General features: G+C 34.1%; 4 protein-coding genes across 4 annotated transcripts; 3 read left to right on the top strand and 1 right to left on the bottom strand.

Moving 5' to 3' along the window:
* The first annotated feature begins 6,807 nt into the window (after positions 1-6,807).
* On the top strand, positions 6,808-32,352 carry LOC104881057 (uncharacterized). Its single transcript, XM_010659790.3, has 4 exons — positions 6,808-6,908; positions 25,324-28,202; positions 28,688-28,952; positions 29,128-32,352. Exons 1-4 carry the CDS (start codon positions 6,808-6,810, stop codon positions 31,952-31,954), a joined length of 6,072 nt encoding a protein of 2,023 aa, XP_010658092.1. The 3' UTR covers positions 31,955-32,352.
* A 10,806-nt stretch (positions 32,353-43,158) lies between these two features.
* Positions 43,159-45,049, bottom strand: LOC109123505 (probable disease resistance protein At1g15890). Its single transcript, XM_019223432.1, has 3 exons — positions 45,020-45,049; positions 44,254-44,914; positions 43,159-43,694 (listed from the first exon to the last, which is right to left on the bottom strand). Exons 1-3 carry the CDS (start codon positions 45,047-45,049, stop codon positions 43,159-43,161), a joined length of 1,227 nt encoding a protein of 408 aa, XP_019078977.1.
* Positions 45,050-67,652: 22,603 nt separating this feature from the next.
* Positions 67,653-68,843, top strand: LOC104881058 (uncharacterized). Its single transcript, XM_010659791.1, has 2 exons — positions 67,653-68,266; positions 68,363-68,843. The coding sequence occupies exons 1-2, from the start codon at positions 67,653-67,655 to the stop codon at positions 68,841-68,843; spliced, it is 1,095 nt and encodes a 364-aa protein (XP_010658093.1).
* A 1,593-nt stretch (positions 68,844-70,436) lies between these two features.
* On the top strand, positions 70,437-71,727 carry LOC104881059 (uncharacterized). Its single transcript, XM_010659792.1, has 2 exons — positions 70,437-71,076; positions 71,237-71,727. The coding sequence occupies exons 1-2, from the start codon at positions 70,437-70,439 to the stop codon at positions 71,725-71,727; spliced, it is 1,131 nt and encodes a 376-aa protein (XP_010658094.1).
* Positions 71,728-72,089: the final 362 nt, after the last annotated feature.

Raw genomic sequence — 72,089 nt, 5'->3', positions numbered from 1 at the left:
AGCCAGTAGTGGGAGGCAGAGAAGAAGATGAAGAAATAAAGAAAGAAAGAAAGAAAGAAAGAAAGAAAGAGAAATGAAAACTTGTGCTGGATTGTGAAGCTTGAATCAATCATGTTGCTCTACGTAGGAGATGTTACGGGTCAAGTTTGCCCTTGTTGTATTTTAATCTTCTTACAATTTAAGGTTTCATTTTAGAGAAAAAAAAAAGGTTGTGCGACTACAATTGAGAAGCGTAAGAGAGTTTTTACCATTATAACTTTTCGTTTTTGTTTAATTAGTAGATTCTTGAGTGTTGATGCTCTCCATGGACATAAGGATCACATTGATTGTCAAATCATGTTAAAATTTCTTGTCTTTCTTTATTTCTACTTGTGTGTATGTGTGGTTGGGTTAACAATTGGTATCAAAGCTCCCATGTTTGCAATTCCTAAGCTCGAAGTGTTCAACTAATCATCATTTGAGCGAAAGTAATGGCATGAGAGAAGGATTCATGAAAATCGAGAAATTTGATGATATGAATTTCAATTTCTAGAAGATGTAGGTGAAGGATTATCTATACCAGAAATATTTGTATCTCCTACTATGAGAAAAACCAAAATTGATGGATGAAAAAGAATAGGTTTTGCATGATCACAAAGCTCTTGGTGTAGTTAGGTTAACACTGTCAAAATCAGTTGCCTTCAATATAAAAACAAGAACTCAATAGTGTCCCTTATGCCACCCAACCAATATGCGCAAACACCCTTATAAGGAAATAAGGTACACCTAATTAAGATGCTATTTAATTTGAAAATGCTGAGAACAAGAATTTGAAGCAAGACTTGAATGAATTTAATGAGATCACTAATCAGTTAAATTTAATTATGAGATCCAAACCCTATTAATCCTTGGTCAAGATCTTGAGAGTTGGAAGCATTGTCACCTTGATCAATGGTTCGCCTAGTAAATTCAAGTTGGTGTTTTCGAAGGTAGTAGACTTTGGACCATTGGAAACTTAAATGGTCCAAATTCGAAGGTAGTAGACTTCCTGATTATAACAAGGAAATCAGGAAGTATAAAGAAGACTTTTCCAATTTAGGATCAACATTAAACATGGGGAGTAGAGACAAAAAAAAAAGAAAAAAAAGTAATGGGCACGATAGGTCAAAATTAAGGAATGAGAGGTAAAAATCCAAAAATCCTAGGAATTCTCAATATAAGAGGAGTAAAAAATATATCTAATGTTGAAACTAGGGAAAAATGAGACACTATTAGAATGAATGCAGCACTACCAAGAAGGATAGTGACAATAAGACTAATAAAAGTGTTGCGTCAAAAGAATTGGATGATGCTCTTATTTGCTCTTTAGAAAGTAAGACAAAATTGTGGGTGTTGGATTTGGGAGTATCATTCCATGCTACTTCGAGTAGAGAATTATTTGAGAATCATGTTTCAAGCAATTTGGTGAAAGTGTATCTTAGTAATGACCAGGGGTGCGATGTTATTGGCAAAGATGAAGTGCAAATCAAATTGAACAGGTTGTTATGGGAAATTTGATAAAGTGAGGCACGTTGCAAAACTTGAGAAAGAATTTGATTTCTATTAGGCAGTTGGTGATAGATGGCTATGTGACAACTTTTCAGGTGACACGTGGAAAATCTCAAGGTGAGCGATGACTATTGCCCATGGTAAGAAGTACAGTACTCTTAATGTGACAACAGATACTTATGGGCCAATTGTAATTGCTAAGGGCAAAGAAGATCTAAATCTATGCCACCATAGGCTTGACCATATGAGTAGTAAAAGGTTGAAAATTATGCACTTGAAATGGAAGCTATTAAGTTTAAATCAAGTTCACATTGACATGTGTGAAAGCTACATACTTGGGAAAAAAAAAGGGGTTAGCTTTAAGAAAGTTAGTATAACTCGAAAGGAAGCAAAGCTTAAGTTAGTTCACACAGATGTTAGGGGAATTGATTTAATTTCATCAATTAGTGGAAGGTCCTATTTTGTGATTTTCACTTATGATCATTTAAGGAAAGTATGGGTATATCTTATGAGGTAAAAATAAAAAAGCGAGTCATCAATAATTGATTACTTGAAACCCTTAAAGATAAGCACACTAGAAAATTTTGAAAACCATTGCCTTGAGGCTTGCTTAAGTCCATATAGAGATTTATGGAGTTTGAAAATAGTGTTTGTAGGCAAGGTGGGCTCCTCCTCATGATAAAAACTAGGTGGCAAGCTCATGTACACTTCCTCATTAAGACTACTGTGCAAAAAAATCATTATTGACATCTAACTGGGTCAAACTCCAACCATAGATGGAAACCAAGGCAAGTAACATTTTGATTGAAACTAGTTTGGCCACTAGAGAGAAAATGTCAAAGTAGTCAATGTCGTCTTGTTGAGTGTATCCTTTTGCCACTAAATGAGCTTTGTAATGCTATGGAGCCATTAGCTTTGAATTTAAAACGATAAACCCACTTGCACTCAACTAGATGCTTGTTAGGTGGCAAGGTGGTTAATACATGTGTTATTACTCTTTAAAGCTTGCAGTTCAACTAACATAACCTCTTGCCATTCTAGAATTGTAGTAGCCTAGGAAAAACTTTTTGGTTCAACATGAGAAGAAATGGCATAAACAAAGGCTTAGTGGTTTGGAGTTAGTTTGTCATAACTGAGAACATTAGACAAAGGATGAGAAGTAAAGTAAGAACTATTTGAATAGAATATAAATGGTAATCTTTAAGATAAGAGCGGGGCTTTATGACATGAGAAGAATAAGAAGTAAAGGTAGGTGGTGAATTGGAAATCGTATTAGGATTAGAAGACACATCAATAGAAGAAACACCAAAATTAATGGAAGAGAAAGATGGTAAAATATGATCAGAAAAAAAATAAGAAAAGGATCTTAGCACATGTCTTGAAAGGGAAAAATGGTTTTTTTTTTATTATGAAAAACAATGTCTCTAGAAATGAATTTGGTGTTGGTGGTCAAGTTGAGAAACTTATATAGGAAAATTGCTTGTGGATACAAAAGAGAAAACCATGTGCGATGATAAGGTATAGTGGATGCATGACACAAATGATGTTTTGTTTGATAAAAGTGGAGATGGTGTTCTATTAATTAGATACAAAATAGTGAATACACAATCTCCCCAATAACCTAAAAGAATGTGTGTTTGGAAGTGTAGAGCCCCAACAAAATTTAAAATGTGTTGGTGCTTTCATTTGACAACTGAATTTTTATTGTGGTCTATCCACACAAGAATGAAAAGACATTATTCCTTCTTTACAAAAACAATCAAAGAAAGAAAGTTTAGGCGCATTGTCAAAATGAACATGCTTTATTTTGACCCTATCTTGGTTTTGAATCAAAGAAAAGAAGGTAGGAAAGACTATTGTCACTTTGGATTTTGTATGCAAAAAATAAATCCATGTAAAACAAGTACAATAATCAACTATTATCAAGAAATATCAATAGCCTTCAACAGTGGGAACATGAAAGGGGTCCCAAATGTCATAGTGAATGAATTGAAAAGGTGTTGCGGATAAATTATTTAAAGAAATGAAAGGTAATCTTCATTGTTTTGCTAAATGACATGCAGAGCAATGATCAGAATTAATAGATAAATTGGAAACATTCAATTCACTTTTCTTAAAATGTAAAGTTTAACATATGAGGGATGACCTAAACGAAAATGGCAGAGATCATTTTGTGATAGTGAAATCTTATTATACTTTGTTGAAACATCTGTAAACTTAGAACTAGAGCTTAAGGAGTAAAAAACATAGAGATTTCCTTATCTTCTAACCATTCTAAACACTATGCCCTTAGTATGTTCTTGGATATTACAATAATCAATGAACAAATTGACTAAGAATTGACAATTTTTAGTAAGAGCACTAATGGAGATAAGGTTGAAATGAAAATAAAGCATAAACAACACATCTGATAGGACAAATTATTGAGCAATTAGACTGAACCTATGCACTTAATAGGAACTAAATGACAACTTATGACTAACCTTTAATTGCAGTATGAGCAACATTGCTAATGATGCTTCAAGTATTGGAAATTTGGAAAAAGGCACAACAAAGGGTGGCTTTGTGTAAAAAAATGAGAGGAAATAATCCCTAGGTGAGAGCCTCTAAAATAAGAAGGGCAAAGTGTCTTAAAGTGAAAGACCCAAAACGTACCCTAGGAAGATCCCAGTTGGGATGCGGGCATAGACATATGTCTCTAAGGTGGTGTTTGTTTTTTTGGCATTTTGCTGAAAGCAATTTAGTTTTAGAATTTAGGTTGTTTGTTTTTCTACTTTTTCATGACTTATTATAAACTTTTTACTAAATAGAAAAAGTCAAAATATGTGACTTTTTCTAAATAGAAAAAATAACATATTGGTTTTTTTTACTTTTTAATACTTTATAGAAATAAAATACTACAAAAACAAACAACCTAATATTTAATACTATTAAGCATTAAGGTTCTATTTAGAATTAAGTAAAAAAACAAACACCACCTAAGTGAGATTCCCTAAAAGACGGGTAGAAATGGTCAATGGATTATAGATGATCAACAAGTGTATGGTAAGATTAGTATATGATGCTTATGGTGTTATTGATACCATGATGATTTGAAATGTTATGCTACTGACTATGGATATTTGTTAAAGATATATATTATTTGGTACTTTATAGCTTAAAGTTCAAAATCAAAGCATTTTTTATTGGGTTATTATGTAAGACCTTGTTTGGAAGTGATTTTGAAAGGAATAAACCTAATGCTTGGAAGCACTTTCTTACAAACATAAATCACTTTTAAAGCATTAAACACCTCTTCCTCCAAGAATGACTCATTTGAATTTTCTGCATCCTAAACATGTAAAGCATTAAAATTCATATCCTTGATACTAAGGTGCCACTTCCCTAGCTCCAATAAGAGATTCTAAAAAATTGGACAATCTCCACCCCATTAATTTTGACTTTTGCTAATGAGTTCCTTTTTTTTCTTTTTCTTTTTTTTTGTTTGCATGTCATTTCATGAAAGACACTTGTATTTGTATCACCTTTCTTTAACCAAACCTCCCATGATTTCTCCCTCAAGCTAGTTTTTCCATAAGTGCCCATCTATGATAGTCTACCCTTCCTCCTTTGCAATCACCTCTCTTAAGATAAAGGCCCCAACCTCTCTTTAGAATCCCAAAAATCGACTTGAGAAAGAGCCATATTTTTTCTCACTACTACATTCCCGAAAACCTCTTTGTTTCACAAGTTAGACTTCAAAACTTTAAATTTTAATAGTCATGATGAAGCTATAAGAACCCCTAAAACTAAACTCCATTCACCATCTTTTTAGAATATCTTTGAACCCTTCCTCCTTAAGCCACATATTTTCGAATCTAAAAGGAGTAGAGCCTCTTCTTAAACCACCCTCATCCAAGCAAATTAGCGAATGATCTGACACAAGTCTAAGTTAGATACATTGCACTATACAACTAAAGTGGCTTCCCAACCCCCTAATAGTGGAAAATTGTGTAATCTCGATGAGGACTAATTATTCAAGCACTCACTCTAAGTAAAAGGGCCCCCAATCAAAAGAAGATCTCTTAACTAAAGGTCCTCAATGATTTGTGAAAATCCTCTCATGGTAGTAGTAGATTTGTGAAAATCCTCTCAGTGAAAATCCTTCTTAATAGGTCTTTTTTATATAATCTATATATTTATTAAATATAAGAAATAAAAATATTTAAAAAATTATACATATATTATTATTTATTTGATATCATTGAATACATTTAAATTAAAATGGATCATAATTTTAATATTAAATATATTTTAAAATTAGACGTGTTATCATAATATTATTGTAAAATAATATATAATGCAACTTAATAATTAATGTACTCTTATAAAATTTATCTTTTTATCGACGTAGAGGATATTATTATCAAATGTGACAAATTATATATATATATATATATATATATATATATATATATATATATATATATATCAATTAAAAAAAACTTTAAAATGCCTTTTTTTACTTTTATAATTTTTTAGAGTTTTTCTTAATACTTTCAAAATTTTCATTAATTTTTACGTCATTTATATTTTGTGTCAAAATATCCGTCGATATATCCGTAAAATCGAAGTACCGATATATCATAATTACTGATATTTTCATTTTGGTTAAGTTATTTTTAACTTTAAGTTTTAACACTACCAAATGTATCTAATCTATTTAATAATTTATATTAAGTTATATTAAAATATGAATCAAACACCCTCTAATTATTATTCTTTTAAAATGTCTATATCTTAATGCTTTTATAAATTAAAAAATAATTTTCTATGATTGTAATAAAAATTATACATGTAGTCGTTTTTAATTACATGTATTTTTTTCTTTACTTCCTTTTCTTTTTTGAATTGATCTAGGTAATTTCTCCAATCTGAAAAGCCAAAGGTAAGAACTTTTTGTGTGAATTTTTTCTGTGATCTATTAATGATTTAAGGTTTGTAATATTATATTTTTTATTTTATGTTTATTGATTTTTTTTTTCTAATTTGGTTTGTAATTTTATTTTGTTGAGTCAATGAATGGTGGCCTTGGCAGGTGAGATCGGAAGAAAAAGTCCGATTAGCAGGTAGAGCTGGGAGAAGAATAAAGTTTATTTCTAAATAACCCTACTCGCTCCTTCAAAGATCCCTCGGTTACCGGCAGTTGATCCAGGAGATCAAAATTCAGACAAAGGGTAGATGAATATACAACTTGTCAGTCCTAGTCCATCCCTGGCTTCGTTCCTGTGGTAGTGAGCGATGGAGCCAAGCCAGAGCAAGCACCAGTATTGGGATTTGGATGCTGAAGGACCTCGTCGGCATGGTTGGCGTCATTCGTATCGTGAAGAGGATTCCATTGAGTAAGTCTTTTCTTCCCTTCATTCATAGGCAACAAACATATGGTTACCATGGAGAGGTAGTTTAGAAGTCGAATTCATTTTTCCCTTTTGTTTTTAAGCATAAGTAAATTCAAACTAGGTATTAATGCTAGAAGGTTATGCAAATTAGCCCAGAATCTGCTAGGTGCGAGGTGAATCTGCTAGAAGGAGAATCTGTCAAATTAGGCTAGAATGCCTGGGATATAGAACTAAGAATAAGAGAAAAAAAAAAAAGGAGCCAATAGAGTTTTATAATATTTTAATTTGAGCCAACTGCAAAGTTTCCAAATAATTATAATAAATAAATAAATAAAACTATGCATTAATGTACATGAGTTAAAATTAGTGGAAACATTACTGGATACAAATAATATGAGTAAGGTATAAAATTTATAACAGTTATAAAAACATGACAAAGGTACCAATGTATAAAAAATAGATTTTTGATAAGTATAAGGTAATTTAAAAAAAAATCATAAATTACTATAATGGAAACGATATTTCCAAATCTATCCTAGTTTTTGTCCACTAGTATAGGCAAAAATCATCTCTTGAAAAGATGATTTCCAGAAGTTCTTTAAAAGAAATAAAATTTATAGGCTAAAATAGTCTCTTGACATGATTTCTTTTTATTATTATTTAAAAAAAATTCAAAAAGTCTAAAATCATCTCTTGAAGATGCGACTTTTTAAAAAAACATAAAAATAAAAAATAAGTGGAGAAATTGTCTCTTCAAGAGACGATTTCTCAAGGGAAAAAAAAAAAATCATAGGTGAAATAGTCTCTTCAAGAGAAGAGAGAAAGTTTCCAAAATTAATTTTTTTTCATTTTTCTTATTTTTAATAATATTTTAACTCATAATATATTTTAATAATAAAATTATTATAGATATATTCATTGTAAGATTATTTGATTTTATGTTTATTATTATTGATATATTATTTATAATTATAACATTTATAAAAGTAATAATTATATTTATCATTTCATATTGATCAAAAAATAATTTTGGCTTTTATCTCGATTTTTAAGTGGCATAACATTGTATTATTAATTAAAAATAATGAAACATATAGCATTTATACAATAATCTAATTATTATAAATATATGTACTATAAAATTAATTATTTTTATCTACTAAATTCAATAAATAAAAATAATTGTAATTATTGGGATATATTATTTATCATTTATAATATTTATAAAAGTATAAATTATGTTTAGTATCTGATATTTAAAAAGTGAAATGTTATGGTCATAGTCTTCCTGATCATATGTTTTTTAGAATCACCCAAGGGGACGCTATCTCAATACCATAAGATATCATAATGTCTTTATTGAGAATATATGTTGCTTGCGACCTTCGTTAATAATGACCCAATCCATATGGATATATGACCACTTTAGGGTCTCACTCATAAGTCAAACCCTCCTATTAATTTTAGCATAAGTTCAATACCTTCTCAAGGTTGAAATCCACAAGACATAGTACCTTGGTCAATCATGAAAACTGAGTCTTTTGTCTTGATTTATCATAGGTTATGTCTAATGTGTAACCATACTCATTAGTGTGCTCACCATAAGAAACTCATCTCGACAACCAAGACAAACCCTCTCTCTAATTAGAAGGTAGTGCAATATAGTCTTTACTAGATTGCTTAAATCCATGAATCAGTGGTGAACAACTTATTATCTTGCAAGGAGCTCATGACTTGTATCTTTTGTGTAACTCCTAATGCACCTAAGTCATGTATAGTGCAAGTTATATGGACGTGTACGCTCAGATAATCAATTAATGCATATAGGATAATATATAAAGGGAAACCAAGCAACATAAATAAATGAATTTATTAATGAATTTAAAGCTGTTACATCATGGCATGCTTTTTAAGGCACAATCCCAACAGATATACCATAAGATCTGGTGCCAATCCTTACACTGAGGAGATTTAGTAGGCCAAATGTATCAAAGAGGGAGTATTTGAATTATTTGTTGCTAATAGATGGCGGTGAACACGAATGTTATGATGAGATATATCAAGTGGGAGATAATAGCAAGTGGGAGCTTACAATGAAAGATGAAATGAAGTCTCTTATTTTGAACTAGACTTGGAAGCTAGTCAAGTTGCCAGAAGGTAAGAAAAATCTTCATAACAAGTGAGTGTATCAAGTTAAGCAAGAACATGATGAATTTTTAGAGATATAAGGCTAGATTGGTAGTCAAAGAGTCTTAACTAGAGAGATATAACATGTTAGTACTTAGTGTAGATTTATGTAAATCAACAAAATGAAGAGATAGTTTTCCAATGAGTTTAAGATGAAATACTCGAGTGTAGTAAAGAATATACTTAGGATGAGGATTAAAAAAAACAAACAAATAGACAAACACCTTACGATTATCTTAGGTTGAGTTTATTTGTAAGGTAATGCAAAGGTTCAATATAAGTAATGCTAAGGCTATCAGAATACCTTTAGCAAATCACTTCAAGTTATCTAATGAGCATTGCCCATACATAGATGAGGTAAAAAAAATTCATGGCTAAGGTCCAATATACTTCGGCCATTGGAAGTTGATGTATCCTATGGTGTGCATGAAACCATACATTAATTATGTAATGGGAGTCATGAGCAAATTTATGTCAAATCCAAGAAACCAGCATTAGGAAGTAGTGAAATGGATATTTAGGTACTTTCAAGATACTACAAAAATGTGTCTATGCTTTAGAAGAGGCATGTTGAAATTGCATGGATACATGTATGCTAATTTTGATGGCGAGATAGATCATAAGAGTAGTACGATAGGATATGTGTTCACCTTGGGTACTATTGCTATTAGTTGGATTTTTCAATTGTAGAAGAATATTGATTTATCTACAATTAAAGTAGAGTACGTAGTTGTAAAAAAATCTAGCAAAGAGATGATTTGGTTGTAAAGTTTGTTGACATAGTTAGGAATCAAACATATGGTGAATGTATTGCATAGCGATAGCCAAGTGCAATACATTTGGCTAAAAATTTAGCATTTCATTCAAGGACTAAACATATAGCACTTTGTTATCACTTTATCAATTCTTTACTTGAAAATGAGGTATTAACACTAGTGAAGATGCAAGGTAGCTAGGATCTAGCTAACATGTTTACCAAAGTAGGGATAATAGAGAAATTTGTGTTGTGTGTAGCTTTGGTTGATCAAAGGCGAGGACAAGTTATTTGAGCACACCATTTTCACTAATCATTGAAAAAGGATGTTTGTTTGTGCTTTAGTCTTCAAGTAGGAGATTATTGGATTTTGAATCCTAAATCAATCTTTTTGCACTACGGAAAGGATTTAGGGGGGTCGAGCTTTCCTTGACAAATTTTTATTTATTTATTAAATGATGATTTTGTCCTATTGTATTTTAACCTTCTTATAATTTAGGGTTTTGTTTTAAATAGAAATAGTGTGTGTAGCCCAATTGAGAAGAATGGAAGAGCCTTCAAAATTGTAACTTTTTATTTTTGTTTGATTAGTTGATTCTTGAGTGTTAATGTGCTTCATGAACAGGAATCACATGGATCGTTGAACCATGTTAAAATCTCTAGTTTTTCTTTTATTTTTGTTTTTGATTTTGTTGCTAGGATCTAGAGGCCCAAGGGAGTATTCATGTACTTAATCTAAGTTTAGGAAAGAGAACAAAATGATTTAGGATTTCCTACAAATCTCCTAAGAATTGCTAAAAAAGATGGGACATCAACCACAACCAAAATCACCTAAATGACACTAAAAAAGATAAGATTGGTTTTAGGATCAAAATGAACTTAGACAAACTCAAAAATATTGGACATGCCTCTAAGACAAAAATCAAAGGATGCTAAGAAAACTAAAAACACAGTTGTGATGACCAAAATCAAAAGATGATAGAGAAAACTAGGATCAAAATGAAAGGATGATAAAGAAAACTTAGGACATGGTTATGATGATTGAAATCAAAGGATGCTAAGATAAAACCTAGGATATGGTCACAATGGCTCAAATTCAAGGAAATAAGAGATAAAACCTAGGATGGTGTTGTGATGATGAGAATCTAAGGAAATGAGATAAAGCCTAGGATAGTGTGACTCACAACTAAACAAAAGGCTTAATAAAAATGATTTGATGAAATGACATGACTTGGAGACAATTGATGACTATGATGAAAATAATTTAATGGCACGATTCAAGTCTAATGGATGACTAAGGAGACAGTTAAGACACAAAAACCTAAAGATGGCTGCTAAGGCATGGTCATAATGACTAAAATGATTGATAGAGGTTATGGTAATAGTTTTTTAGAGATGACTAAAATAGAAGGCATGATCACAACAATCAAGAAGGCACTAACATGAGACTAAAATAAGAAAAGATAGTGTCAAGAAAATAACTCCAGTAAGAACAAACTACAAAAGTGTCAAACATGGGATACAAAATGCCACATAATAACTATTCTATTGTGAATGCTCACTGACAATGGGATGAATATGTGTAGCCAATCAAGAATACCAAATAGGACTGTGCATCTTATAAACTATGTTGATAAAACAAAACCAAATGGAAGACATAAACAATGATAACCAAGGCGTTGAGTCTAAATGTGCATTAAGCCATGACATGTCAACTATTAAAATGAAGCATCATCACAAATGAATCGATAATCTTTCAGGTTTTACCATCATGGAAGATATTAAACCCAATGTTTAAAAGGAACAAGAGATCGATTAAGAAACTCAAGCCTAAACTAAACCCACCTCTGATAAGGAATGGAATAAGGTCGTATGCGATGATGAAAAAGGATGATCAAAACAATATAATAGTATAACAATTAGGCTCTGCTAAGGTAAATATAAATACAAAGATAGGGTGTCTATGTATGAAACAAATATCGGTCAGTATCCAAAACAAAGCATGTACATTGAGAAAATCGAACCCAAAGTGTCCTCATCTTTAAAAAACCCATATAATCTAAATCATAAATCTAAAGTGTATATCATGGACTAAAAGTCAAGCAAAGTAGCTATGCCCCAATATGAATACTCTCTCAAACTATTGTGTCCCAATATAATCATATCAATTAATAACTCCAAGTCATCCTGATTACTCCAATGCGAAAAGACTACTCATTCACCTGTAAAAGATGGTTATGCCCTAGCATAAGTTACTCTCTAAAATGGCTATGTATCAATATAGTCCATTGAATTAAGATCAATCTCTACTTCTAAGTCTAAAAATATGTTCCCTAATGTGAACCAAAAACTACTAACCCATCATGCTTCATGAGAAATAATGAAGTGACTATGCCTCAGTATATGTTGCTATCTCCAAATTAATAACTACTGGGTGGGTTATGCCCTAGTACAGGGAATAACGTAGAGTGACTATGCTACAGTATAAATAATCATCTCAAAATCAAACACTAATAATAGCCTAGCGTAAGATCATCTCATATCTTTTCCCAACATATCATTGTCCACTTCATTATTATTTTTTCATTTTATAACTATAGTTTTCAACTATGGTTTTAACTTTAAGATTAAAACCACAATCGCCAACCATGGTTTTTAAAACCATAGTTAGTGATTGCGATTTTCACTTTATAACTAAAACCATAGTCATCAACTACAATTTTAACATGAAATATCTATATATATATATATATATATATGGATTTTGAGACGCATTAATTTGGTGAATATTTTAAAAATCAATGTTCATTAGATTTTTTTTTTTTAATGTGAGTTAATTTGATTGCAAACTTTGGAAGAGAAACAACAAATTAACCAATCTCAAGCCTAAAGCCTATTACCAAACAAAAACAGCCCAATGCCATAAAGCCCAAAATGGTATTCAATTTGCAAAGATCAAGCCCAATTTAATTTCAAATTTATAGATAATAATCAATATAAGCTAAGCCCAAAACAACAAGGCCCACAAATCTATGCCTAATAGCTTAAAGCCCACAAAACAATATAAAACTTGAATTAATACCAATATATCAATAAGCCCATATTAAATAAGCACAAGCCCAATAAAATAATCAAAATCCTAAAGATAAACAAGCCCAAAACATGAGCACTCACTATGTTGCTACACAAAAACAACTTATTGAACTAGGTGGCAGCGAGAAAAAGGCTTCAAACAAGGTGTAATAGTGATGATAAAAGACTATGGAGATCGAAGATGGTGATAGTTCGAGATTGACAACTACTTGAGGCATCAAACCTGATGTTGTGAATGGAAGCGACGATGGGAGGACGATAGTAGAGATCATTGTAGGGCATGGAGAGGAGGTAACGATGGACAACATAGGTAGGGTGGATCAAGTGCAAAATTAGAATGGAGAAGAGGTGACAACAAAGGGAAAATAGTAGTAGTCGTCACAATTAATACGTAGGGAAAATTGAATAGTTGATGGAGAAGTGATCATCGCAATTAGTTGTGAGGTTGTGTTAGACTGTGGAGGTGTGTGGCTAATAATGTGGAGTAGAGAAAAAGAAAAAGCCAAAAGAAAGAAAGAAAAATGAAAATTTGAAAATGTGACGATATGAGAGAAGATGAAAAAAGAAATAAGAAAAGGAAACAAAGAATTACATACTTGGGAAATAAAAGATTTTCATTATAACACTTCATTATTTGCTAGTATGAAATGATAGGGAAGTGTTGGTTTGGAGTATAGTCTAAGTCTTTCGAAATCTTAGTAGAAGTTGTCAAAGAGAAGGTAATAGGTAGAGCTCTTGAAAGAGGTCATGGTTTTTCTAGTTATATCAAGTTTAGGGAGAAAAGTTTGTTCTTTTTTGTTGTAGGATGTGGGGGGTTATTGTTTTGAAAATGGTAGAACCTTTTCAAAAATTTTGAAGAGACAAGTGTTACAATCTAAAACTTTATAGCAATTTTGTGGATAGGTTTATACAATGTTCAATTTGCTCAATAGAGGATAAATGGTTCACTTGGCAATCTCACAATGTAGACACTTCTAAGGGGTTGGACAATTTTCATGAGGAAACTCTATAGTTTAGGAATGATCCCCTTTACATTAGGTTATAACCTCTATCCAAAGGGGCCCAGTATAGTTGGTGACATGGTTGTGGAGTCGTGTTGAACTTCTTATGTAGAGGTTTTAAAAAAACCTAACTTTGAAGTAGGTGACATTGTGTAATTGCAACTAGGGGAAAAGGAAGTTGACAACAAGATTAAAGCTTTGAAGAGATGTGGGGAAATGAGGAAGGACTTCAAATTATGGTTTGGATTTAAAGATGCTCTAAAGAGAGGCTATGTTTAATTGGAACTTGAAAGGGGTCTTCAGGTGGTTGAGATGGGAAGAGTCCTTCTCCTATTTGAATTCAAATCCATAATGAGGCAAAAATGGTTCTTAAGTAGGGGGTAAGGAGGTACAAGCAAAAAGATTTGGTTTTGGAAGGATGGGTCCTAGATGTTGGTTGTGTTAGTATAGGAAATTGTGTAAATGAGGTTTGGGTGATAATAGTTGGTTTACCAATGCATTTCTAAAATAAGAGTTTTTTTTTTTTTTTTTTAAGTTGAAGGATGTTTGTGTAGGTTTTGTTGTAGTAGATGAAGATACTGCTAAGTAATGAAATTTTAGGTTGGCAAGGATGCTTGTTAAGTCTAACTGGAGAAAAGTATTAGAATCCTTATTGATGGTAGCAGGTTGCTAGACTTTTTCCATTCATTTATGTTGCAAGCTGCTACCTTGGCTATAACAGGTAGTCTAACTGATCTTTTGTATTGTTCAAAATACTAAGCTTTTTTACATAGCAATTCTAGTAAAAAAAAAAACTAGAGAAAAAGTCACTACGACTTTTGTAGTACTTTGGATATCGTCCTCAAGGACTAGCTTATGGAATTTGTCAATACTAGGATAAATGAATTGCTTTTGTTTTAATCCTTAAGTGAAAAACAATATGTGAATAAAGTGAAACTAAGTAAAAGAAATTAAATTAATAATAAAATGATTATTGATTGTTAATTCAATTGATTTAAGTTTAGGGTTTTCCATAATCGAACTTAAGGTATAAAAATAGAGAAAACAAGGGTTTCTTAAGTAGAGTGATCTTAAAGTTTTGGGATCCTTGGCTGCTTGCGATCAACTTGAACTCTATAACCCAACATTGCATCTGAAATATATTTTTTCCTTTTTAAAACAGATTCTTAAAACCATTAAATGAATGAGATTGATTACCGGTTTAAGGTTTGACTTTTTAACTCTTCCTACTCCTTATAGTTTTGCTTTGGGGGGCAGATAACAATAGGGAAAACTAGGATAACTAATGATTAAGAGTTACCAAAAATCACTAGTATCTAGTAATAACCTATCGTATCATTCCCTAAACTAACTCACAAGGATAGGTTCAAAAATTAATAAATTGTAACTCAACCATTAATTAATCTCATTGTTATAATAATTTACTCATTGTTCCTATAAGTTTCTAGCCCATAGGTTTTCATGCTTTAAGCCCCAATTTGGTTTTTTAGCCTCTCATGGGGGTGATGTCACATTCACAATCCATAATAGAGTAAAAAATCCATAAATTGAATCAAAAGAAACTAAAAACAATATATGTAATAAAGAAGAAAATAAACAAATCGAAGTTCTTGTCTTCTTCCCCACCAACATGTCAAACTCATCGGGAGATCCCTAAACCCTAGAATTAAGAGAGTTTATATATTACAAGAAAAGTCATAAACAACCTAAAAAGCTTAAAAAAAAATTGTGAGTTCTAAATGAGTACAATGCATTTTGAATTGGATGGAGGCATTTAGAACTCGTTTTTTACGTGTCTTGTGGCTCAAACTCAACCACCAGTGGCTGAGTTCAAAATTTGGGTGAGTCCTAAGTCAATTTCAAACTCATAAGTGAAAAAGGAGACCGAAATTCAAAATGTAGGGGTCAAGTTCGAAATGTAGAGTGAATTTCAAACTCAACATCCTTTTCTAACCAATTTGCTTCAAACGTGTATAACTTTCTTATTTTAACTTTGATTTGTACACCATTTGAAGCATTAGATTTCTAACTTCCAGACCTTTGAAAGATATATGGCTTGACCAAAATGGACTTCGAAAAGTACTCCAAATTTTTCCTCAAATTCAGAGCATATGTTGCCACCAAATTTTGAGTTCTAAATTTCCATGCAACTTTATGAATTTTCTTCATGCCTCATTTCCCATGTTTGTGTGCCTTCTTTCTTACTCCATAATGGTCATTATTCATCTACCAAACTCATGATATCGTTGTCTTGTCTTTCCTCATATTCCATGAGTCTTGACTCGCTCATTTCCTCATTTAACCCTTTTTTGATCTTTCAAATTTTAAAATGATTTAGCTTGCACCCTATTCTTCCCTTAAACCTAAGATAAATCTCCAAAATAGAAGTTAAATTCATAACTAGGACCTCAACATCAGTTTAGGTCAAGTCGGATGACTTGAGTGTCTTATGGTGCATAAATCATCTTGAATATGTGTCATTAGAGCACATATTTTGGCTCCAATCATAGTCCTAAGTGTTGAGAGTAGGGAGCTAAAGGTTAAGGAAGAGTTGGTTATAGGCTTATGTGCCCTCAGGAGAATGAAGATGTTGAGTCTTATTATTACAAGTGAGGCAGAGCACTTCCCATCTTCTTATCCCTAGGGTTTGGAGAAAAAGATAGTTGTTTCAGGTAGAGGAAAGAAATATCAACATGGTGGGCCCTTAAGAAGGTTGTTTCAATTCAAGAAAAGCCTTTTTTTTTTAGGGATTTGATAAAATTTAGTCAAAAGAAAGACTAATTATTAGATGAGGCATGTTTAAACAACACTACCAATAGAGCCTACTATGTAGAAAAGTTGGACCAATTAATGAGGTCTTTAGGCTAGAAGAACTGAATTTTGAGGCCCAAGTAGCGAAGCTTTTTTTTAATAGGCTTAGGGAAGTCAACCTAGAGATTATGTCTTACAACCCAAGGGAAATGGGCTTGGACTTAGCCTTAGCCGGTAATGAAGGGCTTGTCTCTTCTAAAGCCTTAACGATTTATAAAACTTATGGGTAGGGAGTTGTTAAGGGTGTTAGGAGTAAGCTAAAGGAAGATTTTAGACTTGTTTTTAGATGGGATGTACTATCGAAGGGTTCTTTTTAAGGAAAGGCTGCTGAGGGTCGAGGATAGTGGTGAGATCGATGATGATGAAGGAGTATCCCATTCACTCTTGCAATATCACCCTAGGTTCATCTTTTTCATCTATTTTTGAATTAGGGGATGAGGCCTCCTCTTCATTTCTTTTTCTTTCTCATAACGGTGGGTTTGAGCTTTGGATTTTTAGCCAAATTGAGGAAGGTACGAAGAGGGTGTGTAGGCAGTTCATTGTATCTTCGTGTTTCAAGGATGGGGATGCCCTTTAAAAATAGTCCTTCAAGATGGTAGTATAGTAAGGATGAAAGAGGTTAGTGACCCCTCACTTTCAACATTCGAATTGTTAGGGAAAGTTAAGGTTTTGACACTAGTGTGTCTACAGGGCCAGAGTGCGAAAAGGATTTTTCAACTGAATGGTTAAAAAGCAAGTTGATTATGTTTAGTAGCTTTATGGGTTTGTCAACTGACAGGTCTAAAAAGAAAAATGGCCATATTGAGGAAAATGAAGGTTAGGAAGAAAAAGGGGATTCATAAAGCAATAGATCTCAAGACTTCTATCTTTATTTGAAACTAAGAGAAAACTTAGGAAGGTAAAATTGTTTATAAAAAATAATGGTCTAATAGGGAATATAGGGAAAGAAAGGTGTGAAGTGAAGAAATGATATAGTTTATGTCTTCCCATGAAGATTAGAATATTCTCTTGGAGTGTTAGAGGGGTTAACAACAAAATAGAAGGTTATTAAATCCATAATGAGAATGCAAAAGGTTGGTTTGGTCTTTTTTCCAAGAAACCAAGGTGCAAGAGATGTCAGGGCATTTGGTTAGAAGTGTTAATGTGGGTTGTTTTTTATATTAGGAAGCAGCAAAAACATGGGGATTAATTGGTGGCATTATGTTCTTTTAGGACAATGGAGTGTTGGATTTATCAAAGATAAAGGTAGGAGCTTTCTCTATTTCTTGACGTTTTAAGAGCTGTGAACATGGGTTTATATGGGTGTTTTTAAGGGCTTTATGAGCCTATGCTAAGAGGTGAGCAAGATGATTTTTGGGTAAAATTTGGAGACATTAGAGGCTTATGGGAAGATCCTTGGTGTATTAGAGGAGATTTGAAGATAATCAAATATCCAAGGGAAAGGAAGAATTATTTCAGGTTATCCTCGACTATGCAAAGATTTTCAAAGATTATCGAGGAGCTGAATTTTCATTGATTTTCCCTTGATTTGAGGAGCATTTACTTAGCGTGGAGTTTTAAACAACCAATCCATGTCTTGCTTGGATCACTTCCTAATACTTGAAGAGTAGGAGAATAATTTTTCTGGGCTTCTATATTGTGTCTTAACAAGGTCAGTTTCTGATCATTCACCTATTTTATTAGATGAGGATGACACATGGAAGGAAATAACTTCTTTCAAATTTACAAATATGTGGATTAAAGTGGATGACCTCAAAGAATTAATTAAAAGCTAGTAGGTGGGCTACAATTTCAAGGGCTCTAGCAGATTTGTCTAGGCTTCCAAATTGAGAGCCTTGAAGAAAGACTTAAAGATATGGAATTGGGAGGCCTTTGGTTGTGTGGCAATTAGAAAGACGAATGCCCTCGATCAATTAGGTTTTTGGGAAGCTAAAGAGAGGGCTAAAAGAATGTCTTCAAAAGATTTTAAGAAATGGGTATTGTTCGAAAAGACTTCATGGGGATAGAAATCTACAGAGTTATGGCTAAAGGAGGGAGATGAAAGTACAAAATTCTTTCACAAAAATGGTGAATGCTCATTATAGGATAAATTGTTTGGCCCAAGTAAGGATGGATGAGAATTAATTTTTTGGTGAGGAGGAAAGGGTGTCTAAGGCTTATCATCATCTCTTTGCTGAAAATGGTGATTAAAGACCTAACATTAATGGGTTGTCCTTTAAGACTTTGAATCAAGAGAAGGCTAGGTGTTTGGAGTGTCCTTTCTCTAACAAGTTTACTATGGCTTTTTAGCATCTTTGTTAGGACTTTATTAAAAGCGAGGTTTCTTTAAGGAATTCTTAGAGCACAGCCTTTTTGAAAGAAGTTTGAATGTTACCTTTTTTTGTCTTAATCCTAAAAAAGAGTAGTACAAAAGACCTAAAAGATTTTAGGACTATTAGCTTGGTTGGGAGTTTGTACAAATTATTGGTCAATGTTCTAGAAAATAGGCTAATATATATATATATATATATGATAGGAAATATAGTCTCTTCTTTTCAAAATGTTTTTGTTGAAAAGAGACAAATTTGTGATGAAATCCTTATTGCCAATGAAGTCATTGACTCAAGATTAAAGAGTGGTTCTAATGGCATTAATCTATTTAAGCTAGACATACAAAAGGCCTACGATCATGTATATTGAAGCTTGTTATTAACGGTTCTAGATAAGATGAGTTTTAGTTATAAGTGGATTGAGTGGATTAATAGATGTATTTCAAAAGTCAATTTTCAATTTTGATGAATGAGACCCCAATTGGCTTTTTCTATAGCTCTAAAAGGTTCAAGTAAGGAGTCCCTCTATCTCTTTATTTATTTGCTTTGACTATGGAGTCTCTTAGCTTTCTTAAGTGGGAGGCAAAGGTAGCAAAGGATGTGATACACTGATTTTTGTGAGGCTTCCAAGGACCAGTTATTGCATCTTCATTAGATTTTTATGTGGTTTGAAGCAATTTCAAGGCTTAAACCTAGAAAAAAGTAAGTTAATCTCAATAGGAAAGGTTCCTATTATGAAGGAGTTGATGGATATTCTAAGGTGTAGGATAGGATCACTACCTTCCAAATATCTTGGGCTTCCTTTAGGTGTTGTCTTTAAATCAACAACAATTTGGGACTTAGTGGAACAAAGGGTATAGAGAAAGCTTGCAAGGTGGAAAAGATAATATTTATCCAAAAGGGGGAGGGGAAGTGGTGGACTCTTATCAAAAATACCTGTCTAGCCTATCTATTCATTTCATCTCCATTTTTGTTATTCCAAAAGGGGTGTGGTATAAATTGGAAAAAAAATGCAAAGGGACTTTATGTGGGGAAGAAGTCTCTTGAAAATTAACACCACTTAGTGAGTTGGATCAAAGTTTATAATCCAAAGTTAGAAAAAGGGTTAGACATTCAAAATCTTTCTATTTAAACAAGGCTCTATTAGGCAAGTGGAATTGGAGGTTTGCATAAAAAGAGGAGCCCTTGTGGAAGCAAGTAATCATTCGTGATGATGGGGTAGATGAAAGAGTAAGACGCTTTCAGAAGTGATACTTCTTATGTTGTGGACAATGGAAAAATGGTAAGATTTTGGAAGGAAATTTGGTATATGGACAACCTTTTAAGGACCTCTTTTCCATCTTTGTTCACTATAACCATCTCAAAGGATGCTTAAGTCTATGATGCCTAGGAGCAGATTGATAATGGGGGACTTTGGAACGCTCATTTCATAAGGAATTTATAAGACTAGGAGTTGCATTGTGTTGAAGCTCTTTTTTTTTTGTGCTTGCAAGGTAAATCAATGAGTAAAGAGGTAGATATCAAAGCAATGTGGATAGCCAAAAAGGGAGGCAAAATTTCAATTAAACCTTTCTATGATAAGATGATTCAGAGGGGTTCAGAATATTTCTTAACAATTCTTATTTAGAATTCTTAGGCTCCAACAAAAATGAGCTTTTTCATTTCGGAAACAACTTGGAAAGGGGTTCTAACTATGGATAACTTGAGGAGAAAAGGGTAGACACTAATGAACATATGTTTTCTATCCAAAGACAAGAAGGAATCTTGTGATCACATCCTTCTTCATTGTTCTAAGGAAAGTTTGTTATGTTAGTTGGTCTTCTCCTTATTTAGAGTGGTTTGGGTGTTGCATTCCTTAGTCCAAGCAATGACTCTAAGTCGACATGGTTGCTCTATTTGAAAGAGGAGAAAAAAGGCATGAATGTTTGTTTTAAACTATTTAGAAAGAGAGAAATATAAGAGTTTTTTAAAATATTGGGTTATCATATCAAGAGCTAAAATTCTCGTTTTTGTGTAATTTTTTATAATAGACCAAAGAAGGTCTAAGAATTAAGTCCTTGTCTATGATTGATTTTGTCAATTTGTTAGGTTTCAAGTAAGGGGAGGGTTTTTTTGTTTTTTGTTTCATAATTCACTTGTATGCTTCTATGTACTTTATGTAGCATTTTTTCAATTTTTAAATTATATTGATCTTTTGACCATAAAAAAAATAAATAAATAAAAATAAAAATAAAAAGAAGAAGAAGAAACGAAGAAAAGAGAAGTAAAGGGAAGAAAAAGAAGAGATATAGTTGTGGGTGTTTCAAGATGGGTCTTTAGGTTTGAAAAAGTTAGAGATCAATGGACAGTGAAAATGAGGTCTTGAAATGGGCAACTAGAATATAATCTTATAAAAATGGGTGCGCATGTAGGCTTAGGCCAAAAATAAAGATAAAAATGGGCTAGAAATTTTAAACAAAAAAAAAATCTTATGACCAATTTTGAGGTCTACACAATGAATATGATCAAGATAGTAGGGTATGAAAAAGGTGACCTAAGTATGAGTAATATGACGATAAATATGATAAATTACCAAAAAATATGATCAAGGTACTAAGGTACAAAAATATGATCCAAACATAAATAGTAGCATAAATTTAAAAAAATATCAATAATGTACAAAATATATGATTAAGGTACTAAAATATGAAAAATGTGACCAAGGTATTAATGTATAAAAGATATAAACTAAGTTTAAAGAATATAAATGTGATTGAATTAATAATTTGACTAAGGTATTAAGATACAAAAATGGTAATATAGGTATAAATAATGTAACCAAGATACAAAAAAAGTTATTAAGGTGTTAAGATTTGAATACAAAATATATGACTAAGGTATAAAAATGTGACTACAGTATTAATATATATAAAAATAAAACTAAGTACAAAGAATGTGATTGAAGTACAAAAAAATTGATCAAGACAAAATGTGATTGAGGAACAAAAAGATGTGACTAAAGTACAAAGAATGTGACAATGATATTGAAATATGAAATTTGTGAGTTGAATACAAAAATTCACTAGGATATAAAAAATATAAGCTAAATATAAAGTGTGAAGAATATTTATAAAATAAAAAAAAATCAATACCATTTAATATAATAATTTTCATATTTGTATAAAATAAATAAAAAATATTGTATAAATCTCAAAGCAATGAGATTTCCAACTTGGTTTTGTTTTTTTTTTTTATTACAAAAATGAAATTATTTTTAACTTTTTATTCTCCTTCCTACCAAAGTGATTCAATAACAAAAATAAATATAATATATTTAATTAATTTTTATTCTAATGGATTGTTTTATTTATTAAATTATAAAATTATATAAAAAAATTTATTGAGAACAATAATTGTCCAATTTAAAAAGAATCGTAAAGTTTTTATATTTTGGAATGTATATAATCCAAACTCACTTAAATTTTTTCTTTTGGTTATATTTATTTTTAAATTTGCTTTTTATTTTTTTATTTTATTTATTGATATACACATAAGAACAAATTACTGGTACAACCATACGGTATACCGAAGAACTACACTTTGGTACCAAAGTTTGGTCCTTATAAAAATAATAGATAAATGATGATATTTAAAGGATGAAGAGTGTATTTTGTGTCCATTTTGATACATTTCTTTTTATTTTTTATCTATTTATTTTTGTAAATCAGAAACTCCTATAAAAGTAGATCATTATGTATAAAATGTATATAGATTTTATCTTATATCATTTAAATCATTTTTAAAACTACTAGACTCATTAATGAATCCAACGGATTAAGTCTTGCTTGATTTGGAATTTATTTGCTTAGTTAGAAAAAAAATTCAAATGTATGATTATATGACAAGGAGAAACTAGTTAAGTCATTCAAAATGAATTTTAATTTACGACTTTTTAGTACCAATTAAATCAATTTTTTAGTTTTAAATCATTTTTAGAAAATAATAAATTTTATGTATAAAGTATAGTTTGATTTGGAATTTATTTGCTTAATGAAAAATTTTAGAATAGTTAAAGAAAATTTAAAATATATATATATATATATATATGTGTGTGTGTGTGTGTAATTCAATGACATATAATATTTGAAACTTTTCATCATCAATATTGGGTCATGGAAAGAAAATTAATGAAAAAAGAAAAATGTCACGTTCTACTTCATTTATTTTTTATAGTTGTTTTCTTAATTTATCTATCTTTTTCATTTGGTTTTAAAAATGAGTGAAGAGAACTTTTACTTGCTTCTCTAAAGAATATTCACTATTTCACCATGTTTTTTAAAACAAAAAACAAAGAATAACAGCCAAACATTACTATGAATTTTTAAAAATAGTTTTTTGTTTATTTTTAAATCACACCACTAAAAAGACTCCTAAATTTTTTAAACAAGTTTTAAATCCTTATTTTTTCAATGCAAGTCTCTAAGAGTTCTTGTATCTTATATAAAAATTACTAGTATTTATTATTTTAAAAAATATAATAAAAATGTCTCTAAATAGTCATTAAGATAATTATTTAAAAAAAAAAATTAAAAGTTTGAATAGAAGAAAATAAAATTAAAATAAAAAATAAAAAAAATAAAAAAACAAGGTTAGATAGTTATGGACACAAATTAGTTTTGGATTTAGATTGAAAACCACTAATGCGAGGATGTCAATGAGAGTTGTATCAAAGAAAATAAGCACTAAAAGCATGAAATAGTATAACTGACCAATATTTTCAAGGTAATGATTTTATTAAATGCCCTTGTGAACATGCTCTCTAAATAAAGGTGATATGTTACTTGTTTGCTTGTATGTGGATGACTTGATCTTCGTTGAAAACAATCCAACCATGTTTAATGAGTTCAAAGAAGTAATGGTTTGAGAGTTTGAGATGACCAACACTGGTCTCATGTCATGCTATCTTGGCATAGCAGTGAAACAAACATAAAATTGTATTTTAATTTCTCAAGAATGCTTTGTGAAAGAAATTCTCAAGAAGTTTGACATGAGTGTGTAATATGGCAAACACACCAATAAAATGTGGAGTTAAATTGTAAAGATATGAAGAAAGAGAAAAGGTGGACTCATCATAATACAAAAGTTTATTTAGAAGCCTATGGTATTTGACTTGTACAAGATTGGACATGCTTTTTGTGTTTAGACTCATTAGTCGTGTTATAGATCAAGCACCAATGATTACTCACATGAAGACCACCAAGTGAATTCTTTGCTACATCAAAGGTGCACTTGATTATGGTTTATATTAATAACAACTTTAAACTTGTTGGATATAGTGATAGTGATTACGCCAAAAAATTGGACGATCGAAGGAGCATCATTGGCTTTGTGCTTTTTATGGGAGATATTGCATTCACTTGGACCGCAAAGAAGTAACCTATTGGACACTCTCAACTTGTGAAGTGGAATTTGTTTCTACAATATAATGTGTATGTCATGTAATTAGCTCAAAATTTTGTTGAAAGAGCTTAATTTTCCACAAAAGGGACCAATGGAAATTTATGTGGACAACAAATCAATGATTGCATTATAAAAATTAAATTCTTTTTCCCAGTTTTCCATAATCGAAGCAAGCACATCGATACAATATATCATTTTATTAGAGGGTGCATTATGAAAAATGAAGTGCAATTAAAATTTACAAAATCTCAAGATCAAATTATGAATATTTTTTCCAAGCCTCTCAAGTTGAAGATTTTAAAAGACTAAGAATACTACTTGGAGTCACAAATCAACTTTAAGGGGACATGTTGGAAAGTTAAACTTGATTTAGAAACTTTCTAAATATTAGAATAGATTCAGTTTCTAAAAGTTAAGGGTGAATATTTTATTGAGTAATTATTTTAATTTCTATTTTTGAGTTACCCAGTCCGTATATATATATATATATACATATATTATTAGGAGTTTCTATTTTGTTAAGTATGAGTATCTATAAATAAGAGATTATGTAATATTTGAATAAGAGAAAGCAATGAAATACAATAAATTTTTAATTCTTCCCTATTTTATCTTCTCTGTAATTGTTTGTGTTTCTCTATCAACCCTATTTCTCCAACACAATCAACATCAAGTATCTCTCCCATTGATTATTTGCATATGGGTGCTGAATATTCTTGTCTTTGTGCTTCTATATATACTTATGATAAGAGGCTAACTTTTACAGGTCTAGAACTAATCCACTGATAATGACTTTTCCTTGTTTCTGCCACACACACAATCAGGGACAGAGCTTTGAGACTGAACAGGAAGAAAGATGTCCTATGCCTTATTTTGTCATATCCTCCTTTCAGCTCGGCAATCAAAAAGAGTCACGAAGGTTGGATTCTTGATGTTTTGGCGATTAATCAGAAACTAAGAGAAGCAGTTTACAGGAAGAAAGAAATCGATGTTTCAGAGCTCTCTCCTAGAATCAGTCTACTGCTTGATCATTCATTCCACGATATTGAAGCTTATGTTCCACGAGACATCATTGAGGAGATGCAAAGGGGAACTATATGGGGTAGAACACCTACTACAAAAGTGTACAGTTTGGCTATTGATTTTGCTTTTTGCCAAATTTTACAAGATATAGAAATTCCCAAATTTCAGAGGATTTTGATCTGTGGCAGAGATGATGCAGGCCTCCTCACGTCAAGATTGAAGAATCTACAGCAAGAAAAGGGAATGTTTGATCTTGTCATTCACGTTAAGGCCTCTTCTTGTAAAAGTGCTAGAGATATTGAAGATGACATTGCAAGAGAACTGGGTCTCTCAACATCCAGCAGACAGGAAGTGGATGGATTGCTGAAAAGCAAAAGCTTTTTGATCCTTCTTGACGATGTTGATCTTGCTTCATCGACAAATCTCAACGACGTGGGGACCAATTGGTGGAACTCGAAAAAGTTTCAAAAGATGGTTTGTACAACTGGCTCTATGGGAAGGAGAGCTGATCACACAGAAGCCGATCTGGAGATTAGGTTGGAGGATCATCTGTTCACATGGGAGTTATTTTGTATGGAAGTTGGCGATGTTGTTCATTTTTCAGGCATCCAACACTTTGCAATACGCATGGTCAAAGAGTGCAAGGGTCATTTACTTGTCATTGTTTTAATGGCAAGAGCCTTGAGAGATATTGATGAGGTTCACACATGGGAATGTGCATCTCTTGCATTGACCTTACAACCCACTCAGTTGAGAGACGATGATGTCTTATTTAATGCCTTAGCATTCGTCTGTGGACGTTTAGGGTCTGCAATGAACTGTTTGAAGTGCTTAGTAGAAATGGGATGCTGGGGAGAGTTAGAGGAAGGAGATTTGATTGGCAGGTGGATCACAGACGGCTTAATTAGAAAAGTGGATGAAGGAAAAGAGATGGTTCGGCATCTTGTTGACGCCTTCTTGTTCAAGAGGTCTTGGAAGGGAGATTCTTCTTTTGTCAAAATGCACAGTAAAATCCATGAGGTCTTGCTAAATATGTTAGGACTTAAAAGAGAGTCGCTATTTCTTTGGCTAGGGGGAAAGGGATTAACTGAGCCACCAAGAGATGAGGCATGGGAAAAAGCCAATGAGGTGCATTTGATGAACAATAAACTGTCTGAGCTACCGAAGAGTCCACATTGCCCTGAACTCAGGGCACTGTTCTTACAAGCCAATCATGGTCTGAGAGTTATTCCTCCAAAATTCTTTGAAGGCATGCCTGCCCTACAATTCTTAGACTTGTCCAACACCGCAATTAGATCTTTACCATCTCTTTTTGAATTGGTCCAACTCAGAATCTTCATTCTAAGAGGATGTCAACTTCTCATGGAGTTACCACCCGAAGTTGGTAATCTCAGAAATCTTGAGGTGCTTGATCTTGAAGGGACTGAAATTATAAGCCTACCTATGACTATCAAATGGCTGACCAACCTCAAGTGTCTGAGAGTGTCCTTTTATGGGTACAGTAACCAAACTGGACAATCGTCGGATACAATGATTCCCCACAACATGTTATCAGGACTCACTCAATTGGAAGAGTTAGGCATACATGTGAATCCAGATGATGAGCGATGGGATGTGACCATGAAAGATATTGTTAAGGAAGTCTGCAGCTTCAAACACTTGGAGACTCTTAAACTTTACTTGCCAGAGGTTATACTTGTGAATGAGTTCATGGGGAGTGGAACATCATCAAGAAACCTATCATTGATGAACTTCAGGTTTATTATTGGCAGCCATCGCAAGCGCTTTGTATCCCGACTACCACAAGAAATTGTGGTCAAATTTGAACAGCAAAAAAGATGCTTGAAGTATGTCAATGGTGAAGGTATCCCAATGGAAATTAAGAAGATACTCGAACATGCTACCGCTCTGCTTTTGGAACGCCATTTAACTCTTACTAAACTGTCTGAATTTGGGATTGAAAATACAATGAAGCTAGAATTTTGTGTATTGGGGGAATGTAGCAAGATTCAAACCCTTGTGGATGGAGCAGAAAATTATAGACAAGGAGATGATTATGGATATGTTCATCAAAAAATCATACTTGGATCACTTCGATACTTGAGGCTTCACTATATGAAGAATTTAGGCAGTATATGGAAGGGGCCAATCTGGGAGGGTTGCCTATCCAGACTCGAGTCTCTAGAATTGTATGCATGCCCCCAATTGAAGACCACTTTTACTTTGGCTTTGCTTGAAAATCTCAACCGTTTAAAGGAGCTTGCGGTTGAAAACTGCCCCAAAATAAACAGCTTGGTGACTCATGAAGTCCCTGCAGAAGATATGCTGCTCAAAACATACCTTCCAAAGTTGAAGAAGATATCACTTCATTACTTGCCTAAATTAGCCAGCATTTCCAGTGGTTTACACATTGCACCACACTTGGAATGGATGAGCTTCTATAATTGCCCAAGCATTGAGGCTCTTTCTATCATGGAAGTTTCTAGTAATAATTTGAAGGTGATTATTGGAGAGGTTGACTGGTGGAGGGCATTGAAGTGGCGTAAACCAGTTCTAAGACGTAAGCTGGATTCTATATTTGTCCCCATTAAATCAGATGCTGATTTGATGACTCAGTTAGCGGAAATTGGGAATCAACTTCTAGCTCCCAAGCAAGAGACAAATCTGTCTCAACAGTCAGGTTGTTTTTCATTCTTTTTCTCTTCAAAGATAGAGTTGATCTAAATTTTATTTATTCCATTCACAGCCCATACATGATACAATTTATCCCATACTTGAATCTCTTCTTTGAAGTAAATGATTCATTGGGGATGTTTTCCAATAAGAAAAAATGAATAAAAAGAAGAAAAGAAAAACTTTCTGTTTTGTTTGGCTGGAAAAGACACGTGCTCTACTGTGTTCTCTGTTATTTGCACTACCAGTGTTATACTGCTGCTCGATATAAATGGCAGACAAATGATTTTTGTTTATCACCGGATGGGATCTCCATTTGTAACACCTAATTATTACTCTTTATTTGGATACTTCAAAAATCAAAAACTGGTGGGGAATACTAATTTTTAACATCATTAGCACTATCTGTGTCCAAATTTCTAACTCCATGTTACTGTTTGATTCTGCTGTCTGATAATTTTTATTTGTTGGCTTTTTGTCTGTGAGTCACAGGTTCTGATGACTCCTTGAAGCCCCCTGTAGTAGATGCCTTGAAGGCCCTTGCAGTGGAGGCCTTGAAGGCCCTTGCAATGGAGGCAGGAACCACCTCAGTGGATAAGCAGCGTCATGAGCCTTCTCCATTGCCACTGTTGTCTCCTTCAACAAAGAACTCCTTGAAGGCCATTGTAGTAGAAGCAGGAACCACCTCAGAGCAGACGCAGCTTTCTGAGCCTACGCCACAGCCCCTTTTGTCCTTGTCCACAGAGCAAGACACTGTGTAAGTGTGATATTTACTTAATTATATGCAACATAATATTTTTTATTAGCAAAGCTAGAACCATGAACAGATAGTTTAGAATTTTAGGTTTTTTTTTATTATTATTAAATTTAATCATATCTAAATTTACACTATTGATTTTAGGTTTTTCTTTTTGAATTGTTGTTGGTCACAGAGAGATGGCTGATGCAGCAGAAGTTGACTTACGTAGAGTCGGAAGAAGCTTATTTCCTTCTGCCAGTTCCATAATTGGATTTCCCAAAGACCTGAAAAGAAACTATAAAATGTTGACAGAAGGAGCAGAAAAGCTCAAGGCACTGAAGTATGATATATTGGAAAGAAGCGGACATAAGAAAAGCCCGGCCTTGAGAGAATGGATGGATAGGGCTGAGATGATCAGCGAAGAAGTGAACCAACTAGAAACTAAATACAATGATGAAATGGAGCATCCATGGAGGCTGGTTCGTTTTTGGGAACACTCATATCTTAGCAAAGTCATGGCGAAGAAGCATAATCAAGTTCAAAGTCTTTTGGAAGGACATGATAAAAGAAGAGTATGGATGAGCAAAGTTGTAGAAGATGTAGTGAGTTTTCTAGAGGATGAGCAAATAAGAAGAATAGGAATCTGGGGAACAGTGGGAACTGGGAAAACCACAATAATGCAGAACTTGAACAATCATCAAGATATTGCTAAAATGTTTGATATTGTCATCTGGGTAACCGTCTCAAAGGAGTCGAGCACAAAAAAGTTGCAAGATGCAATCTTGCAGAGGCTAAAAATGAATATGGAGGGCACTGTTAGCATTAAGGAAAATTCTCACAGAATTTCTGAAGAGCTAAAGGGAAGGAAGTGTCTGATTCTTCTGGATGAAGTTTATGACTTTATTGATCTACATGTGGTCATGGGAATCAACGACAATCAGGAGAGCAAGGTGGTGTTGGCGAGTACGATTGGTGACATTTGCAATGACATGGAAGCTGATGAGCTAATCAATGTGAAACCATTGTCAGATCATGAAGCTTTCAACATGTTCAAGGAAAAGTTGGGTCGGTCTATTTACTCCCCACAAATTGAACGAGTAGCTGAACAGGTGGTTAGAGAGTGTGGTGGTTTACCCTTGCTGATAAACATTGTGGCCATGATCTTCAGAACTAAAGGGGAAGATATTTCCCTTTGGATAGATGGATTGAAACATCTACAAAGATGGGAGGATATTGAAGGCATGGATCATGTGATTGAATTCCTGAAGTTTTGTTATGATTATTTAGGTAGTGACACAAAGAAGGCTTGTTATCTGTATTGTGCGCTATTTCCTGGAGAATATGATATTAATGTAGATTATCTACTAGAGTGTTGGAAAGCTGAAGGCTTTATTCCTGGTACAGTGGCTTTTAGAGATGCACGTCACCAAGGACATGTCATATTGGATGATCTTATCAACCTATCATTGCTAGAGAGAAGTGGCAAGGGGAAATGTGTTAAGATGAACAGAATTCTTCGAAAAATGGCTCTTAAAATCTCTTTGCAAAGCGATGGCTCGAAGTTTTTGGCAAAACCGTGTGAGGGATTACAAGATTTCCCAGACAGTAAAGAGTGGGAAGATGCAAGTCGAATCTCTTTGATGAATAACCAGCTCTGCACTTTACCAAAATCTCTAAGATGCCACAATCTCTCAACATTATTGCTCCAGAGGAATAATGGCTTGAGTGCTATTCCTTTCCCCTTCTTTAATTCTATGCATTTACTTCGAGTTCTGGATCTGCATGGGACTGGTATCATGTTATTACCTTCATCTATATCCAAGTTGATTCATCTTAGAGGGCTCTATTTAAATTCTTGCCCCCACTTGATAGGACTCTTGCCTGAAATAAGAGCACTTACGAAGCTTGAGTTGCTTGATATTCGACGAACGAAAATTCCGTTTCGTCACATTGGAAGTTTAATATGGTTGAAGTGTTTGCGAATATCATTGTCTAGTTTTTCCATGGGAATCAAATTGGGGAGCATCTCAGCTTTTGTTTCATTGGAAGAATTTTGTGTTGATGATGATGTGTCTGTTGAAAAGCATTATAAGTATTTAAAGGATGTTACCAAGGAGGTGATTACCTTGAAAAAATTAACTTCCGTTCAATTTTGCTTCCCTACGGTTGACTCCCTTGACTTGTTCGTCCATAGAAGCCGAGAATGGAAGAAGATCTCACACTTCTCGTTTCAATTTTCTGTTGGTCACCAGGACTCGACCTCCTCTCACTTTCTGAAGTCTTCTGATTATCGAAGCCTCAATTGCTTGAAATTAGTCAATGGTGGAGGCAGGCATCCTGTAATCACAAAGGTACTTATGGTGACAGATGCATTCGGATTAATTAACCACAAGGGAGTTTCAACACTATCAGATTTTGGCATTCACAACATGAAAAACATGTTAGTTTGTTCAGTTGAAGGGTGCAATGAAATTAGAACCATCATATGTGGTAATGGAGTGGCAAATAGCGTGCTAGAAAACTTGGATATTTTATATATCAAGAACGTCCCAAAATTGAGAAGCATTTGGCAGGGGCCTGTTCCTGAGGGAAGTCTAGCTCAGCTAACCACTCTAACATTAACTAAATGCCCAGAGTTGAAGAAGATATTTTCCAACGGCATGATTCAACAGCTTTCTAAACTACAGCACTTGAAAGTGGAAGAATGTCATCAAATTGAAGAAATAATAATGGACTCTGAGAACCAGGTATTAGAAGTTGATGCACTTCCAAGATTGAAGACTCTAGTACTCATTGATCTTCCAGAACTGAGAAGCATTTGGGTTGATGATTCATTGGAGTGGCCTTCCTTACAAAGGATTCAGATATCTATGTGTTACATGTTGACGAGATTGCCTTTCAACAATGCCAATGCAATCAGATTGAGACACATCCAAGGACAACAGTCGTGGTGGGAAGCGCTAGTATGGGAAGGTGATCCCATAAAACAAAGATTACAGTCTCTATGCATCCTCAACTAGCTCCTCAGATTTCTGTGCAGCAGTTTCATTTTAAAGCTGATTGAGATGGTTGCTGCCTCAGCCAAAGGTTTGTGTGTGGGATTCAAAAACTTTAGCATGTATTTGTTTAAGATATGCTACCTTGACTTATATTTTATCTTAGACTTGCCAGCTTGGTTTGTATCTGTTTGAGATTTGCTTTCTTTGTTTGTATCTGTTTGAGATTTGCTTTCTTTGTTTGTATGTTTGAGATTTGCTATTGTTTGAGATGTGCTACTTGTATGGTTTTTTTTAAATATTTGCTACATTGGATTGACTTTGTTTAAGGTTTGTTTGTTCTGATTATATTTGGGTAAAGAGTTGATGTATTTCCAAGCACACCGTGAAATAATTAAACAGACAACAATCAATAAGACAATCAGCAGCTGTCCTGAAAATTTTGATCTTGAGGCTTTAATCTGCTCGCATTCATGGAGGTTGAATGAGCAGAGGCTGGAGTTCTGAGATGAAAGATGACCCAGTACTATCCCTTTCCTTTTTCAGCTAAATGGAGCAGTAGTTCCGTACTTGCTCAAGCTTAGCTACTACTGCATAGGTAAAAGCTAAACAACTTGCTTCTTCTTTTGAGTTTGTTCCCGACCTCATAATTTAAAAATAGTTTTCTATTTTTTTTAAAACTTTATAGCGCCATTTAACAATTATTATTTGGAAATAGTTTTAAAAACAAAGTGAACGTAGAATAATTTTGAGAGACCAAGTAGAAATTGTTTTTCTTGTTTTTAAAAATAAAAGCAAACTCAATAAATAAAAAAATATTTTAAAAATAAATAAGGTAGAACATGATTTTTTTTTTCTTTTTAAAAATTTTTCACCCCCTAATATTGAAAATTTTCAAAATAAGATCTCTCTCTAAATTAGTGGTATTTAATTTTATGAATTTCCTTTAATTTTTCTAAATTTTTTCATTAGACAAATAAATTTCAAATTAAGTGTTATTTAATATTTTGGATTTAACTAATTTTCATAAATAATTTGAATCTCAAAAACCAATTCAATTAATACTAGAAAGGTATCAAACTCAAAACCAATCTAATTAATATTAGAAACTCATGTGTTAAACTTAATCTTGAATGACTTTACTTAGTTTTTCATTTTTACCCATAACTATAATTTTTTAAATTTTTTATTAAACAAATAGTTCAAAATCAAGGGAGACTTATAATAAGTTGGATTCATGAATGATCTAGTAATTTTAAAAATAATTTGAAATTCAAATAAAAACTCAATTAATAGCAAAATTTAATAAACAAAAATTAGTTTAAAATGACTTTGTTATTTCTCTTTTGAGTATAATTATATTTTTCTAAATTGTCCCAATAAACAAATAGACTTGAAACCAGGCAAGCCTTAATGTGTGAGATTGGTTAACAAGTCTATTAATTTTAAAAAAATAATATAGAACTCAAAAAAAATATTCAATTACCACTAAGATTCATGTATTAAAAATTAATCTAAAGTAACTATGTTGTTTCTCCTTTGCATATGATTATATTTTTTTATAAATTTTTTCACTTGATTAGATTTATTAATGAGTTTAATAATTTTTAAAATAAATTTTAAAATATTTTATAATGTAAATAAATTGAAAACAAACCAAGAATTGTCAAACAATTTTTTTAAAAATACATTCAAAATGAACTTTCAAATAAAATATTTATACAAAAACTAATTTAACATTTTTTTAATGATTTAATGTTTATACTAAATAAAACAAAAAATGTTTCAATAAAATTGTTAAATTCATTTGTAGCTTTAATTTTTTCAAATAAATAAATATAAGTATATTAAAGGAATTTAACATGATTTTAATTAGGTAAATATAAATTGATTAACAAAATTTTGAACAATATTAATTACAATAATTTTTAATTATTTTTTAACATAAATATTTTTTGGCTAAAATTTAAACTATTTTATAAATATAAAGTGTTTTAAATATTAAAAGCATATATTTTCAAATAATACTATTCAATGACATAAATTTTCTATTTCCACATTCGCATTTATTATTAACTTTTATGCTTCACGAATGTCACTAATTTTGTCATATATCCTATTAGTATTAAGTATATACTTTTAATGTTCATATTTCTTATCGGCATATATTATATTATTATCTAACATCACAAATTTTATCATACATATATTATCACAAAGTTGAAGAAGATATTTTCTAGTGGCATGATTCAGAAACTTCCTTACTTGCAGCATTTTACAGTCCAAGAATGTTATGAAATCGAAGAGATAATTATGTAATATTCTAAGAACCATGGACTAGATCCCAGTTCACTTCCAAGATTGAAGAGCTTGGTGCTCCTTGATCTCCCACAACTGAGATGCATTTGGGTGGATGATTCATTGGAGTGGCTATCTTTAAAGAGTATTAGAATATTTATGTGCAACAAACGGAAGCATTTGCCTTTCAGCCATGCCAATGCAACCATATTGAGATCCATTGAAAGGGAAGAGTCATGGTGGGAAACATTAATATGGCAAGATGATGCCATCAAAGAGAGAGTGCAATCTCTTTGCATCCTCAGCTAGCTTCTTCAATTTCATTCTCTCTAGAGCAGTGTCATTGTAAGCTGATGAACAAACCAAGATACTTGCTCCTTCATCTGCAAGCTTGCTTGTAGGATTTGAAACGTTTACGGTGTGTTTGTCGTGGGATTGGCTAGCTATTATGGGTTGTATTTGTTAATTTTTTTACTGTGGATTGTCTTTATCTAATTTGCTTAAAATTTGCTACCTTGGATTGTACTTTGAGTAAGATTAATTTGCTACCTTGGATTGTATTCGATTAAGATTATGTTGTTGTGTGACTGTTATGTTTTTCATGTAGCTCGCATGCCATTAATACTCTCTTAATAGTTTAATCTACTGAAGTCTTAGCATTTCTACTAATGATAGATTTTTCTTTTCATAGGATGCATGCAGGAATGAACACCTAGACTAGTAATGTTTACTAGAATGTTATTTTGTTTATATTAAAACAATGAAATAATGTTTGTATATGTGGATGAGATGGCCTAGTAGGATTTTGTCACATGGACACATTGGTAGCATAAATAAGTTCACTAAAATTTAGATGGTGTTCGTTTTTTTACTTAGTTCTAAATAGAACTTAAGATTAAATACTATTTAATAGTATTATAAGTATTAAGTTATTTATTTTTTTCAATATTCTATTTTTATTAAGTATTAATAAGTAAAAAAAAAAAAAACAATAAGTGACTTTTAACATTTAGAAAAAAAGTCAAATATTATGGTTTTTTTTTTTATTCAAACAAAAAATTTTAAAAATAACTAATAAGTTAACAAAAAGTTAAAAAATAAAAAATAAACTATCTAAAATTTAAAAGTAAATTGTTTTTAGTAAAAAGTTAAAAAACAAACAACACCTTATTAGGGGACTTTTTAATTTTTTACCATTTTTGTGAACATTCTTTTAATTAAACTCAAAGATTCAATTTTACTCTATTCTCTTTTTTATTTTCTTTCACTTTACACCATTTTTTTTTCTTGGCCATCAATCACGATGATTAAGGTCAAATCGTCCATCAAAAGTGGCTAAGTTTCTTCATATCCAAAGGGGTGTTCCATGGTGAAGATAAAGGCCAAGTTGCATCTCTTCAATGTAAATCTTTATCACTATTCCTAGATTCGTGGATCTCATTCTTGTGAGATAGAATATTTCTTTATAAGTCCCTCTTGATAAGGATTAAGCATGCCAAATAAATTCAATGAATGCTTGTACGGCCTTGTGAGATGATTCATAGATTTTTCATTTATTTGCAAACTCCACTCAATTTTAAGATGAATTAAAGCCAAATTATTTTAAGATTTCATTTGACTCTAGCTTTCGATGACTATTCAAGACCCTAATTTTTATAAACCAAGGTCCAAAACTGATATTTTCTCCAAACTAAAAAAACTAAAAAGAGCAAGCAACTATTGGCATAGTGACTTGGTCAATCCCAGAACAACGATCAAACCCACAATGACTATTGAGTCAATACCTTCTATTGCAAAGATTTAAGATTTGTAACTCAAAATTATTGTATAATCTATCCTAGGTTTAGCTAGATAAAAAATAAAAAATAAAAAAGATAGATTTTTACATATCTGAAATTAAGAGAAATAGATTTAAATAAAAAAGAGATTTAACTAATGATGATTAACTATCCAAAGATAGGTTATCTCAAGTTTGAATCTCAATTGGTTTTCTTATGATCATCACATTTTTTTCACATTCTTTTCCTCAATATTTTCAATCCAATATGCAACCCAAATACTAATTTGCGGAGATTTATTTCATCAATGAATCAAATTTTATGAGTAACTACTCATTGAACTTAATAATAATTATATATACCTTGTCATAGTAGATTTGAAGAGAGTTTTACCATTAAAAAAATTAGGGAATATTAAATCTAAGAATAGGGACAACATTCTTACCCACATTTATACACTCCTTTGAGATCCTCCCTTAGGAGATTCACCTCTCTGGATATCAAGGCCTTTAGCCACTCTTATTCATCTTATTCAATAAAGATAAGAAGAAGTGGTTCTGACCAATCTGTTATTAAAGCACCATTAAGTTTCCAGGTTCTCTATTCTTCTTTCATCTTCTAAAAAAAAAGAACTCTTTGACGTTAGTCTTTTTTGCTGTTCTTAAACTCTTCTGTATTTGCATTTGACAAATATAGCTGACAAACTCTTATCTCAAAATCCTTCAGATTTTGTCAATCCAAAAAAGGGTTCATCCAATCTTGACAATTCAACCCTTCAAATCACTAGATAAAAACTCAATGGTTACAATTTCTTAGAGTGGTGTTTATCTATCAAGTTGTTCTAGAAGGGTAAGACATAAAATGGGATATCTTTGAGGAACGATAAAAGAGCCAAACTATGAGGCATGGGAGGTTGAGAACTCGATGATAATGTCTTGTTTATTGAATTCGATGAAGCCAGAATTCAGAAAGCCTTTCCTATTTCTTTCCATGGCAAAGGAAGTTTAAGTTGTTATTTCCTAGAAGTACTCAAAGCAAGGAGATGTTGCCCAAATATATGAGTTGAAAACTAAGATCCATGCCATCAAACAAGAAAATCTTGACGTGGCTTCATATCATAGTACCCTAGAAGTATTATGGTAGGAACTTGACATGTATTAGCATGTTGAAATGGAATCTGTTGCGAATGCTGCTAAGGTTGCTAACTTGCTTGAACAAAAACATGTATTTGAATTCCTTGTTAGTCTAAACTTTGAGTTAGATCAAATAAGAAGTCATGTCCTTGGAAAAGATCTATTCCCTTCTTTACATCAAGCTTTCTCCATTGTACGTCTTGAGGAATCTAAGTGAGGAGTCATGATGAAAACATCCTTTGCATCATCAACTGAAATCTCTGCTTTTGAATATCATGGCTGAAAAAGGAACCATGGGAGGAGAAAAAGATCTGAGGTGGTGCAACTTTTGCAAATGATCAAAGCACACCCAATAAACACATTGGAGATTGAATGGAAGGCCTCGACAAGGAAACAAAGGAGGAAGATACTCTAAAAGTAACAAAGTGTTGAATACTGAGATTGTACCTACTGGAAATACAACATCCACCAATGCTAATATGAATCCTCCACCTACTGAGAACATGTCATTCACTAAAGAACAAATTGATCTTTATATAAGATCATGAGAAAATCTGAACTGTCTTTATCTTCCTGTGCTTTTGCACAATCTAGATCACATGGTAAGACCTATAAAATCTATTCAATTTCTAATTCCAACCCTTGGATTCTTGATTCTGGAGCTAGTGATCATATGGCCAAAGAATCTAATTCTTTTGTATACAGTACATGTGTTAGGAAAAAGGTTCAAGTTGCGAATAGTTGTTTTACTTCTATAAAAGGAAAAGGAGATGTGTTGTTCTCACTAAATCTTTAAATGTCCCTAATATGACCTACAATCTGTTGTTAGTGAGTAAACTTACAAAAACCAATAATTGTTCAATCTTCTTCTATCCTAATCATTATGTTTTTTAGGACCTATCTCCAGGGAGGATATATAATTAGTAGTACCAAGGAAAATGATGGACTTTATTATCTAGAACCCAAGGAAACAAAGAAGCTTCAAGCCTATCAAATAGAGGGAATTGCAGAAAGAAATATGGAGGAATATTGATTGTTACATGAAAAATTAGGTCATCCTAGCTTCTTTTATCTAAAGAATTTGTTTCCAAAGATACGAGGCAGCCTAGATTTTTCCAAACTTTGATGTGAAGTGTGTGATTTAGTAAAAAATCACTGAGTTTTCTATTCTTTGAAAAAATGATATTCCTTTCTCTATTATTCACTCTGATGTTTGGGGACCCTCTCAAATTATTCACTCTGATGTGAAGTGTTAACTGGTTTGTGAGTTTTATGGATGATTGCAACAAGACAATGTGGATTTATCTCTTGAAAGAAAAAGTTGGGACAATAGATATACTCAAGCTATTTTATAAAATGATCTAAACATAAGTTTGTGCACAAGTAAAGGTGATTAGATTCGACAATGGAGGAGAATACTTCAACAAAAAACTTGGAGAATTTTTTTGCACATGATGGTATTATTCACCAATCTAGTTGTGCTGGAACACCAAAATAGAATGAAGTGGCAAAAACAAAAAAATCGACACTTACTTGAGATGGCTTAGGCATTGATTTTTGTTAGAAATGTCCCTAGACTTCTTTTGGGTGATGTTATTCTCACAACTACCTACTTGACAAACTAAATTCCCTCCAAAACTCTCAGCTTTGATACCCCATTAGCAATCTTGAAAAGTTATTTTTCTCATATTCCAAGTCTTGGTTCTCTCTCTTCTAGAGTCTTTGGTTGTAGCGTATATGTTTATAAATATAACAATGTATATTTATAAAATTTTAATTACATTTATTTTTAATATTTTTCACCTAGGAAAAATTTAAGAGGATTTGGACTTCTAGAGGAGATGATACAAGCCTTCTCATGTTAAGATTGAAGAATCTACCACAAAGAAGAGAAATGTTTAATGTTGTCATTCATACTGATGCCTCATCTTATTTGACCATTTAGAGACATTAGAGACGGTATCACAAGAGAATTAGGTCTCCCAACATAGTTTAACAAGAGGTAGATGTTATTAAATAACAAAAACCTTCTTAATCCTTCTTAATTATGGTGTTGGTTCATGGATAAATTTGTATGACACAGAGACCAATTATTGGAGTTGCAACAACATTCAAAAGAGGCTTGTGACCAACAATATGATCATAAATAAAAGATAGAATTTTGTTTAATGCATTGGCATTCATTTGGAGGTGTTTAAGTTCATAAAATAAATGTGTGAAGTATTGTGCAACTTACTTGGAGGGGGAAAAGACCAATAAAGCCAAATTGGTTGAGAGGTGGATGAAAGACAACTTAATTAGAACATTTGCTAAAGGAGAAGAGATCATAGTTCGAGATCTTGTCAATGCCTTCTTGTTGGAGGGTTTTCAAAATAGAGATTCAATTTGAATGCGAAATGGAAGATGACTTGTAGAGGCACCAAAAGATGAGGCATGGAAGGAAGCCAATCAAATTCATTTGATGAATAATACAATATCTAAGGCCTTAATTTACAACTATTTTTTAAAACAATTTTCTATTCTCCAAAAACCAAGAAAAATGTTTTGGAAATCATAAAATAAAAAAAGATTTTCTATTCATAAAAACAAAAAACATGGTGTTTTAATTTCAAACAATATCTTTTAGTTATTTTTAATTTTTCTACTTACAGTCATTTAAAAAAATAATTATACAAATATGTTGAATGAGTAAGTATAAAGCCCTACAAATAAAAGATATTTTAAAAACATATTTAAGAAATCATAAAAAAATATAAAATAAAAAGGCAGGTTAGAAATATTCCAACTTCTTAAATAAATGTTTATTCTACAAAACATTATAAAATAGTTTTTACAAAACTGTTTTTGAGAATTGATTTCAAAAACAGTTCCCAAACAAAACCAAGTTACCTAAGAAAATGAATCACCCTAAATTCAATGCATTATTCTAACAAGGCAATCATCATTTAAGAGTTATTCTTCCATTATTTTTCCAATACAATATTTGTCATGCAAATCCTAAACTTGTTTCATATATACTAGAATAAAATCTTTACCACAATCCCTTTTTCTGTTGGTTCAACTTCAAAATTCCTTTTAGGAGGTTGTGAATTGTACATGGGGTTGGCACCCAAAGTCAGAGAACTCCATCACATTTAGGTATTTGATTTTCAAGGGACTGAAATCATGAATTCAAGACCAAAATCATGGTTATATATCTACCAATTGCTATCCAGAAATTAACGAATTTGACATGTTTGAAAGTGTCATGCATAATAATCACAATAGAAAGAACAACCGGTTGAACAGAATCATTAATTCCCCAGAATGAAGAGGGTGGTCCAGCATGCCTGCTGCACATTTTGGCTGGTTTTTGCTTAAAACATTTTACTTTCAAAGCCCAAAAAATGGATCAACAAAGAGCCGATTCCCAACAGCATTTGTATCATCTGTGTCTAAATTTCTAACACAAGTGCATTCTTAGTATGTTGTCTCATATTTGGTTTTTGTTTTGAGTGCCAGGCTCAGGTCAGCCTGGTGACTCCGTGAAGGTAAGCTTGAGCTATTATGGAACTGCCGCTCATTTTTGGGCAAGAAAGAAGAGAGAATGATAAGGTCTGTTTGGGAAGTATTTTCAAAAACAACTTTAAAACAACATTTTTTTATACTTGTTTTAGGGCAAAAAAGAAGAGAGAATAAGGTCTGTTTTGGAAGCATTCTCAAAAATAGTTTTAAAAACCAGATTTGAGAATAGTTTTTAAAAACTATTTTCTAATGTTTTATAAAATAAAATTTGTTTGAAACTTGAAATGCTTTAAACCTTTTTCTATGTTTTTAAAATAATTTTTATTTATAATATTTTACTTTTAATCATTCTCTGTAATTATTTTTTAAAATAAGGGAAAATAATTAAAATATATTTTCTAAAAACACCTTTTTTTGTTTTTAAAAATAGAAAATAAAATATTTTTTAGATAAATTTTTAGTTGTTTCACTTGTTTTCTAAAATTTATTTAAAAAAATAATTATACAAATATGAAAAATAATTAAAAGTAAAATACTAAATATAAAATTTATTTTTAAAACATATTTAAAAAGATGAAAAATAGTTTAAGAAAATTTTAGGTTATCAAATAAATTTTTATTTTATAAATTATCATAAAACAATTTTGAAAAATTATTTTTCAGAATTGTTTTCTTAAACACTTCCCAAACAAAGCCTATTCTCAAACTATTTTCTATGTTTTCAAATTTTTCTTAAGAACAACTTTTGTTTACAATGATTTTATTTCGACCATTCTACATATATGCATAATTACTTTTTAAAATAAATCCCAAAAAATAAGAAATGACATTTAAAAATAATTAAAATATATTCTTGAAAAACATTTTATTTAAAAAACTATTTTCTATAAAAAAAAATTACCAAACGTATTATAAAGTCTAAAAAATATTTCCATTTTTAATTATTTACGGGACAACTTAACTTTGAGTTGAAATTTAGAATTAATTATTTTTATAAAACTGAAAGGTAATTAAAAGATTAGTCCGTGAAGTGATAAGGTGCTGCATAGCATCCATATTTTAAAAGCCCATCATTGCGTGCCTGATGTCTGGCTAAGCCCAAATTTCAATGCTTGGGCATGGAAAGGGCTGGGCTTAGGTGGCCACATGATGACTCGGTCAGCAGAAATCCGTAAAGCAATCGAACATCTTCATTCCTACTCCTGAACCAAATTCAAATTCAAATACTAAGGTCATATTTGGTTCTCATAAAATTTGAGAGAAAATGTAAAGAAAAGAAAATACAAAAAACAAATAGAGGGAAAAAAAAAGTGATAGAAAATAAAAAATAGATTAAAAGTTGAGAATTTTTTTTTTTTTTATATTTTAAACTCATTTTACTTATTTAGCTCATCGATATAAAGAATAAATAATTAAAAATATATAAATTTCTAACAAATTTTAATTATATTTTATTTTCTTTGATATTTTTCATAGACAACAAAACATGAGAAAATCATTTTCTTTTGCATTTTTTTTTCTTTTCTTAGTATTATTTAAGAACCAAATATAACCTAAAAATATAACAAATAAAATCAGAAACTATATATGACATCAAGAGAAAGAATATGTGTATCAAATGAATGATTCTTCATAAATATCAAATACTACAACTATTCAATCCTACCTTATGAGAAGAAAATTATTATTAGCAGCCATGACTGAGGCTATAGTTAGTTCTTGAAAATTTTGAGAGAAAATGGAAGAGAGAAAATAAAGACGGAAAGTGAAAGAAAAAAAAAACAGATTTAATGTTAATAAATTATTTTTATATGTTATTTTGAACTCATTTTACTTATTTTTTTTCTCCTATGTATATGTATATATATATATATATATATATATATATATATATATATATATATATATATATATATATATGTATAAATAATTAAAATAAATTAAAATAAAATAAAAAATTTAAAACCAAACATGAGAAAATTATTTTCCTCTTTCTTTAAAACTTTTCTAAAACCAAACATAGCTTAAGATTTTCAGTCTATTATCCTTACATAAGATTTATGGAAATATAACAACCACACACCAAGCAATCATACACAAATACAATATGTAGTAGCAAATCTTAAACAAACACAACCCAAAGTATCAAATCTAAAAAAAAATTAATACAAGAAAAAGATAGTCAATCTCAAGCAAGTGCATGCCAAAGTTTTTGAATCCTACACACAAACATACTTTGCCTCAACAACAGCAACTATCCTGATTAGCTTTACAATAAAACTGCAGCACAGGAGATGAAATCAAAGGAGCTAGTTGAGGATGCAAAGAGGCAATAATCTTTGTTCAATGGCATCATCTTCTCATACTAGTGCTCCTCACCATGATTGTTAGCATTCAATGGATGACCTTGTTGAAAGGTAAACTCTTCAATTGGGAACACTTGGATATCTTAACTTCTTGTAAAAATGGCCACTATAATGAATCTTTAGTCCAAATGCTTGTTAGTTTTGGAAGATCAAAGAGTACTATGGGTCTTTAACTCCGGAAGTGCTTGGTTTTTTAGTTGTGTATGCTTGGATTCCATGATAATCTTTTCAATTTGACAGCATTCTTCAACTCTCAAGTGCTTCAGTCGAAGAAATTGTCGAATCATACCTTCAGAGAATATCATCTTCAACTTCGGACATTTACTTAATGTCACAGTTGTTAATTGAGACAAACTTCGAGCTTGAACAGGCCCCTGCCAAATGTTTTCCAAATTTGGGACATCGGTTATGTGCAAATTTTCCAACGATTGTAGCACAGCCTCTGATACTCGATCACCATCGATAATGGTCTTAATTTTACTGCATCCTTTAATCAAACAATTAGATATCCTATTCATATTCTCAATGCTAAAATCCAATAGACTTGAAACTCCGTAGTCAATTAGTCCCAATGCATTGGTTTCCATTAGCACCTTCATGATTATAGGACTTACATCATCACCATTGACCAACTTCAAGATGTTGTGGCCTGGATGATCAATAGACTCGAGGATTTGAGCAAAGGCTGAGTTATGGCAACCAATAGCAAAATGAAATGTCAAGGAACCCTCCTCCCACACAGGTCATTCTTGAACAAATACGCCAAGGCAGTCTACTTTAGGGAAACAAAATCGAAGATAAGTCAATTTTTTCCTTTATTACTGGATCTACAATCTTGTCCCACCCTTCTTCCAGTGAACCAACATCAATATTCAATTCCTGCAACAAATCAAACGTTGACACTTGTGCTTCAGTATAGTTTGCAATATCAAAATTACACAATGATAATCGCAAACACTTCAATGATACTAAACTTCCAATTTGAAGTAAATTGAGTTTGGTTTTTCGAATGTCCAACACTTAAGACACGTAAGTGCTTTCACACGAGATGGGATTTCTTCCAACTTAGAGCAGGAATTTAAATAGAGCGCTTTGAGGTAAATCAAGTTGAATAAGGATGAAGACAGTAATGCAATCTCAGTGCTATGGAGGTAATGCAATCTCAGTGCTATGGAGATCTAGAACTTTGAGTTGGGACATTGATTGGAAGAAAAACTTAGGAATGGAAGTTAAGTGCATATTACTTCGAAGCAACAATGTTAAGAGACTAGAACAATCTAGAGTTTTTGGTAAAAGTCCTTGTTGGCTCCCCATCAAAGAAATCCGACTGGCTTGTTCCCATTCTTCCTCCTTGGGGAAATCTTCGAACTCCTCAGGTGGCTTCACTAAAAATTTGGACTTTGTATTTTGCGATGAGATCCTAAGCGCCATTTTCTGAAGCACTTTATTCATCGTAACACATTTACTATTATCACTTCTCTCCAGCAAAGATACCTTGATAAGCTCATTTAGTACCGAATGCCCTCTGTTGCGCGCACTTTTGAAATTACTTGCATCATTAATAAAACCTTCAGATTTCCAACATTCTAACAAGTAATCTACATCTATCTCTCTTTCTGCGAGATACAATGCACCATACAAAAAGCAAAGATTCTCTTCACCATCTTTCAAATCATCATAACAAATCTGTAAGCGTTCTAGCACTTCATCCATGTCGTCGAGCTTGACACTGTCCCATCTTTTCAACTGTTTCAATCCATCATTCCAAAGCACTTCATTTTCCCCCTTCTTTTTGAAGGTTCTTGCTACTCTGTCTATCAGTAGTGGCAACCCATGACACTCATCAACCACACCCCAAGCTAGTGGTCTAATTGAGCGGTTAGAAATGTAATGGCCAACCTTTTTCTAGAATATGTTAAAAGCATCAATATGTGACAACGGCTTCACATCAACTAGATCATCAGCGTCCATGACACAACAAATATCTTGGTATCTACTTGCCAACACTACCTTGTTATGCGGGTTCTCATCGATTCCCATTATTCTATTTAGATCAATCTAGTCCCACACTTCATCCAAAAGAATCAAACACTTCTTTCCCTTCAATTCTTCAGATATTATCAAAGCAGCTTCGTTGACATCGTCATTATGTTCTACATCCAATTTTAGCCGCCTTAGGATTGCACCTTGTACCCCTTTTTCACTCCACAATTTTGAGACAGTTACATTGATTTCCGTGCCCAGCTGGTGTATGTCTTGTTGATTGGTGTTCAATCAACTGGTGTACCTTGATTTCGGTCCTCAGACGGGAGTAATCAAAAAAATTTATAACCTATATCACCATGTACTAGGATAGCCTCAGCTAGCATAGCATAGTGGCTCTAGGATCGTTCACTGGGAAGGGTTTTCAATTTACAACTAATATTAATTCAAAGTTGAATTGGTGTTTTTTCATTTCAAGGTTAGCTTTAAAAGAAAACATAAACTTTGGTTGAAAAAGGATTGGTTTTAAGATAACCAAAAATAGTAACTGATTTTAATTACAAAGAAAAGTGTTTCTTGGAGTTTTTGGATCACTGGGGTCAGGCTCCTAATACAAAAATAGAGTTCCGATCACTTGAATCTTTTTCTCGCATTGGAGAATTAACATATAGTTATTTCTCGAACCGGTGTGGTACAAATGCTTCCCTTTAATGGATTCAAACACTAAATCTCTCTCATTGATTCATCTTGCAATGGCTCGTGCCTCTTACCTAGCATTTGTCATTCAAGGTGATCCTTAACCTTGGATTTCCCTTCAAAATCTTGCAAGAGATAACTAATGGATGTCTCCTTAGAGTCTAAAAGCTTACTAAGTGTTGGCTATTCTAGAAAATCCTACCTTTGAACCACCTCCCAAAGGCTCGCAAGAGATAAACTAGTGCATCTCAATGGACGGAGATCACTTGCCTTACCAAGTGTTGGCCCAGGTGATTTAAAGGCGTTTGAAGTTAACTAAAAACATAGAAACCATTAACGGGTCACACTTTCTCTTCATTAAAAGCTGAAACAAAAAAACTTCCAATTTTTACATTCGGCACCTTACCCAGCTTCCTTAACTCCAAGAGACAAAAAGCCTAGCCACTCATTCTCTAAGGAAACATCCTCAGAGCTTGTTTGGCTGGTGAGCAAAATACAATCAAAATGAGTAGGTAAGGTAGAGCAAAGCTCTGTGTATTACTTTCTTCAAAACTATACAAAAGTTGGTATCTGAGAACAAGCTCCCAAGATGTCTTGTGTAAATAAAATTACAAAATATATATATGAGGTTATTCACCCTTTCTTCTTACTTACTAACTAAGGAATCCTATGATTGGTGGATTACAAAGAGAGTCGATCGCAAATATCTGGAAGCACTCAGGTGGATTTCGCAGCATGCAACATGAGCTGTGAAATTTCGCAAGCTGAAAGTCTCCATTTCGCACAAAAAGGCCGATTTCGCAGCTTGCACTTTGTGATTTCGCAGCTTGCGAAATTGCCTTTTAACTTGGTGCAATTTGCCTCCAATGGCCATAACTTCTTCATTTCAGCTTTGATTTGTGCACCGTTTAAAGCGTTGGACTCATGACTTCCCGAGCTTCAAAACGACATATAGTATGTATAAAATGGACTCCAGGAAGTGCTCAAAATGTGTCCAACAGTTGCTGTCCTCTTGAATTTCTTCATGTTAGATTTCTCTCTTTGTTTCTCCTCCTTGCATTCATGATTTGCTTTTGGAAAAGGACTACAAAGCTCCAAAGCTTGGATTCTTCTTGAAAATGAGCTTCCATTTATTTTGCCATGGATTCTATAGAACTCTCCTCAATCTTGGATTGCTTTGGTGATAAAAAAAAGCTATAAAAAAAAAACCAAAACTTAACACAATTTGATTAGAAACACTTGCAAGAGTCCTTAACATGCCAATTGAGTTAAAAGGTAATAACTACTACTCAAAAGTGTTTAAAAGAGTTATTTACAAGCTAAAAAATAGCACTTTTTGAGTAGTAATCACTCCCCTTAACCGACTTATTGCTAGTCCCTTAGCAATGAAGGAGAGAAAAAGAAAAATAAACAGTACTATAATTTACAAAAATCATGTTGATCACTTCAAAAAATTTTAAGTGGCATGATGATCAAATTCTCACATGGAACATTAAAGATATAAAACCCAAACTTCAACAAGAGTTATCAAATACCTTGCCTAATCACAATTCATAAAGAGAAGGCATTATGCAAATTTAAGCTTTAAAAGAATTTCCACTCCCAAAAGGTCAAACCTTACTCTTCCACAAAAATCTAAGTGTTACTTATTAGCTTCCGAATATAGTATGTTGAACTAATCTCTCTCCCCAACCTAGTTCTTTTTCAAATCTTAGCAAACTGATCAATCTCCAATAGGCTAAGAACGCACCTCATTTATTTCACACATTTTTTTTTCTTATTGTAGGAGTACAAAGCTAAAGGTATTGTTTTCTAAATTGTCCATGTAACGGGGGTCCATTGATGACTCCCAACCAATCAAGGCTTAGGGCATCAAGCTTTAAGGATCTTTTGACCACTAACTCCTTGGATTTTACCCCGAACTTTTGAGAATGAAATTTAATACCCAAACACCTACAGTATGTTAAACTCCACCTATTCACCCTTGTAACGAGCATTGAGGTTGGTGACTCCCAACCAATGAAGGCTTAGGGCACCAGGTTTCAAAGATTTTCACCATATACCTCTTAGACCTTGTTCGGGTTTCAAGGCAAGTAAAACATTTTTTTTTCAAAGGCTCATTGGCCTTTTATAAGGTGTCCCAACACTATTAAAATAAGGTCAAAGGTACCAAGTCTAAATTTTCTTAAGTTCAGGGGGTGAAATAGTTTTTCATCTTATAATCGGAACCTATTGTGCATAGTGTGTGAATAGCTTAAAGTGAAAAACTAAGGTTGAATTCAATAGAAGTTTCAACAATTCATCAACTTTAATAAGCATAATACAAATTCTAAGTCAAGTAAAAAGACAAAAATTCAATTTCTCCCATTTCATTTTGAGAATTTTTCCTTAATAACCATGGAGAGTAGAATAAAAACTTTAAAATTTTAAAAATTAAGCAAAAACAACTAAATTACCAAAATAACTTAGCATTTAAAAGCAAAACTTCCTTCCTCAACTCTCTTCCCCCTAACCAAGCTGAACATTGCCCTCAATGTGGCAAGAGCGATTGAAAATACAGGGAGGAAATGGTACCTCCTGAGTGACATGGAGTTTGAGTAGAATAGGAGAAACCACATGTTTCAAAAACAAAAAAAATTATGAGTAGAGGAAATAAAATAAGATTATGCCAAGTATACTAAAAAAAAAAATGATAGATATTTATTACTTTAAGAAAGTACACTATGGGGCAAAAACAAGTAATACATCCAATCCCGATATATAAAACATCAAAAACATGAGATTATGAGTTTTACTAAAGTAAAGAAATACAAAAAAGAAAATAGATAAATGATCAGATGGTGGTGGGAGGATCAGGTGAGCCATAACACCCCTCTAAGCCCGTATACATACAGTCTCTACTAAATGAATCAAGAAAATTGTGGCAATTAATTAATTAATTATGGATATATACCAAGAAAAATAATCGCACAAATGAGTATGTACAAGTTATGGTGAAAATCAATATACACAAAAATAATGATGAAACTTAATTACAAGAATACACAAAATAAGTGACAAGAGGATTATGCACATTGACTTATTGAACTTATTAAAAAAAATATATTTTTTTCAATCAATTTCAAAGGATTTCATTAAAAACAATTTCAAATTAATGGTTTCAATTTATTTATTTATAGAAAAAAAAGTTTCAATTTATTTTCAATTAATGATTTGATTCAATTTTTCTTGTGTTCAATTTTCAAGAAAGTTATTTATACTTAATACTGTTAAAAGAATTTATTAAAAATAATATATGTAAAAAGAAAAAAATGATTTTATTTACAAAGAAATGATTTTTATTTACCTTTGTTAGGAAAAGAATAAATTTTTACAATTTAATTTACAAAGATAGTAGATTCGTAGAGAGACATAAGAAAGACTACAACTTCATACACTTTGGTATGATTCAAGTTGCAATTAAGCCTTTGACAAGAATAGGTTTAAACACCTCAATAATCGTGTGTTTAAGGGATAATAGAAATCTTGATTATCGAGGTTCTATTATAAGAGTAGTCCAAGCAGGATTGAATGATGGTCATGTTTACTTCTAGTGTTACCCTAACTTCACAGTTAGATTAAGAAATGCCAACATCCTTGATTCGGTTCTTTTCCATGTTAAGACCCATGGATTTAAGTTTAAGGAAGAAAACAATCCTATTTCCATCATCACAAGATTTGCCTATAAGAGTATGACCACAAGTGTTGGATCTGGAGCATTATGCACCAATCCTAAGGGAGAAATTATACTCTTCCACACATATGTCTTGAATAAGTCCAACTTCATCATTCCTAAGAAAATTATATAAATAAAGTTGAGTTTTAAGAAACTTGACATTTTGCTAATGTTGTTCCATCCATAGAACAAAGAACTGAGAGGATTGAACAAATTGTTCAATACCCAAATGGAGGAGAAGATTTGATTTTCTCCAACTCATTCATACATTCTAGTACCCCTAGAATTTCAGAATATGAACCTTCTAGAGCATCCAACTTATCTATCCCAATAAGAACCACTATGATAGAAGAATGATCCACTTTAGCAAATCCTAAGAATATTAAGCTAACTAGTGTTAGAAGTCACACGAACCTAGCTAGACCCTTTTACATAGAGGAAAAAGAGTCCACTCAAGGATCACAACAGGATGAGTCACTGGATATGTCTCCCACTTATTAACACATGATTAATATTATAAGTGAAGAGTTTGAGATTAACAAGGAACTCTTATAACTATACTTTTATTCAGAAACTAATAAGGAAAAAAAAGATTGGTTCTTTAGTAAAGTCCCAAAAGTCTTTAGAACCATCTACCAAGAAGAATTTTATGCATACTTAAGAAAATAACATAAAAATGTTAAGTGTTAACACTGGTTTGAACTCTTCAAACAAGAGAAATATCCAGAGTATCCTAGTAAGCGTATTAACAACACATCCACAAAAACTAAGATATGGAAAACTAGTGATGACACTGTCATAGAATCCATTCATCCTCCAAGGGCTAAGATAGACAAGAATGTTAATGGAACAATAATAAGAACTTCATCCTCTAAGATTAAGACAAAGGATAAAGGAACTGCTAGTGTAGTAGACGTTAAGAAAATTATGGAACAAAATAACTACACTAATATGTTTCTTAAGACTATTGGTGATCAACTCAACAGGGTTGAGGAGATCATTGAAACCCAAGATCACATTAATACACATTTCGTTAAGAAAGACACTAATCCTTTATTTAAGCCATTTGAGTTCTCTAAAAAATTCCAAGAAAATCCTCATATTAACCAAGATATAATTGAAAAAATAAGTCAAAAAGTAAAAGATAGCTTAATTGTCACAAAGACACCTCAACTATCTCATTGGAGGATTAATGTTATTGATGAAGAAATTAGTTTTGAAGCAGAGGCTGATTTTTGAGGAATCTCAAGACCAAGGAGTTTTAAGGAATTTTCATAACCAAGAAATGCCTAAGACTAAGAATTTTTACTCTAGGCCAGCTTTTCCTAATATGCAGTATAAGGAAAGAAACCAGTACACTCAAGCTTTTTACACTAATGGTGCCATTTATGAATGGAACATAGATGACATGACTAAGTACAACATACTCACTAAGCTTCAAGAGATGAGAATGGTTAGTACAGTCTATAATTTGAACAATAGATTGTCAGATCATGTTGTAACTCAGACAATTGTTGTTGGATTCACAAGTCAGCTAACAAGATGGTAGGATAACTATCTCACTCATGATGATAGGAATAATATGCTAAAAGCCTATAGAATTAATGAGAAGAAGGAAGTTGTTAAAGTTGAAGAAAGACAAGATATAGAAGATGCAATTGCTACTCTAATATTTTCAATATCAAAACACTTCATTGGAAATCTGTCAAAAATTGAGGATAAGACCGAAAATCTTTTGACCAACCTTAAGTGTCCCAAGCTTCATGATTTCAGGTGGTACAGAGATACATTCATAACCGAAGTCATGTTAAGATCAGACTGTAACTAGTATTTTTGGAAATAAAAGTTTATCTCAAGTTTACCTAGATTTTTCTCTGAGAGGATTACGATTAAGATAAGGGAACAATTCAATGGACAAATCCCTTATGATAAGTTGACATATGGAGAAATCATAAGCATAGTCACAAAAAAAGGAATAATCCTATGCAATGACTTTAAGCTTAAGCAACAGAAGATATATAAGAATGAGTTTGACACATTTTGTAGCCAGTTTGGATTTAGTCAAAAGGAAACTAATTCCCCTTTTAAGCAACGTAAGAAAAAACAAGTAACAAGAAAGCCTAGTAGGGAAAACTTTTATCACAACAATAGAGGAACTCATGGAAAATATAGGATAAATGAAACTAAACATCAAAGACACATCCAAAAAAGAATGAAAAAGGAATCCCAAAAGAAGATAGAAACCCCCTCATAATCCAACCCAGTCTGTTTTAAGTGTGGTAAGGTAGGTTACTATAAGAAGGATAGTAAAGTTAAGAAGAAAGTTAATAACTTGAACATTTAAGAAGATTTAAAAGTAATGCTTTGTGAAATATTATTAAATTCCTTAGAATCTAAACCAATGATTGATTCAGATAATGAAAATGACATTAACCAACTTCTAGACATTGATGAGAGCAATTCTAGTCAGTTATCTAGTGATTAGGAAGATTGCATTAAGGGCAGTTATGATTGCTAACCCAAGACTATAAAAGTCAAAAGCCAAGAACAAGAGTTCATTTTAGATGTTTTAAGAAAGGTAGAAGACGATAATGTTAAGCAAGAACTCTATGAAGTTTTTAAGAAATATGTCCATAAGCCAGAAATTAAGAAAACGATAAGCCCATGACCTTAATGAAATCTTAACAACATTTAATCAGAAGTCTCCTAAGGATATTACCATTAGAGACCTTTAAGAAGAAATAAGACAATATAAGAAATAAATCTAAGATTTAAGATAATTCACAAGCTTGGGTTTAACAGACCTCCAAGATCAAATCAATAAGATTGTTGTTAACCAAAGTGACCTTGAAGAGGTTCCAGAATCTTCACAAGTCAATGATGAAGTGATAGATTCATACTTGAATACAGTCAATAAAATTATTTTCTAGAAATGGAAAGCCTCTCTAACTATTGTTATCAAGGATAAGTTTGTCCTTAATACCCTTGCTTTGATTGATTTAAGTGCAGCTTTGAATTGCCTCAAAGAAGGATTAGTACCTACTCAGTTTTATGAAAAAACTAAGCAAATGCTTTCAGGAGCCAATGGCAAAAGACTTAAGATTAAGTACAAGTTGTCAAATGCGCAAATCTGTAACCAAGACATTTGTATTAAGCAAACTTTCATTCTAGTCAAGGACTTGAAGGAAAAAGTCCTACTAGGTGTACCTTTTTTAAACTCTATCTACCTTATTAGAGTAGATAACCAAGGATTAGGAACAACACTCTTAGAGAAAGAGATTCTCTTTGAATTCACTGATTCACCCGATGAAAGGAATTTAAATACATTAAGAGATCAGGTGATTAAGGTTAAAGAATATCATGTTAACCATTTAAGGCAAGAAATTAATCTTGTAAGAATTGAAGATTTATTGAAAGCTAAGAAAACTCAAGATGCCATAGAAAGATTTAAGAATAAGATTGTTGGAGAAGTTTGCTCTAACATTCTTAATGCGTCCTGGTATAGAAAACAACATGAGGTAAAGTTACTTTATGAACCAGGTTTTTGTGAGAAAAATATTCCCACTAAAGTAAGACCCATCCATATGAATAAAGATCTATTAAGCTATTATGAGAAGGAAATCCAGGATCTTTGATTACTACCAAAAAGTGCTATTTTGTAGACCTAATTATAATGGTTTTAAGCACCTTTGAGTAGTAATCATATTCATTTAACCCAATTAATTCATTAAGGTCCTTAGTAATTGGTTTTAACCATTTTGTGGCAAGTTTACATGTTTTTATCAGCTTATGAATCAATTCAAGCATGCCAAATGATGGAGGAGCTTCTTGGACAAGTTAAAGCAAGTTTTTAGCTACACCAAAGCAAGCCAACAAAAGGAGAGAAGCAAAGAGAAGCAAAGGGAAGCAAAGAGGAAAATAGAGGACAGCAGCTGCAGTCTTCTTTACCACTTTTGGAGCACTTCCCGAAGTCCATTTTCTACATTCTATATACCATTTCAAAGCTCAGAAAGTCAAGAATCCAAAGATTCAAACCATGTACGATTTGGAGCTGAAATGAGGAAGATATGGCCTCCGGAAGACAACTGCATCAAGCTGAGGGACAATTTCGCACGATGGAAATCAAGGTGCGAATTCCTCAGTCCAAAGTGTGGGAATTTCGCACACCTGAAACCAAAGTGCGAAATTGGAACTGCAACGTGCGAAAATTGGATATTTTTGCCGACTCTTTTTCTTTTGGATATTTTTGTATAAATTTCCATTCTTCTCCTTGTAATCCACCAATCATAAGATTTCTTAGCTAGGAAGGTTGGAAAAACTTCTCTATTTATATCTCCTTGCATCCGTTGTAACAAATATTGATATATTGATAGATTGATATATTGATATATAGATATAGAATACATATTACGTTTGACACTTAGAATATTTACAGAGCTCTCCCGTTTCTATTTTCTTAGTAGCCAAACAACCTCTGAGGGTTTTTCCTCAAAGGATGATTGGCTAAAACTTTTAGTTTCTCAAAGTATGGATGTTATGTGATGGCTTGGATGCACTCCCACGGAAATTTCTTGCACCTGGAAGGTAAGGTAGTCGTTTTTCATTAAAGGTTCATTAATGCAAAGTTTGGTTTTTATTTCCTTTGGACAACTTCCAACGGCCAATACTTGATAAGCTTTTGGATTTCTATCCATTAGTTATCTCCTACGAGCTATTGGAAGGTGAGGTTTTCAATTCCAAGTTTTGCATTAATCCGTTAGAACCAATTTCAATGGCCATTGAAAGGTGAGTTTATCACCTAGAATGACTTTGAGTTGCCAATATTTGGTAAGCTTTTGGCTTTAGACCATTAGTTATCTCTTACGAGCCATTCAAAGGAAGTCTAAGGTGAATAACCATTGATGAAATTCACTACCATCTATTTTGCCATTTTAAATGATTAAAACTTGATTTGCTAAATCCATACCGGTTCGGGAAGCAAGCATCACCATAGTTGCAACCCCAACGCGAGGAGCCTATCCTGAGATTTCCAATTTGCATAAGAGCCAGAGCATAGCTATCCTATCTTTGAGAAACTTGTTTTTACACCCTTTCATTTTAGTCTTTAATGTTAGCTTAGATTAGTTTAAATCTTTCTAAAACATTTACATCTTCTTTTAAAGCTAACATCCATAAGAAAATCACCTATTTTCCTTATTTGAATATCACTTGTGTTTGCGAAAACCCTTCCCAGTGAACGATCCTAGAACCACTATGCTATAGTAGCTTGGCTACTTTAGTAATAGTATTCAAGGTATAAATTTTGTTGATACGCCTTTAAAGCTAAGTTACCATGAGTCGAATCAAATGGCGCCGTTGCCGGGGAAGGTGCCACAAGCACAGTGAAGCAACCATTAAGGGTAACTTGTGATCTTCATCACAAGTTTGGTGAGTTTTCTTATAATTTTTTTTGTTTAGTTTTTATTTAGTTAAATTTTTTATTCTGTTTTCTTTTATTTTCGTTTTAATTTCAATTTGTGCATTCCTTGTTGGATTCGAGACCAAGAGGGAACCCTGGTACAAGTTGAAGAAAAGAGCCTTAGTTGAATATCATTTTTTTTTAGAAATGGAAATTCCACATGAAGATCAAAGCTCTCATTATGATCATGAGAAGGAAAAATTCGCATACCTATCCATGAGGGATCGGATTGAATTAGGGAAAAGGCAAGTTCAACAAAGCCAATGGGGTAGTAAGTATGCTTTGAATGAAGACATGAGCATGAAGGCAAAGCTAGCATCTATGGTTAGAAGGATAGAAGAGTTTGAATTGAGGAATGTGCATACTGAAGCACAACCACAAGCCATGCCAACTTCATTTGAGTATATAAACCATCCCAACCTTACAACCCACCCTCAACCTCAACCATCAATGAGTACATCTTCATTGGAGCAAGCCATTTTGAAGATAAGCAAAGTCATGGAGGACTTTGTAGGTGAGCAACAAAAGATCAACTCTCATCTTAATGAAAAGATTGATAATATGGAGAGTTCAATAAATGTAAGAATGGAGGGGGTTTATAGTGATCTATCACTAAGGATAGAAAAAGTTCAAGACTCCATTGAGAAGCTCACCAATCTCGACATAGCAAGGGGGAACAGGAAGCTTCCTCCTCAACCCCACCATAACCTTCAAGGAACCAATGCAAAAAGATCAAGGAAAGTGTTGAAGATCAACACTTTGGTGGGGGATTGCTATGACAACTCTATGGACCAACCTTCCATTGAAAATCATAAGGTTCAAGATGATAAAGGGTTACCTGAATCCTTTAAAGCATTCACTTCTCTAGGGAAGAGAAGAGAAACGAATTCCCTTGGACCAAATGGGAAGGATGCCAATTTTGTTTGGAATCCAGGGGGAATTCAACATGAAGTGGGTGTGTGAGTGAGGATGAGCTATATAGTTCATCTTCTTTTTGGGGTACATGCGATAAGCTTCATTTAAATTCTATGCTTTCTTTAAATTTATGCATGTTTTAGTTTGAATTCTTAGCTTTAATTTAGTTTTAATATGTTTTTAAGATGAGTTTTGAAGTTATCATTGTAGGAGGAAATGCAAAAATGATGAAAGAAAAGGAAGAGAAGAGAGAATTCTGGCCATTGGTTCTGTTTCCACTTTGGGACATATTTTGGAGCACTTCCTCGAGTCCATTTTATACATACTATATACCGTTTCGAATCTCGGGAAGTCAGGAGTCCAATGCTTCAAACGGTGTCCAAATCGGAGTTGAAACGAAAAAGTTATGGTCATTGCAAGAAAACTGGACCGAGCTGAGCGGGAATTTCGCACACCTCAATCCAAGGTGCGAAAAATTTCGCACCGTGCGAAACACCTCCTGGCACACGAGTGCCATTTCGCACACCTCAAGCCCATTTTTGCACCGTGCAAAACAAGGTGCGAAAATTTCGCACACCACTATTCAAGGTGCGAAATTCATTCCAAGGTGCGAAAATCTCAGTTCAAGGTGCATCAATTTCGCACACCTCAATCCAAGGTGCGAAAAATTTTCGCACCGTGCGAAACCACCTCCTGGCACATGAGTGCCATTTCGCACACCTCAAGCCCATTTTCGTACCGTGTGAAACAAGGTGCGAAAATCTCAGTTCAAGGTGCATCAATTTCGCACACCACAATTCAAGGTGCGAAATTCATTCCAACGTGCGAATTCGAGTGCGAAAATTTCGCTACTGTTGGACACATTTTTGAAGCACTTACTGGAGCTCAAATTATGCATATGATATGTCATTTTTAAGCTTGGGAAGTCAGGAATCCAATGCTTTAAACGATGCATGATTTGGATTTGAAACAAATAAGTTATGGCCGTTTGAAGACGACTATGCAAAGCTGAACGAAATGTTGCAGCCGCACCAAATTTTTCTACTGTTAGATACGTTTTTGGAGCACTTCATGGAGCTCAAATTATGCATACCATATATCATTTTAAATCTTAGGAAGTCAGGAATCCATAGCTTCAAACGGTACATGATTTGGATTTGAAACGAAGAAGTTATGGCTGTTTGAAGATAGACTGCGCAAAAGTGCGAAAATGTCCAAATGTCTTTTAAACCAATTTTTAAACACCCAAGACTCTGTTTTTCATTCCTAAAAGCCATTTTCGACTTCTGAAAGAGTTTTTAAACGTGTGAACATCCAAATTCCGTCCCTCCCTCTCTATTTGAAGCCTCAGGAACATGCATTAGAGGAGAGAACACCCCCGTGCACCATTTGAGAACTCTCTGGAAATCATGAACAGCCACCTCTCTCCATCTCAATCATGGCCAAGACTAGAGGAGAACCCCATGCACCTTGGGATCACACACATGAAGCCTCTCACTCCATTTCTGACCTCCCTAAACCATCAAAGCTCATAGCTCCAGTTGAGAGCTCCAGCAGAGGAGACTATGCCACTTAAGGAGACTACCAGAGCAGAGGTCAATGTCCTGACCCAACCCATTCAGAAGGCCACCATATCTCCACAGGACCCTTCTATTACTTGCTCATCTCTTTAATTTTTGTATTTACTTATTATATTAGTATAGATAATTCCATGTTTTGATGTCTTATATTCTGGGATTGGATGTATTACTGATGATACATCATATATAGACATCATTTTTGTTTAAACTTGGCATTTTTCTATTTCCTCTACTCACTAACTCTTTTGTTTTTTTTTGAAACATGTGGTTTCTCCTATACGACTCAGACTCCATGTCACTCAGGAGGTACCACTTCCTCCATATTTTTCAATCGCTTTTGTCACATTGAGGACAATGTTCAGCTTGGTTGGGGGGAGAGTTGAGGAAGGAAGTTTTGTTATTAATGCTAAGTTATTTTGGTAATTTAGTTGCTTTTTGCTTAATTTTAAAATTTTTTAAGTTTTTATTCTACTCTCCATGGTTATTAAGGAAAAATTCTCAAAAGTAAATGGGAAAAATTAAATTCTTATCTTATTGCCATAGTCTTAGAGTTTGTATTATGCTTACTAAAGTTGATGAATTGTTGAAACTTCTATTGAATTCAAGCTTAGTTCTTCCACTTTAAGCTTATCACACACCGTGCACACTAGGTTCCGTTTATAAGATGAAAAACTTTTTCCCTCTTGACTTAGGAAAATTTTAGACTTGGTACCTTTGACCTCATTTTAATAGTGTTGGGACACCTTGTAAAAGGCCAATGAGCCTTTGGAAAAAGAAAGAAAAAGAAAAATGTTTGCTTGCCTTGAAACCCGAGCAAGGTCTGAGGGGTATATGGTGAAAATCTTTAAAACCTGGTGCCCTAAGCCTTAATTGGTTGGGAGTCACCGACCTCAATGCTCGTTACATGGGTGAATAGGTGGAGTTTAACATATTGTAGGTGCTTGGGTATTAAAATTCATTCTCAAAAGTCCGGGGTGAAATCCGAGGAGTTAGTGGTTGAAAAATCCTTAAAGCTTGATGCCCTAAACCTTGATTGGTTGGGAGTCATCGATGGACCCCCGTTACATGGACAATTTAGAAAAGAATGCCTTTAAGCTTTGCACTCCTACATGAAAAAAATTGTGAAAGAAAAGAGGTGCGTTCTTAGCCTATTGGAGGTTGATTAGTTTGCTAAGCTTTGAAAAGAACTAGGTTGAGGGGAGAGATTAGTTTGACATACTATATCCGGAAACTAATAAATAACACAGATTTTTGTGGAAGAGTAAGGATTGGACCTTTGGGAGTGGAAATTATTTTGAAGCTTAAATTTGCATAATGCCTACTCTTTATGAATTGTGACTAGGCAATTTATTTGATAGCTCCTATTGATGATTGAGTTTTATATCCTTGACTTTCCATGTGAGAGTTTGATCCAATCATGCCACTCATATCATTTTTTGGAGTGCTTTGCATGATCCCTTTTATGTATATTATTATAGTTTACTTAGTTTTTATCTCCTCCATTGCTAAGGGACTAGCAATGAGTCGGTTGGGGGGTGTGATTACTACCAAAAAGTGCTATTTTGTAGACCTAATTATAATGGTTTTAAGCACCTTTGAGTAGTAATCATATTCATTTAACCCAATTAATTCATTTAACCCAATTAATTCATTAAGGTCCTTAGTAATTGGTTTTAACCATTTTGTGGCAAGTTTACATGTTTTTATCAGCTTATGAATCAATTCAAGCATGCCAAATGATGGAGGAGCTTCTTGGACAAGTTAAAGCAAGTTTTTAGCTACACCAAAGCAAGCCAACAAAAGGAGAGAAGCAAAGAGAAGCAAAGGGAAGCAAAGAGGAAAATAGAGGACAGCAGCTGCAGTCTTCTTTGGCACTTTTGGAGCACTTCCCGAAGTCCATTTTCTACATTCTATATACCATTTCAAATCTCAGAAAGTCAAGAATCCAACGATTCAAACCATGTACGATTTGGAGCTGAAATGAGGAAGATATGGCCTCCGGAAGACAACTGCATCAAGCTGAGGGACAATTTCGCACGATGGAAATCAAGGTGCGAATTCCTCAGTCCAAAGTGTGGGAATTTCGCACACCTGAAACCAAAGTGCGAAATTGGAACTGCAACGTGCGAAAATTGGATATTTTTGCCGACTCTTTTTCTTTTGGATATTTTTGTATAAATTTCCATTCTTCTCCTTGTAATCCACCAATCATAAGATTTCTTAGCTAGGAAGGTTGGAAAAACTTCTCTATTTATATCTCCTTGCATCCGTTGTAACAAATATTGATATATTGATAGATTGATATATTGATATATAGATATAGAATACATATTACGTTTGACACTTAGAATATTTACAGAGCTCTCCCGTTTCTATTTTCTTAGTAGCTAAACAGCCTTTGAGGGTTTTTCCTCAAAGGATGATTGGCTAAAACTTTTAGTTTCTCAAAGTATGGATGTTATGTGATGGCTTGGATGCACTCCCACAGAAATTTCTCGCACCTGGAAGGTAAGGTAGTCGTTTTTCATTAAAGGTTCATTAATGCAAAGTTTGGTTTTTATTTCCTTTGGACAACTTCCAACGGCCAATACTTGATAAGCTTTTGGATTTCTATCCATTAGTTATCTCCTACGAGCTATTGGAAGGTGAGGTTTTCAATTCCAAGTTTTGCATTAATCCGTTAGAACCAATTTCAATGGCCATTGAAAGGTGAGTTTATCACCTAGAATGACTTTGAGTTGCCAATATTTGGTAAGCTTTTGGCTTTAGACCATTAGTTATCTCTTACGAGCCATTCAAAGGAAGTCTAAGGTGAATAACCATTGATGAAATTCACTACCATCTATTTTTCCATTTTAAATGATTAAAACTTGATTTGCTAAATCCATACCGGTTTGGGAAGCAAGCATCACCATAGTTGCAACCCCAACGCGAGGAGCCTATCCTGAGATTTCCAATTTGCATAAGAGCCAGAGCATAGCTATCCTATATTTGAGAAACTTGTTTTTACACCCTTTCATTTTAGTCTTTAATGTTAGCTTAGATTAGTTTAAATCTTTCTAAAACATTTACATCTTCTTTTAAAGCTAACATCCATAAGAAAATCACCTATTTTCCTTATTTGAATATCACTTGTGTTTGCGAAAACCCTTCCCAGTGAACGATCCTAGAACCACTATGCTATAGTAGCTTGGCTACTTTAGTAATAGTATTCAAGGTATAAATTTTGTTGATACGCCTTTAAAGCTAAGTTACCATGAGTCGAATCAATCTTCTTGAAAAGAAGTTGATAAGAAAGTCTAAGTCCACTTGGAGCTGTTCAACCTTCTACGTTCAGAAACAGGCTGAATTAGAGATAGGAACACCTAGGCTAATAATAAGCTACAAGTTTCTTGATAATGCATTAAGATGGATTAGGTATCCTATTCCAAATAAGAAAGACCTATTTCAAAGGTTAGTTAAGTCTAAGATTTTTTCTAAGTTTAATATGAAATCAGGATTTTGGAAAATCCAAATTGCAGAAAAAGAAAGGTATAAGACAACCTTTGTTGTACCCTTTGGACATTATGAATGGAATGTAATGCCCTTTGGTCTTAAGAATGTCCTTTCATAATTCCAAAACATAATGAATGAAATCTTTAACCAGTTTTTAGATTTCATCATTGTTTATATTGATGATGTTTTGGTGTATTCTACTTCTATTGAAGAACATTGGAAACATCTCAATAGTTTTGTCAAGACCATTAAGTCTAAATTTAAGGCTTTACCATGTCTAGCCTTAGCTGACCCTGAAGCTTTTAAGATTGTTGAGATTGACGCTTCAGATATTGGTTATGGTGGGATCCTTAAGTAGAATAATGGTAACCATGAGCGATTGATTAGGTTTACTTGAGGAACCTGGAATAATGCCCAACTCAATTACACTACCATCAAAAAAGAAATTTTAAGCATTGTTTTATGTATTTCAAAATTTCAAGATAATCTTTTGAATCAAGAGTTTTCATTAAGAGTTGATTGCAAATCAATAAAATTAGTTTTGAAAAAAGATGTTAAAAATATAGCTTCTAAACATATTTTTGCAAGATGGCAAGCTATTTTAAGTAATTTTGATTTTCAAATTGAGTACATTAAAGGAGATGACAACTCAATCCCTAATTTCCTAACTCATGAATTTTGCAGGATTCACAGGATCATGACCCCTAAAAAAGCTACCCAACAATCTAAGACCACTAATAAACCATCAGAATCCCAGTTCTCTAAAAATAGTCAAGTCTCTGCTCCTCCAAAAATACTTTGGAGTCAAAAAGTTGAATAGGAAGAGGAAGAAACAAGGCTTCATTCTTCTTTTATCCCTTCTAATTCTAACCCTATTCCAACTATTTCTGAAAAAATGTTGTCCATTTATTATGATCATTCGGATCCTACAAATCCAGTTAAGGCCACTAAATTTCCAATAATTACTGGGTTTGAGACTTTTAAGCAAGTTACTGATGCTAATCCCTCTTAAAAGGAATTAGCTTCAAGCAAAAAAATTGTGGTGGCTACCAACCCTACTCCTCTTTCTTCAAAATCACATTATTGGCAAAAAGATCCCAATCAAACTATTATGGTTATTGAGAGAGATTTTTTCAAAGAAAATCCTAAAAAGATAGCCGCAAAAGTTTTTCATGAGAATTTTCATTATCTCTTTGGTGATCTTTTGAAAAAAAAGAGAATTTTATGAACAAATCCTTGTGGAAATTGGCTCAGTTAAAGTTAAGCATCATCCTAATAAGTATAACAGTGTGGAATTGGCATTCTCTACTTGCTATATTTTCAAAATTCTCACAGTTAACCAATGGGGTGGAAACCCTAATTTCTCAAAAGAATTCTTCAAGCCCTTTAAATCAAGATTCTTCAACTATTAGGACTACCAGAGAGCTTGGTTTAATGCTTTTCTCATCCAGAACAAAGACTACCATCATTCATGGATGTTTTATTTCTCATCTAAGCATCAACTTTCATTTTCATTTTGGTTTCACAGTTGGTGAACCTGTTTTGGACCCACAATTAAGATTCTCCCAAAACCTATCCTGGATGGTTTTGAATTGTTAAAAAGTTCATTAGTCACCCCAAAAGAACTTTCAGCATTCTCTCCACTACTATTCCTTTTTAATGAATTTGGCCTTGCTTGGATAGTCCAATGTGATTATACCATTATAGTAGATGAATTAGTAGCCTTTCCAGATATTGGAAGGACTTTTAAGACTAAATGGTGGGATGCCTTAAAAGAACGATGCCTCAATGCATGTCGTTCAACAATATTTCCTTAAGCATCCATCATAAACCTTGACATCAGATGTCATGTCCCAGTTTTTTCTTAAGAAATAGCAACTCCAAGCTATGCTTGTCACAACCAAGACTCTTCAAGAATTTTAGAAGATCTTAGACCAAAGCAGCTCAAGTTTTTCTCAAGAAGACTCTTATGTTGAATCTAACGATTCTACCACTAATTATCTTCAGGACAATGGTGATGACTATGATGTCATCTTTTTTCCCATCAGAAGATCAAGATAAGCCTGTTTCTTCACCATGTGAAGTTATTAAGTCAAGATTTCTCTTAAGCCTATTGCCATTAATGGATTCTCCATCGATAGCTTTAAGTCATTTCAGCACCGAACATAAGTTTTTCTCTTGCATGTGATGCTACAGTCAAGTATCCAGTTCAAAGCAATAAAAAAGCACACAATAATCCATCGAAAGCAATATTCAGTCGCCCAAAGTCAAAAGTCAACAGTGGTTTGTCGTCTGTTTTGTACTTTTTAAGATTATGTGTTTTGCCTATTTAAGGAGGCTTGTTTCTCATTTGTAAGCACTGGAAATTTTTCATACCTCAGAATTCACTCATTTTAAGCCTTAAGTTCTCTCTTCTCTCTTCTTTCTCTCTCAAGATGTAAGCTCTTTAAACTAAAAAATTTCTAAAAGGTTTCCTATCCCCTTCCATTGTAAGATATCATATATTTTTATAAGTATGTTTTCAAGTTATGTAATTTTCAAGCTTATGTAATATATAAGTTTCATGTTCCTTTATTTTAAATTTCTTTATGATTTAATATCTATGTTAGTTTCCAATTTCTCTTAAATTGTTTTGAGTTTTGGCATAATCTATCATTTCATTGCATATTACCTCAATGGGTGTCTATGGTATTAGAGCCACAGGAAGGGAAGTCGGGTTTGTTTTGAGTTTTTAGTCTATCCTAGGTTGGTAGTAGTTTGCCTGATCCCTTACTAGGTTGTGCTTGTTGTTAGTTGGTGTCAGGCATTATTAGGGCAGGAAAAAGGTATTGGGTGGTTACTTTTTTAGGTTTGTCAATCTGCTATTAGGCTTTAGATTAAAACCTTAAGATGAATTCAGTTTTCCAAACCATGTCTAGGAAATCCACAAATTCTTAAGAAGTTGTAGTAAACAATGAAAAAATCAATTATCCTAAGACCTAAAATGATTTAGATGATCGGAAATTACTTAAGGTATATGTGTAGATATATATACACACATTATTTTTTATAAGTAAAAAAAAAAGGTTGAAACATTTTTGAAACAATTTTGTAAAAAGTAATTTCCCTATTAATTTTTTTTTACTAATAAATTTGACTTGGATTTTAATATTTTTGTAAAGAAATTTGAAAACATCATTTCCTTCATAAAAATCAATTTTCTTGCAAATGAAATTGAATTGAAACATATTTTCCAGATAAATATGTAAAAAAAAAAAAACATTTTTCTATCAATTTGTAAAAATTACTTTTCTTAAATAAAATTAAATCAAAATATTTTTAAATAAAGTTGTAAAAAATCATTATTTTTATAGTAAAAGCAAGTAAAAATCATCTTTACTGTCAGATTGAGTTTTCTTAATTCTTTTGATAAAATATGTGTAAATAACTTTCGTGAAAATTGAATATAAATTAAATTAAATCAAATCACTTATTGAAAATAAATTGAAACTTTTTGTAAATAAATGAATTGAAATCATCAACTCAAAATTGTTTTTTAATACAAATAAATTCTTTCAAATTTTCTTAAAATTATGTCGTAAATAATTTTTTTTTCTAAGTAACTTAATAAATCAATTTGCTTTTTATTTATTTATTTATTTTGTTAATTTTTGTAATTTGATTTTTACTATGACTTGTACTTATTTATTTGTATGTATCATTCTCATATCCATGATTAATTAATTATTAATTGTTATATTTTCCCTCATTCGTGTAGTAGAGACCATAACTATATGGAAGAGATACTTATCATCGTACATTTCTAATAGATAACCTAACTCTAGATGGTGTGGTTTTTACAAGCATTTCTTTTTCTAGAAGCATAAGAAGTCATATTAGAAATTTATTTCTTATTTTATTTTTTCTTTTAAAATAAGCTAAACTTTAGTGATAAATCCAATTTTTTGTAAATAAAAAGCAAATATTACCTTAGAGTGGGAACCCACGTGAAAAAATGTGCCTCATCAATTGGCTTGTTTAATAGGCAGGTAGAAAGAGTAAAAAAAAATGGTTGCAGATCAAATCACCCTGATATCTTTATACTATAAAATTCGGAATGAAAGTTTTGTTGTAACTTTTTTACTTTCTTTATCCGTATTTTGTTTAAACCATTGATCTTCCACTACACCAAACCAATAAGGATGGTATATATGTAATTTAATTAAGAACCAATTACAATTGTTTTCTCTACCATCTGAATAAGAGATGCACCACATAACAACATATGGACCCCATTTACCTATTCTTCACTACCCAAGGATCATGCACAACAGCATGTATACAAACCCACGTCCCACTCTACAACTCTTTTGTTTAAGTTTATTGAAATGTTATAATGATAAAGATTAAGATGAATTTTATGATGATTTTGCTTCAAAATTTTAGTTTATATTCAATATTTATTATTTAATATTATTTATTAATTTTAATTAATTATAATTATTTTTAAATTAAGATGAGTTTTTTTATAAAAAAAAATTTACAACAAATTTTTTATTTAATGTTGTTTAGTAATTTTAATTAGTGATAAGTGTGGGAGACTAAGTCTGTTCAGGATGAGTTCGTCCAATAATGACTTAAGTCTGTTTAAAGGGACGTCCGACGCAAGCATGGTCAGTGTGCCTATGGGTGAAAGACTATAGCCAAACATTAAGGCAATCCAAACAAACCATGTCACGAGTGTTGCACGCTTGAAAAGCACTAATTGCAATAGACAATCAACGTCTTGATTAACGCAACCATTATGATGTCAAATGCCTGAATTTAAGGCTCATTACTACAGAATAACTGTTATGAGACAGTAATCATGAGCATTAACGATGGAAATGCTTAATCAATGGCATATTAATGGCTCGAGAAGAAGCGTTACAAAGGAAAGAGTATAAAATGTTATCCAAGGGTTTAAGGAAGGTATGTTATCACTTTCTAAATTGTTTTTTCTTACCAAAGCTATTTCTTTGACTTAAGCTTCGGAGGTGTGTGCCTGAACAACCTATTTGGACATCCTTTTAGTGTAGGAGACAAATCTGTCCATGTCATGGGAGATCTAGACAGAGTTCATTGTGGTTGTTTCATCTACATTTGAGATCCTAGACGAATCATCCCCTCATTGGCTGTGTCACCAACATTGGCGCAGTTTATGGGAAGGCCCTATGGCACAATTATGAACAACACAAGCCAAATTTAGACGACATAATGTCAAAAACAATAAACAACCAAATAATTTTAAAAAAAAACCCAAAATAGCTAGTAAATGTATTTAGACAATTAAAAAGTGTAAAAACCAAACGGACCCAAGTGTTACACAAAATGTCTTATACAAAGAAAGATAGAGAAGTCATATTCTTCCACCACATCATCAGGCACATCTTGCCCGACCATCACATTATTGCGACCCAGCATGGTGTCATCGTCATCATAAGATGGAAGACTAGGAACATCATCTGTAATACCATGCTTTCTCATATGGTAGTGGTAACCGTAGAAGAACATTTCATCTACTTGCTTTTGATGAGCGGTTTCTGTAGGGACACTCCCCCCCCCCCCCCCCCCCCCCCCCCCCCGATGACACGTGGGGATCAACTCTATCTGTACCCCCCAAGAGGACACGTGGCGCGCACCTCTATCCGGGTCCCCGGGGAGGCACGACACTCTTAAATATCATACCCGGGCGATGCTTTATCCTATCCAGACCTATTGTCCGGATCATTGACTGTAACGAGCAAGCCTTGCTGAGTCATCCCCGACAGCCTACCACGGCCCACATTCCGCCGCCTGAAGAGCGAAAGGACAGAAGCGATAGCAAGTCACCTCCACGATCTCTGACAGCCGCCTGCAGGGTGATGATGACCCTGCCACCACCTTGAGGACATCATGACAAGCCAAAAAGTCTCCCTACCATTAAAGAGGGAGGCAGAGCTTCTGACATTATATAAAAGGGCCTTCACACAAAGAAGAAGGTAAGCTTGCTATCCCTGAAAAAAGGTCGACAGCTTGATCTCTGGAGCCATGGCTAACAAAACCATCGGAGGGTGTGTCCGGACATCCTGTCCGGACATCTTTTGCAGGACCGCTGAGCCATAACTCAATCTTGGTTGAAAGCGTGCATCCACTTGGCAGCAACGTGGATCCTTGGGACGCAAGGCATCAACATTGGGGTCGTCTGTGGGAATGCTCTGATTCAATCGACGGCAACGATGTCCACACCTTCCAAAAGCCGCTCGTCGGCTAGGGGAGACGAAGATTATTTCGAATGGCGTGAAGCCATCGAAAGGAGACAGTTGGAGAGCGAGTGACAAATGCAGGCTCTCCTTCAGGAAACAGCGAGACTGAGAGAAGAAAAAGTTGTGTTGTGCATCTAGGCTTCATCGACGGGACCTTCTCGTGGTCAGCGCTCAAGAGGCCAAGGAGCAAACTCAAGGCCAAGGATTGTCGGAGGCGATGCGCGCGAGGCTAGGCCCACATGGACCTGGGAAGACAAGGCCGCTAATAGCCACAACCTAGGGAACGCACCTTGACCCTCTGGTCACACCCATGGTGCAGAACGTCCTCCCGCACTAAGCAGTATGACAAGCTAGGAGAAACCCCCCAAACGAGCCACCCACTGGCTCCATCAGCAAAAGGCTGGATGACATGCTCTCCACGCTTTTTTGCTCGCATATTATTCATTACGACCCCCTAAGGGGATTTCTCATGCCTAAATTTTCCACGTACAATGGGTCCAGCGACCCCTTCGACCATATCATGCATTATCGACAGCTCATGACTCTCGATATAGGAAACGATGCGCTGCTATGCAAAGTATTCCCCGCCAGCTTACAAGGGCAGGCTCTCTCATGGTTTCACCGCCTACCCCCTAACTCTATTGATAATTTTAGGGACCTGTCGAAAGCTTTTGTGGGACAATACTTATGCTCCGCTCGGCATAAACAGAACATCAGCACTCTACAAAACATAAAAATGCAGGAGAATGAGTCTTTAAAAGAGTTCGTGAAGCGGTTTGGCCAGGCCGTGTTACAAGTAGAGGCTTACAGCATGGATGCTATCCTTCAGATCTTCAAACGAAGCATTTGTCCAGGCACCCCATTCTTCGAGTCGCTCGCTAAGAAGCCTCCTACGACGATGGAAGACTTGTTCCGGCGAGCAAGCAAATACTCAATGCTGGAGGATGACGTGCGCGCAGCCACCCAACAAATCTTGGTTGCCGGTCAAACATCCAGAAGTGGTACGGAAAGAAGTTCCAAACTTCCAAACCGGCCAAGGCTGTCCGGTCGAAGGCAGGAAGGACAAAGCAGCCCAGAACGGCCGCCCCTCACACCCCTTTCCATATCCTACGAGAAGCTCCTCCCTATGATCCAAGACCTGTCCGACTTCAGGTGGCCCGAACCCCTCAGAGCGGACCCAGCCTAAAGGGATCATAGTAAGAAGTGTGCTTACCATAAGGAGCATGGTCACACCACGGAGACATGCAGGAGCCTCCATTATTTGGTGGAAAGGCTTATAAAAGCGGGACATTTGAAGCAATACCTCCGCTCAGACGCCAGAGTTAGAGACACTTCCCGAAATCACAACTCAGGAACCCCCAGGATCCCAGCCGCTCCCAAAGCCGTTATAAACTATATCCACGGAGGACCACTAGATGAGGAGTACGACTACAAACGAAAGAGACAGAGGTTGTTGCGGGCAGCATTGGTACATGAACGCGTCAACTCCATACGACCTGGGATAGCTGGTGGGGGCTCCCGGCCCATAGATGGGACAATCATTTTTCCCCCAGTAGACTCCACACGGATATTACAACCTCACCGCAACGCCCTCATCCTATCCCTGGGGATGGGGGACTTCGACGTGAGACGCATCTTAATTGACCCGGGCAGCTCGGCCGATCTTTTACAAGCGTCGGTAATTAGCCACATGGGATGCAATCTATCCGGCCTCAAAAACCTTGGGTGAATCTTGTCTGGACTCAACGGAGCAGCGACTACCTCCTTGGGAGATATTGTGCTGCCAATCCAAGCAGGCCCAGTCACTCTCAACGTACAATTTTCGGTGGTACAAGATTTATCACCCTTCAATGCTATCTTGGGGCACACATGGCTGCACTACATGAAAGTCATCCCCTCTACGTACCATCAAATGGTAAGCTTTCTCACTGAAGACGGGCAAATCGACCTATACGGCAGCCAATTAGCCGCTCGCCAATGCTATCAGATAGCGCGAGAAGTAGGGACCAGCCAAGAGGATAAACCCCTTATTGAGCTCACCCACGCACTTGACCAATAGCAATTACCGATGTCTGACGGACAAAGATCCCCCGACAGCGGATCCCTACGGACGATCCAGATTTCGGAAGAAAGTACTCACCTCACACATATCAGTTCCCTCTTGACACCGGAAGAGGCCAAAAACATCCAAGATGCCCTCCAACAAAGCCATGACGTTTTTGCATGGGCGCATTCTGATATTAAGGGAATTCACCTCTCCATCGTCTCTCATAGGCTTAACGTCTTGCCAACAGCAAGACCCGTCCGACAGAGGATCAGACGTTTCCACCCAGACAGGCAAAAGATTATCAGGGATGAGATTGACAAATTGCTAGAAGTCGGATTCATTAGAGACATGGAATATCCGGACTAGTTGGCAAATGTGGTAGTGGTCCCCAAAAAAGAAGGCAAGTGGCGGGTGTGCGTCAATTACACCAACCTCAATAATGCATGCCCAAAAGACAGTTTCCCTCTGTCGCGGATAGACCAAATTGTAGACTCCACTGCCGGACAAGGAATGCTCTCCTTCTTAGATGCCTTCTCCGAATACCACCAAATCCCCATGGCCCCGGCCAACGAAGAGAAAACAGCCTTCATAACGCCGCATGGGCTTTATTGCTACAAAGTCATGTCGTTCGGACTCAAAAATACTGGCGCCACCTATTAGAGACTAATGACAAAAATCTTCAAACCTCTAGTCGGCCGCACAATGGAAGTATACATTGATGATATCGTGGTTAAAAGCAAAACCCGAAGGGAACATGCCCTCCACTTGCAAGAAGTCTTCCACCTCTTAAGAAAGTATGGCATGAAGTTGAATCCGTCCAAATGCGCTTTTGGCGTAAGTGCTGGCAAATTCCTGGGATTTATGGTCAGCCAAAGGGGGATAGAGATTAGCCCGGATCAAGTTAAGATAGTCATGGAAACACCACCCCCCAAGAGCAAAAAGGAATTACAGCGCCTCACAGGCAAGCTCGTCGTGCTAGGACGCTTTATAGCCCGCTTCACTGATGAACTGCGACCCTTCTTCCTAGCGATACGAAAAGCCGGCGCGAACGGGTGGACGGACAGTTGCCAGAGCGCTTTCGAAAAAATCAAACACTACCTCATGCAACCACCCATTCTAAGCAGTCCCTTCCCTAGAGAAAAATTGTATATGTATCTGGCTGTATCGGAGTGGGCAATTAGCTCTGTTCTATTCCGCTGCTCCTCATACAAGGAGTAGAAACCTGTTTATTATGTCAATAGAGCGTTGGCTGACGTAGAAACAAGGTACTCAAAGATGGAGCAAATGGCTTTGGCCCTTCGAAGCGCTGCCCAGAAGCTCCGCCCTTACTTCCAAGCCCACCCGGTGGTCGTGCTCACCGATCAGCCCCTTCGCAACATCCTGCACAAGGCGGACCTGACTGGAAGAATGCTTCAATGGGCCATAGAGTTGAGCAAATATGGAATTGAGTTCCAACCCAGGTTGTCCATGAAAGGGCAGGTAATGGCTGACTTTGTGGTGGAATACTCCCAAAGATCTGCCCAACATAAGGAACCACGCGGAGAAGAGTGGTGGACTTTGCAGGTTGATGGGGCCTCCTGGTCATCAGGATTCGGAGTAGGGCTCCTACTGCAATCCCCAACAGGAGAACAGTTGGAGCAAGCTATCCGGCTGGGATTCCCCGCCTCTAACAATGAAGCAGAGTATGAGGCCATCCTATCCGGGTTGGACCTCGCCCTGGCCCCGTCCGTCTCCAGGCTCCGAGTTTATAGTGATTCCCAACTCGTCGTAAGGCATGTCCAGAAAGAATACGAAGCTAAGGATGAGCACATGGCGCGATATCTGACTAAAGTAAGACACACCCTACAACGGTTCTCCGAGTGGACAATCGAAAAAATTAAACGAACTGAAAATGGACGCGTTGACGCCCTGGCAGGCATAGCCGCTTCCCTCCCCCATCAAAGAAGCCATATTATTGCCCATACATGTGCAAACCAACCCCTTCGTCGCAGAAGCCTCCACTTGCAATACCATTGAGGCAAACCAAGCAAATGGCTAAGACTGGACGGAAGCCATAATAAGGTATCTCCGGACAGGCACTTTGCCCGAAGAGCCCAAGCAGGCACATAAGACCTGGGTACAAGCAGCCCACTTCACCCTGATCGGGGGGCACCTGTACAAGCGGTCCTTTACAGGCCCCTACCTCAGGTGCCTAGACCACTCAAAAGCCCTGTATGTGTTGGTTGAGTTACATGAGAGAGTGTGTGGAAATCATTTCGGAGGTCGATCTCTAGCGCACCGGGCTCACTCGCAAGGATATTATTGGCCCACAATGAAAAAAGATGCAGCAACTTATGTCAAAAGGTGCGACAAGTGCCAAAGGCATGCCCCCATACCGCATGCGCCGTCGGAGACATTAAAACCAATTTCTGGCCCTTGGCCTTTCGCGCAGTGGGGCATGGATATAGTAGGACCCCTACCAGCCGCAGCTGCTCAGAAGAAATTTCTGCTTGTCGCCACAGATTACTTCAGTAAATGGGTGGAAGCTGAAGCATACGCTAGCATCAAGGATAAAGATGTCACCTAGTTCGTATGGAAGAACATCATCTGCTGCTTTGGAATCCCTCAAACCATTATAGCTGACAACGGCCCACAGTTTGATAGCATCACTTTCCGGAATTTCTGTTCGGAACTCAACATCCGGAATTTATACTCCACACCGCGTTATCTTCAAAGCAATGGACAAGCAGAGGCCACAAACAAAACCCTAGTAACTGCCTTAAAGAAGAGGCTCGAACAAGCCAAAGGGAAGTGGGTAGAGGAGCTACTCGGCGTCCTGTGGGCTTATTGAACCACACCCAGACGACCGACAGGAAATACTCCCTTCGCCCTCACATATGGTATGGATGCAATCATTCCTACAGAAATAGGGCTACCCACTATCCGGAC

This window comes from Vitis vinifera, chromosome 12 (genome assembly GCF_030704535.1).
Source record: "Vitis vinifera cultivar Pinot Noir 40024 chromosome 12, ASM3070453v1".
Classification (NCBI taxonomy): domain Eukaryota; kingdom Viridiplantae; phylum Streptophyta; class Magnoliopsida; order Vitales; family Vitaceae; genus Vitis; species Vitis vinifera.
The sequence above is the reverse complement of the archived record's forward strand: the minus strand, read 5'-3'. Positions and strand labels throughout refer to the sequence as shown.

Coding starts and splice junctions, on each gene's coding strand:
- LOC104881057 (XM_010659790.3), top strand. CDS start 6,808: ATGGAGCCAAGCCAGAGCAAGCACCAGTATTGGGATTTGGATGCTGAA. Junction 28,203..28,687: donor AAATCTGTCTCAACAGTCAG/GTTGTTTTTCAT, acceptor TGTGAGTCACAG/GTTCTGATGACTCCTTGAAG. Junction 28,953..29,127: donor TCCACAGAGCAAGACACTGT/GTAAGTGTGATA, acceptor TGTTGGTCACAG/AGAGATGGCTGATGCAGCAG.
- LOC109123505 (XM_019223432.1), bottom strand. CDS start 45,049: ATGGGAATCGATGAGAACCCGCATAACAAG. Junction 44,915..45,019: donor ATGAGAACCCGCATAACAAG/GTAGTGTTGGCA, acceptor AACATATTCTAG/AAAAAGGTTGGCCATTACAT. Junction 43,695..44,253: donor CTTAACATTGTTGCTTCGAA/GTAATATGCACT, acceptor GCCATAACTCAG/CCTTTGCTCAAATCCTCGAG.
- LOC104881058 (XM_010659791.1), top strand. CDS start 67,653: ATGACTCTCGATATAGGAAACGATGCGCTGCTATGCAAAGTATTCCCC. Junction 68,267..68,362: donor CAAGACCTGTCCGACTTCAG/GTGGCCCGAACC, acceptor GGAGACATGCAG/GAGCCTCCATTATTTGGTGG.
- LOC104881059 (XM_010659792.1), top strand. CDS start 70,437: ATGGAGCAAATGGCTTTGGCCCTTCGAAGCGCTGCCCAGAAGCTCCGC. Junction 71,077..71,236: donor ACGCGTTGACGCCCTGGCAG/GCATAGCCGCTT, acceptor ATCTCCGGACAG/GCACTTTGCCCGAAGAGCCC.